Source organism: Vicia villosa, unplaced genomic scaffold (genome assembly GCF_029867415.1).
Source record: "Vicia villosa cultivar HV-30 ecotype Madison, WI unplaced genomic scaffold, Vvil1.0 ctg.000030F_1_1, whole genome shotgun sequence".
Classification (NCBI taxonomy): Eukaryota; Viridiplantae; Streptophyta; class Magnoliopsida; order Fabales; family Fabaceae; genus Vicia; species Vicia villosa.
Window position 1 is genome coordinate 1,676,550 of NW_026704964.1, and position 72,089 is coordinate 1,748,638.

Below are 72,089 nucleotides of genomic sequence, written 5' to 3' on the forward strand. Positions count from 1 at the left end.
CTCTTCTACATCAGCTTCCTCGCAATCTTCTGCTTCTGTTTCTTGGTTAAACTCGTGAGGAAGCACTGATACTACATTGCAATTAAAGTTTATAGATGACACTCCGTCGGAGTTGAAATCATTTGTCATTCTATCGTCCTCTTTCCAAGGACTGGAGTGCATCTTTTCTTCTTCTTTCTCATTTTCAGAACTGAATAGCTTGCGTTCTACCGGAGGTTTGCTTGATCGTGCCCCCTGCATTGGGACTTTGGTACTGCTAGACTCTCCAACCTCCTTTGCTTGGTATTCCTTCTGGGCCTTTTTTATCCTCTGGTATCTTCTCCATTGGGATCTGGACATAGGATTCTTACCCTTGTATTTCTCCAGCCTGTACATCTCTCGATTTGAGGTCTGGAATTGCCTTCTATAGGCCCTTGCAGTTCTTCCTCCTTGGTCCCAACTTCGCCACTTGTTGTTTCTTGCACCTGCTTGTGTCCATCTATCCATGGGTATGTCTGCAGGGAGTCTGAATGTCACTCTTTGAGCTTTAGGATGAGGAATATCAGGCCTTTTTGATGGCGTTCGATTGTCGAACACATACATGTTGGGACGAAGTCCTTGAGATTCCCTACCAGAAGTGAATAGCGTTCTTTCGAATGATTGCGCCATAAGATTATCATAGACTTCCCCACACCTGGGACACATAACAATCTGTGTCCTTTCCTTGTGACACCTAACTAGGAAACCCACCAAGCTTTCTTCTGGCCTTGGATAGACCTTCAACAATAGGTTTCCGCCTCTCCAGGTTTGTTCCATCCTTTCTCGTTGGGCCTTTCGTAGTTATCTTGGACCCTTCGATTCAGCATGATCGAACATCTTGGACACATTATCATCCATCCAGCATTCTTCTCGTGACACTTCCAAAGATAATCTTTCAAACTTTCTCCTTTTTGAGGATACTTTATCACGTTGACATCCCCTTGTTCTCTCAACAAGCGCTTCTCTAACTCCTCTAGTTCAGATAGAGGTTGTCTAACATTCACCATGTTGACACCCGCTGGGGAAGCTTAAGAGATCTTTATCTGTTGGAGTTTCACCCTGAGGTCTTTGTAGCAACCTGCCCTAAAAAATAAGCTTTTAGAGTCGCCATCTATTCTATCAAGGCGAATAGGAAACCTTACGCAGTTGAGAGATTCGGGGTAAGATTATTATAATCAGGTCGAGGGAAGGTGTTAGGCACCCTCAACCCTTTCCTAAGGTTTGCATTCAAGGTTTGCAGCTTAAGAGCGTTGTGAGGTTTATAGCTAAAAATGTTAAGGTTTAATAGCTAAAGAAGTGAATAGGGTGAAAAGTGAGATTGGACTGAATTGAGATTTTAGGGAAGGGGACTCGTCTTGGTTATCCAAGTGCCTACGTATCTCCTTAGGGAGAATTAGAGTCAACGTAGTTCGGGCACAGAGTTGTACGCCTTATGATTAGAATTGATATGGTTTGAAGGCTTTTTGAATGGCCTATCGTAGTTTTTGAAATGCGAAGTTCGAAGGTATTCTGAATTACCTTATCGTAGTTTTGAACATCGCAGTGTCGAAGAGATGAAAATCTGTAGTGTCGTGGTTTAGTGTGTTTTGAATGTTTTGGGCGTACAACCCTGGTTTGATATGTCACCGTTAGATGCGATGATCAATAGATTTGATCATTATAGTTAACGGATTAATGGAGCATTGCTGGTTACTCTGATCGATAGATTCGATCGTCGCGGGCAGCAAATTGAATGTATTTTAAATTTTGTATATTTTTTATCTCTTGTCTAATGCGACTAATAGATTTAGTCGGGTCGAGAAGAGAATTATACAAAGGATCAATTAAAATTATTTCTCGTCAATGCGACTAATAGGTTTAGTCGGATCGAGGAGAAAATTATATTAATCCCGAATTAATTGAATAAGAATTAAGGTTTTTGCCAAATGCAGTGGGATTGGACAAACCCTAATAGTATCAACCTTTCTAGGGTTTTTGTGATTATAATTAAAGATTAATTAAATAATTAAGTCGAATAATCGGGGAAAATAATCGAGAGAATAATCCTAAATAATTATTAACCTAACCCTATTATTTATGCTAATCCTAATTTTATAAATTAATTAAATTAATTAAATCAAACAATATATAATTATCATTTAAACTTAACTATTTAAATAAATAAATAAACATTAGAAGGAACCTGGCTTGGATCACATGTGAGTGAGTTGAGTGTATATGGCATGTGCCTTCGTCTTGGTGCGTTAGATCTGATGCGACGGAAATCTGATGGTCGTTGGACGAGGGCGCACCGTGGTCATACAGATAAGCGAAGCGCTGGATCTGAGATTGCCATAACATGTAAATGTAGATAAAAATAATCAGCCATGCTGGGGCTCGAACACGAGACCCTTCGGTTGCTAGTTTCAACCCCAGCCAACTAGCCTGCGCGCATTTGATGTTATTACTTCGCACGTTATGAATGAAATAGAAAAATTGATTAATACTTTTCAAACTGCAGAGGCGCACAAACAGCGGCCTCTCCTTCTTCTTCTTCGCGACGTCACTCCATTTTCTCCTCCCTGCAGAAATTGACCTCGCGAAATATGATGGATAAACAAAATAAAATGGCACATATCAACTCAAAATCCGGTTCCAAACGTGATAGCATCTCTAGTTTGGTCCAATTCCATTTAATTTAGAAAACCCCAATTTAGAGCTTGGAACCCCAACAATGGTGGATTGTTCAACCTGCAGCAAAAACTCAATAAAACGGCCCAGATAGATTGCAAATAACGTTATAAACCCAATTATGTACTCAAACACGGTTAACAGTCCTTTTATGAACGAATTTTAGATCTAAAAGTATTTGACGCAAAACGTGAACGTGATAGCATCTCTGCGGATTGGTGTAGTCGTTAGCAAGACTTGGTTCACGTCCAGGAGCCCACAGGATTCGATTTGGATCGTTCGTTTGGCAAGAATTGGTCAATACTTTTAGCTATCCTCCCCTTCCATGTTGCGTTTTTCTTTTGTTATTCAGTTAGCATCCACTTTTGGTCAACGTCCGCGAAGAAGAAAACAAGGCTTATTGTTGCTGTTTTTTCGTCTGCTCCCCTTTTTTTTGTTAGAAAATATCCTCTTTTATATTGGTCAATTTAGGGTATTTCTATACCTAATGGGCCTATTGCCCAACTAACCTAATAATTATAAAAAGATTAAAAATAATCTTGATAATAATAATAATATTTACATTAATTGAACCTGATACTAATCCTAATACTACCTAATAATAATCCTAATATTAATAAAATTAATAATGCTAAAATATTAATAGTTAGTCAAATTGCAATAAAAAGTAAATGGTAAGTTAAATAAAAATGAGTAAAATATCAAAAATCAATTATAATGACTAAAAATCCCAAAAAATAAGATAGATGGGTCAAATGAATGCGCCCAAGTATCTTCTAATTTTAACCTCATTTTAATTCAGGATTTTTTTATAAGAGAGTGGGTTTAACAATCGAAATGTTAAACCCCATGACCCTTAATTTAATATCCCTGATGAATTAATTGTCGTAGATTTGATCTGGCAAATTTTGGGGTAAGACAGCTGCCCGTGTTCAATCTTCTTAAACCTGAAGAGTCAGATAGGCACGTTTGCCTATCGTAATCTAAAGGTAGAAGATGATTGAACACTGAAATGCCCTGAAATTTGCATTTGTTGGGAAAAAGTTCTGTGGGGGATGGGCTTAAAGATGCCACCCAGGGTAAATACCCCCTTCTTCTTCTTCTTCTTCTTCTTTGTTTTTTGATGTGAAGCAGATGCTCTCTTTTTTTGGAAGGAGCTACACGCTTTGATCGTAGGGTGGCCTGAAAAGGAAACCTTGATTTTATGCAATGTTTATGATGCATGTAATGTATGATGCAGTGAGCTTCTCAGAATAAATGAGAGCGATGTATGTATATGCATTATGTATGAATGAGGTATGTTTTTTTTTTGGAAATCTTGGTATCCGGCCTTGCGACCGACTAATCCAAGAGGGACCAATCCCACCGTCCACTAGCGGGGGCCCCGTTTAAAGCCAGAACTTTGTTCTGTATGGAATGGCCCACACAAGGATTGATAGCACCTAGCAGGATTCGAACTCAGGACCTTGAGAGGAGCACACTCTCAAGACCCAAGCCTCCACCGCTAGGCCAACCCTTGAGGGTTTATGAATGAGGTATGTTAGTTGAATGATGCATGATTGTTATTGATGATGTTTTGGAGAAGATCACTGCCGAGGGACTAACGTGATAAATCCAATTGAGAAACCCCTTTGAAAATCTTATTGTAAAACCCTTTGTAAAACCCCTTTGATTTTTCCGAAGTAGATCACTGCCGAGGGACTAACGTGATAAACCCCATTAAAGAAACCCTTTGTAAACCCCTTTGTAAAACCCCTTTGTTTTTTCGAAGTAGATCACTGCCGAGGGACTAACGTGATAAACCCCATTGAAGAAACCCTTTGTAAAACCCCTTGTAGTCTTGAATAATATCACTGCCGAGGGACTAACGTGATAAACCCAAATGAAGAACCCCTTGTAAAACCCTTTGATCACTGCCGAGGGACTAACGTGATGGGTAAACATAACTATCAATAGCGACAACTCGCAGTTTGTTGTAGAAGATAGTTAACTTGCTATAGCACTAGCAAGCTTTCGTAGTTTGTGAACCCCAAAAGGATCACTTGCTATAGTTCTAGCAAGCTCACCCGCACCAATAGTATCATTCGCCCTGGTTCGGACAAATTCACCTACACCATTTGGATCATTTGCCCTGGTTCGGACAAATTTCACCTACACCATTTGGATCATTTGCCCTGGTTCGGACAAATTTCACCTACACCATTTGGATCATTTTCCCTGGTTCGGACAAATTTCACCTACACCATTTGGATCATTTGTCCTGGTTCGGACAAATTTCACCTACACCATTTGGATCATTTGTCCTGGTTCGGACAAATTTCACCTACACCATTTGGATCATTTGCCCTGGTTCGGACAAATTTCACCTACACCATTTGGATCATTTGCCCTGTTTCGGACAAATTTCACCTGCGCTATTTGGATCATTTGCCCTGGTTCGGACAAATTTCACCTACACCATTTGGATCATTTGCCCTGGTTAAGACAAATTTCACCTGCACCAAAGGAATTGCCTACCATGATTCTGACAAGCGTACCTGCATGAAAAAGATTCACCTGTTTGGAGACTCACGACTCGAGGGTCGGACATTCACGACTCGGGGGTCGGAAAACAAACCAATCACAACACGAGGGTCGGACATTCACGACTCGAGGGTTGGAAAATAGATCAATCAAAACACGAGGGTAGGAACCTCACGACACGTGGGTCGGAAACTGGACATTTGTAGTATTTGAATGCACTAGATGATATGTATATGTCAATGCGTATGTATGTATGCTGATGTAATCCCGAGATTTTTTCTCCTTAAGCCCATTGAATTTGTTTAATCCATGCTTGCACTTATACCATGATTATGCTTATGCTGGCTTGGTAATGTTTATGTATGTGGGTAACGCTTATGCTTATGTATATGTTGATTGATGTAACGAGTGGAATGAAGTAATGTCTTCTATAAGACTACCTAAAAAGGTTTCTGGAATGGATATGAAAATTTGTCTTGAAGAAGACTACCTGAAGAGGTTCTTATAAAGGATAAAATTTGTCTTAAAGAAGCCCACCTGAAAAGGTTTTTTTTTAGCAACGGATAAGGAATGTCTTAAAGAAGACTACCTGGAAAGGTTGAAAGACGTCTTAAAAAAAGACTACCTAAAGAGGTTCTTGTGAAGGATAGAAATTTGTCTTAAAGAAGACCACCTAGAAAGGCTGAAAGATGTCTTAAAAAAGACTACCTACAAAGGCTGAAAGATGTCTTAAAAAAGGCTACCTAAAAAGGTTCTTAGAAAGGACGATGAATGTCTTAGAAAAGACTACCTAAAAAGGTTCTTAGAAAGAGAATGTCTTAAAGAAGACTACCTAAAAAGGTTTTTGGAAATGGCGATGATTGTCTTAGAGAATATTACCTAGAAAGGTTCTTAGAAAAGGAATGTCTTAAAAAGACTACCTAAAAAGGTTCTTGGAAATGACGATGATTGTCTTAAAGAAGACTACCTAGAAAGGTTCTTAGAAAAAGGAATGTCTTACAGAAGACTACATAAAAAGTCTCTTGGAAATGAAAGGTTCTTAGGAAAATAATGTCTTAAAGAAGACTACCTGAAAAGGTTCCTGGAAAGGATGACAATTCGTCTTGAATAAGACTGCTTGAGGAGACTCCTAGAAAGGATCGTGAGATTTGTCTTAAAGAAAACTACCTAAAAAAGGTACGGTGTAATGTATCAACCAATGTATGTAATGCGTGATCTATATGTATTTGTATGATGCTCCAATGATAGGTTGTTGATAACCAGAGCGTAAATAGTTCGCTAATGTTGTAAGGTTGTTGGATGTTAGCGCGATTTCCTAATCCCTGCTTTTGAACTTTGAAGATCATAGTTAGGAGAAAGATGTTGTAAAGTGTGAGAACGTCTTTTTCTTTTGTTGTGCGTCATGCCCCTGTTTGACCCTTTGAGTTACTCCACGCCTTTAACCTTTTGAATGGTCTACCTTATGGATTTGATATCCAATGCCCCAATATTTATTGGAAAAAGGTGCCTATGATCTCCCAGCCATGAAGGAAGTGCCTCGAGAAACAACCTCGTCATATGCTTCGACGTTTAGGTTGAAGGGTATGCCCTTAATCCCCAGGATATGGAGGACTATCCATAGTGTTCTATCCATTTAAATTTGAATTCTTCCCATGTTTGACATGCCCCCGTTTGTCATTGATTCGAGATGCGACCCAAGTCGGTTGAACCTTTAGGATGAATGCCCCTAGTCAATAGGATGTTTGATCGTATGCCCCTGTGATCCTTGAAATTTTTTCCCCTATTTAGGAGAACCCCTAGATGTGGTTCCCCCCATGCAAAGGTCTTTATTAGAAGTGATCGCCCTTGATTAACCAATTTCGAGATCTCCTTGATGCTAAGCGTATATTCGTAGATGACGTTGTATCCTTCGAGAAGTAACTCCAATATAATGCGTATGCAAGTTTTGAAATCGAAGTCCGTTATGAATTAGGACTGGATGATTAGAAGTGAACGCTTGAAGAAACGTAGTGGTTAGGAATAGTTTTAACAAACCTAGGAGTCAGTATAACAAATCCTGCTTAATATGCTTTCGTAGTTAACCTTGCCTCAATTAGGACTTTTGAATGTTGTGACTTGGTCGGGTTCACGATTTAAGAAACAATAGATATAAGGCTCAAAGTTTATTTAGCCCACCCCTTTCTCCTTGATGTTCTCCAAATCCTAAAAATTCGCCTAATCCAATGGATGTGCTTTGTATGTAAGAGAATCGTTGCAGTTGTGGTGTTGAGCAGAAGCCTTCGTAAAGATCCAAGCATTGATGAAAATGTTATGAAGATCCAAGCATTGATGTGAAGCTTTGATGATTTAGAAGTCATATGATTACCCTTTGTATTTCGCCTTTGTTTTTATCCCTTATTTTTGCATGAACCAACTCTTTTGAGTTTGATCCATCAGGATGCCCTAAATTTTGCCTAAGTGATTTTTGTTTTCTTTTATGAAATTTTCCATTTTGACTTAGCAGGCGTTTTTCTTTTGAAGGCTCCTTTTGAGATTTGATCCTTGGATATTGAATGTTGTGACTGTCGTATTGACTTTGATTTGCAAGCTTCGACTTTGATACTTCCTCGATCTTGAATGATATATTGAGGAAGAAGATGTTGTCTCCATTGCTCCCTCATTCTTGGATGAATGCGAGGAAGAAGATATGCTTGAACCTTTGCTTGAATCCTTTGCTTCATTGGTTGATTCTCTTGACAACCAAAATACACCATTGAATTAATTGAAATCTACCCATGCCCCTGGTTAAAATCAAGGTTTATTTGAAAAGTAGAAACAAACTCCAACTCCTGGCTCGAGGGGGTGACGAGGGATTAACATCCTTATGTCTCCACTGTTTAGGGATTGAAACAATGCATGTACATCGTCGGCTCGGTCTTACCTTGAAAGCATATGTTTAGCAGGATTTCGTTATTTGTATTTGTCATTCTCCCTTAAGTTTGTTAGTAATTAAGGATTGAAATTGAAAATAGAAGTGTGCGCGTGGAAAGTCGTAGTAGTGAGTGAATGAAGCGAATGAATTGATTCCAAAACCTGCATGGTCATTCCATTAGAATTGCTAATCCGAAGGTACAACTTTTATCTTGAGTGACACTTAGCGATCGTAGGGGTTGAAGTTCTGACATGATAAACACCTATTAATCTTAGGGACAATCTCCTTTGTAAATCCATTGACCTTGTTTTACTCCTTAGTTCCTAGACTAGCAGGAGTAAAGGGTAATCTCGAATTCTCCTTGGGCACGTCAAAGTCGTCGAGAATAAATTGTTAGCGTTGGGTTTTCGTCGTTTCGGAACTTCATGAATTCCTTTGACTGAACCTCTTTTGCTTTTTTCTAAGGATAGTATCACACCATTTGCAACCTTCAGCGTTTGTAAATTGATGAAGAAAATCTATGACCCTTTTGCCCCTTGGTGGGAAGCTAACGTATGTCGCCTTCCCTCCATCATAGTTGTGTATCTTTGTTCAGGATATTGCCCCAGTTGGACTAATCCTTGCCCCCAGGTTATCATAGAGCATCCTTGTAAGCTTTATTATGTTCGTAGATGAACCCTTTTATGACTAGATACCCCTTGAGTGTATCTATGAGGGAGCTTCTTTGTTGAACTAATCCTTGCTCGACAATAACCTTTGTTGTATTTACGACCCTGTTACGAAAAGGCATGGACATGTGACGGGCATGGCGGAAGGTATCCTTTTTTTCTCCTTGTAAGGACATGTTCGTTCTCAATAATTTATTCCCCTTTTCCCATAGTTTAGGATCCTTTTATTTTTTTCTCCATAAGTCTCGGGAAATCGGCTAGCACGGCAAGTGAGGATGCGGGCGAAGATGCAAGATGTATGAATGCATGAAGATGCAAATGCATGCGTATGCAAGAGACTCCTTGTATTATAACTCCGTGTATGCAATGCAGACGTACAAAATATAATCCTAGGGATAGCCTTAGAGGCGACATTAGACCCTCGTGAAATCCTTGCAAGATAGATGTTATGACACGCCGATGGAAATCCCTTAAATTAGGGAGTATGCAAAAAGTAGCGACTGGTGACCGTTCAAGACAATCACCAAGTCTCATGGCCATCGAGAGGTCGTTCAACGTGTACTTGCAAAGTTGTCCCTCGTGCGAAGGTTGTCTATGTGGAACACAACCTATCTAAGGACGATATCGGATGAAAAGAAATCCCTACAGGCTAGGGATGAAGGATGTATAGATGGAAATCCAAATCCTACAAGTTAGAGGGTGCGCGGGAACAAGCACGGGGTGACCGTTCAAGACAGTCACTGAATCGCATGGCCATCGAGAGGCCAATTGATGTATGCTAACAAAGATGTCCTTCGTACGAAGGATGCGATTTTAGAAATATAATCCCTACAGGCTAGGGAACGCGTAGATGTAAGCACGGGGTGACCGTTCAAGACAGACACTAGATCGCATGGCCATCGAGAGGCCAATTGACGTGCGTAAACGAAGATGTCCTTCGTACGAAGGATTCGATTTTTAGAAATAGAATCCCTACAGGCTAGGGAATGCGTAGATGTAAGCACGGGGTGACCGTTCAAGACAGTCACTAGATCGCATGGCCATCGAGAGGCCAATCGACGTGCGTAAACGAAGATGTCCTTCATGGGAAGGACACGTAGTTGTAAAACGACAAAGATATAAAAGGAAACTCCCTACAGGCTAGGGAGTGCGTAGATGCAGGCGCGGAGTGACCGTTCATGACAGTCACTAGGTCTCATGGCCATCAAGAGGCCAATCAACATGCATAAATGTAGATGCCCTTCATGGGAAGGACATGGTCTTGGAAATAGAGTCCCTGCAGGCCAAGGAACACGTAGGAATACCTGCAAAATTAAAATGCAAGACATTCGCAGTATATAAATTGCACATATATAATAAGCATGTAAGCACATAAGCCCTAGGTTCATAGGTTCGACGTAACGGCTTAGGGTGCCTACCATTCCCATTGGTATGTTCTAGAAGGTCTCATGGGGTCGTTCGTAGCCGTCGAGACTTTTTGTCTCTTTGGATTTTTGAACAACTCATTTTATCCATGAGGTTCGAATTTTAGGGGTAGGTTCCCAGAGAGATCAGCTAAATACCAAGTCCTGCCCTCAACAAAGTCAAGCCTCGTATCAGACCTTTCCGGATATTCAACCCACTCTGAGTGGAATTATAATAAGACTCGTAGGCGATGTATTTCCCCTCTGATCTTAAATATAATCCCCATGCTTAGGTTTAACAGCAATTTATAATCCCAACAAAATACAGTAAATCAAGTAATTAAATAAACATTTAAAAATTACTGTAAAAGAAAATTACTGTAAATAAAACCGTAAAAAACTAATTAATTAAATTAAATTAAATTTAAATATTTAAAAGAACCTGATCCCGCAACCCTGTTATTTGTAAGTCCAAAATGCAGTACAACAACAAATATTAAAGTAAACAAATATACATTTAAATTGTTGTAAATAGTTACTGTAAATGAAAATTCTAAATGAATAAATAAAAAAATATATTTAAATAAAAAATGAAAAAAAAACCTAAATCCTAATCCAAAACCCTAATTTTGGCAAATTAGCCAAACCCTAAAAAATTTGCCAAAACCTAAATGTTTCGCCAAAACCTAAACCCTGTCAAAATCTATAGGGGCATAATAATTCACCATTATAGTTATCCCCAGCAGAGTCGCCAGCTGTAGCAACCTGCCCTAAAAAATAAGCTTTTAAAGTCGCCACCTATTCTATCAAGGCGAATAGGAAACCTTACGCAGTTGAGAGATTCGGGGTAAGATTATTATAATCAGGTCGAGGGAAGGTGTTAGGCACCCTCAACCCTTTCCTAAGGTTTGCATTCAAGGTTTGCAGCTTAAGAGCGTTGTGAGGTTTATGGCTAAAAATGTTAAGGTTTAATAGCTAAAGAAGTGAATAGGGTGAAAAGTGAGATTGGACTGAATTGAGATTTTAGGGAAGGGGACTCGCCTTGGTTATCCAAGTGCCTACGTATCTCCTTAGGGAGAATCAGAGTCAACGTAGTTCGGGCACAGGGTTGTACGCCTTATGATTAGAATTGATATGGTTTGAAGGCTTTTTGAATGGCCTATAGTAGTTTTTGAAATACGAAGTTCGAAGGTATTCTGAATTACCTTATCGTAGTTTTGAACACCGCAGTGTCGAAGAGATGAAAATCTGTAGTGTCGTGGTTTAGTGTGTTTTTAATGTTTTGGGCGTACAACCCTGGTTTGATATGTCACCGTTAGATGCGATGATCAATAGATTTGATCATTATAGTTAACGGATTAATGGGGCATTGCTGGTTACTCTGATCGATAGATTCGATCGTCGCGGGCAGCAAATTGAATGTATTTTAAATTTTGTATATTTTTTATCTCTTGTCTAATGAGACTAATAGATTTAGTCGGGTCAAGAAGAGAATTATACAAAGGATCAATTAAAATTATTTCTCGTCAATGCGACTAATAGGTTTAGTCGGATCGAGGAGAAAATTATATTAATCCCGAATTAATTGAATAAGAATTAAGGTTTTTGCCAAATGCAGTGGGATTGGACAAACCCTAATAGTATCAACCTTTCTAGGGTTTTTGTGATTATAATTAAATATTAATTAAATAATTAAGTCGAATAATCGGGGAAAACAATCAGGAGAATAATCCTAAATAATTATTAACCTAACCCTATTATTTATGCTAATCCTAATTTTATAAATTAATTAAATTAATTAAATCAAACAATATATTATTATCATTTAAACTTAACTATTTAAATAAATAAATAAACATGGCTTGGATCACATGTGAGTGGGTTGAGTGTCTATGGCATGTGCCTTCGTCCTGGTGCGTTAGATCTGATGCGACGGAAATCTGATGGTCGTTGGACGAGGGCGTGTAACACCCCATTTCTACCCGACAAATATATATAAATCAGAGTTTTCAAAATTTCTCAATAAACAAATGAGGCGTCACATAATAAAACAAAACAAATCAACTCGTCGCATAAAGCGGATACATAGCACATTTGAAACAGAATAACTTATTTTATTAAAAACACAGCGGAATCACTTAAACAAGTATTCGATAAAATATCTTCAGTTAACTTATCATTTTTGTTCAACCAAGATAACACAATTAAACAACAACATCATGAATGACATAAATCGTTCCCCCCCAGAGTGCTACGTATCAGAGCGACAACCGACTCGAATAACGGCAACTAAATCTTCATACTGGAATACCTGCACATTGCCAATATAAAGGCAACGGCGAAACAAGAGAAAAGGGTGAGATATCAAATCATATAAGTGGGCGCATGATAAATTGTATATTAGGATTCAGGCATATAAAATCATTACATCGCAAGTATCAACAGTTACCATACACATCATACTTCCACAGTTCATTAATCTCTCATACTTTTCATCGCACAACAAGTCATAATTATGTAAATAGTATCATCTAATAAATTTCACATATTCAAGTAAGCACAAAATTCAATAGTATAATACTCAAAAGATTCAATACTATTATCCCAAATATATACACAATCCATCATTATCACATATTCACACGTTTAACCAATTATATATCAAAACATCACCAATTTCAATTATCACATCTCATGTACACATGACAATCACATAAATGCATATATTCAAACATCACTTAACCTCAATGTGACTCAATGCAAGACATGTGACTCTATGCATGTGGTACCCAATATGGACCCAAAGTTCCACCGCTTCCGATTCATATAGAATCTAGCCACGCTTCAGATCCGGACAAGATCAAAGCCACCAAATGTAAACATATAGTTTACCGCTTCCGATTCACTTTAGAATCTAAGCCTCGCTTATGTTTCAAAGCAAACCACCTTTGTTTCAAGGCATCCATGATATGAATGTATGTACAATGTTAATCAAACATATGCAATTAAGATCATCTCTACCATCTTAATATTTAGCATATCACAATAATTCAACTCGATGAATTACCCACCAATTGTACACAACATTCACAACACATACATATCATTCACATATAAAAGGTCAATTAATCAATTACGATTCACAAAATCCAATTGACACTAGTAACCATACTATCTCATGTTAATTCTCATTTTGCCAATTATATATGAATATACACATTTAAAATCAAGCAATTAATCATTAAAATTAATGCTATCCAACTACCCACAGAGAATCAATATCAAAACAACATCATTGACATAATAATATATATTTCTCAACATACATATTCAATCAAAACACAATTACGGATAAATTCTCAAAATATCATAATTTATCGACAAACCAAATAGTTAATCTAATTCTAAATTATATTCTAATCAATTAAACACATTGAAATTAATTCAACTATTAATTTAATCAATCAATTAATAATCACACTATATTAATTTAATTCACTTCTATTTCTACTCCATTTCCAATTTATAGTATTCTATTGCTCAAGACCATTTTTTATTGAAAAGGATATCGCGCTAGCTTTCTAACGCTTCGAACGGAGACTCAAACGGAGTTACGGTTCAAAAGATATGAATTGTTAAAGTTTCAACAAAAAAACAAACTCCGACATCATACACTAACAACTCTAAACATGTCAAAATTATGCTAAACAAATAAAAGTATGACTCTTAATAATCCAAAACAACTCTGACAACTTATTGTCAACTCTAACAACTCTATTGACAACTCTATTGACAATTCTATTAAATTATTATAATTTATTTATAAAGAATATTTAAACCAAAAACAATTTTAGTCGATTCGTAAAATATCACAATTTCAACAAAATAACACCACCATGTTAATCTACTAATTAAACTTAGCTACTACATAAATTTTCATCAAATTCCGGACAACTAATTATACCGCTTAATTCGGCTATTTCAATCGAACGGGACTGTTTTACATTATATTACTTATTATCCTACTGTTTAATTATATATCATTCCATTACTATATCTCACTTACATTACATTATCCAATATATTATCCAATATGTATGTCTTCACTAATAGTATCCAACATGAAACAAGTAATAGAACACAATTATGAACAAGAAAGAAAACAAGTCCCAGCATACCATGACACAGCATATAAAACGAGAATGATATAGTTCAAGTGGGGTTTTCATTCCCATTATATATGTATGTATCCTAAATGCCAACATGGAAGATGGAACAGGGCTTCCCGCATATGAAATAGAAAGGAAAAACAAAACAGTAGAAAGTATGAACAAAATATGGAGGCGTACACTACACATGCCGTCGTCATAGTCACATAGCAATCCAAACACTTATTTTTCTTATGGTTTTCATTAAATTGAGTATGCACAGCAAGATCAACATAATTGTTTCATAATTTTCGGTACCATTTAACACATCAATACAATAACCTAATCCCCTAATTTCCAGCAACAATTAATCACAAGCAAATGCAATAAATCTACACACCCAATTTTTCCACATACAATTGTTCATGAGCCCCATTATAGGAAGAGAACCCCACCCTTACCTTATCAATGGAAGCAACTCAATGGGTCTCTAATTGCATCTTTACTTGACACCATGGATGAAAAATCTTCAAGCTTCTTCTTCTTCTTCTCCATAATCTTGCCTCTTTCTCCTCTACTCTTGTCTCTTCATTATGACAACTCCCTCTTTCCAAAATCTCTAAAACCCTAATATAAAACCAATTGGGCTTAGTGTTTAAATCCTCTCTTTATTTAGTATCCTCCAAAATCAATTTAGGCCCAATAAGAGATATATCTCAAATAATCAATTATATCACTTATAATAATAATTTTTTCAATATAATAATTCCGACTTATAAATAATATTATTCTTAATATTATTTTCTGACTATCCGACTTCGATTTATATAATTCCAAATACGCTCTTAAATAACACCGACAATCCAAATTCGACTAAATCAAATATTTAAATCCTTCAATAATTTAATTAATCAATTTAATTAAATTCGGGGTGTTACAACTCTCCCCCACTTAGAATATTTTCGTCCTCGAAAATTTACTTGACAACACCATCGTAACCAAATCTCGTATCCAATTATCAAATATCCAAATCGCGTTTAGTAACACTTCAGTCACTACTTCTTCGGCACGACAACGATTCCACAAGAACACAAACACATTACTATTCTTACCAGATTCACAATAATCTACGACCCAATGCAGCATCCTGGCTCATCGCACTTATTCCAACAGTCTATCATACATCAAGATAACTTCACTTCACAGTCTTCAGACATATCGTCCTTCACTTCTTACAAGTCGTGTAACAACAGTGCAACGCAATGCTTCCGCTGCGCAACTCTGATAATTCTCTTTTAAGTCACCATTCTCGATAAAATTTTGTCTACTTATATGGTTCATAAATTCTCAATCCAATACAAACTTTCTTCAATACTCATCCTCACATCGTTGTTTACTTGATATTTCCAATCTTTCACTTTGCGACACTCTCTTGCATAAAACGTACCACACCGATTGTTAATCTCATCTAATTCTAACTCAACCATCCCTCTTACCAAGCTACATAAACTGATGGGCGACTATCTTACGATAAAATATAGACACTCTTTCTACACTATTAAGACACCAAGACAAATCTATAATGTCCAACACAAGTTTCGTCTACCATTAACAATAGATTGAGGGTGATCAGTTCCCCAATTTGCCAATTAGTATCCGACAAACTTAGTGGAGTATAAATCATTGTTACATCATAATAGCGTTCTTTCCGAATTTCCACTTAAATCCAATAACACGACGTAATCCAATGATTCACTTTGGGTTTTCACAACTCATACATCATCTTACCTTATCAATCGATCTTGTCGATGAGACACCGACATCCAAACATAATACAAAAGTCTGATTCATAATCTCTTAGCATCACATAATTTGTTTCGTCTCAACCGAAGTTCTCCTCACGATAAACTGGCAGTAGAAATTCCATACAGTCCTTCTTTTATATACACCGCCACTTTTTGGCATCCCAAATACGACTTCTATCATCCCTAAGTCTGACTTTTTCTTCGCTACTACTTTACTCTTCCTTAAAGGTCATAAGTACTCAAATCATCTTTAATACCAAATATCTCGTTCTCTCATCTTAATCATAAACAACAAGTTTTGCTTAACTTCGCTTTAGACATTTGCGGTAATAACCATTCTTATTCAACAGGCTTACACATTTCCATATGGTAGAATACAACTTCACCTCTTCGTAGGCTCAAACGGTACGTCCAACTGATACTCGAAACCCAAGCTACAAAACTCTGGGGTTATCCGAATTGTAAACATCGACGTCAAGCATCGACAATTTTTATGTTTATCTCCCAAACTCCTCAAATAACTTTGACGATAAACTGCACCTCATCCCAATATCATCATGTCAAAATCAAATCTATTACGGTTGCGGAAATCATTCTTATAATACACTTCATCTCATTATCTTTCGGACGCTTCAAACGGAGTTCAAATCAGATATCCGAAACTCAAGCTACGCGCATTCTCGAGTTCCAACTCGGGTTCGCGATTCACAACACTTCACACATCGACTACGTCCGTTAATCACTTATGCGAGTCTATCATAAAGTCTACCGCAACTTTATCACTTTAACACTTGTCAAACACCGACATTAGACGCAAAGGTTAAACACACCGACAAGTTCTCAGTCCTCAACCGTGCTGAACATCACCACTCTCTAACTTCTGTCTCCCAAAATTATCCTTAACTTCACATCGTCTTCGACTCTGGGTAACATCCAAAACTCTCAACACCACTTGCATCGTCGCTTGTCGACGGCATACCTGACCATCTATTACAACAGAAACATCATCGAGAAGTAAAACTTCTCCCCCACTTGGAAACAAACCAATTCCTGCAACGAAACAAACAAGTACGGACAGTGTTTCACACACGTGTCATGTACTAAAGACTAAAACACTGATAACATTCAACTGTCGTACAACTCAACAGACTCGACAACTTGGCCGGACGGATCGACCTGCTCTGATACCACTATTGTAACACCCCATTTCTACCCGACAAATATATATAAATCAGAGTTTTCAAAATTTCTCAATAAACAAATGAGGCGTCACATAATAAAACAAAACAAATCAACTCGTCGCATAAAGCGGATACATAGCACCTTTGAAACAGAATAACTTATTTTATTAAAAACACAGCGGAATCACTTAAACAAGTATTCGATAAAATATCTTCAGTTAACTTATCATTTTTGTTCAACCAAGATAACACAATTAAACAACAACATCATGAATGACATAAATCGTTCCCCCCCAGAGTGCTACGTATCAGAGCGACAACCGACTCGAATAACGGCAACTAAATCTTCATACTGGAATACCTGCACATTGCCAATATAAAGGCAACGGCGAAACAAGAGAAAAGGGTGAGATATCAAATCATATAAGTGGGCGCATGATAAATTGTATATTAGGATTCAGGCATATAAAATCATTACATCGCAAGTATCAACAGTTACCATACACATCATACTTCCACAGTTCATTAATCTCTCATACTTTTCATCGCACAACAAGTCATAATTATGTAAATAGTATCATCTAATAAATTTCACATATTCAAGTAAGCACAAAATTCAATAGTATAATACTCAAAAGATTCAATACTATTATCCCAAATATATACACAATCCATCATTATCACATATTCACACGTTTAACCAATTATATATCAAAACATCACCAATTTCAATTATCACATCTCATGTACACATGACAATCACATAAATGCATATATTCAAACATCACTTAACCTCAATGTGACTCAATGCAAGACATGTGACTCTATGCATGTGGTACCCAATATGGACCCAAAGTTCCACCGCTTCCGATTCATATAGAATCTAGCCACGCTTCAGATCCGGACAAGATCAAAGCCACCAAATGTAAACATATAGTTTACCGCTTCCGATTCACTTTAGAATCTAAGCCTCGCTTATGTTTCAAAGCAAACCACCTTTGTTTCAAGGCATCCATGATATGAATGTATGTACAATGTTAATCAAACATATGCAATTAAGATCATCTCTACCATCTTAATATTTAGCATATCACAATAATTCAACTCGATGAATTACCCACCAATTGTACACAACATTCACAACACATACATATCATTCACATATAAAAGGTCAATTAATCAATTACGATTCACAAAATCCAATTGACACTAGTAACCATACTATCTCATGTTAATTCTCATTTTGCCAATTATATATGAATATACACATTTAAAATCAAGCAATTAATCATTAAAATTAATGCTATCCAACTACCCACAGAGAATCAATATCAAAACAACATCATTGACATAATAATATATATTTCTCAACATACATATTCAATCAAAACACAATTACGGATAAATTCTCAAAATATCATAATTTATCGACAAACCAAATAGTTAATCTAATTCTAAATTATATTCTAATCAATTAAACACATTGAAATTAATTCAACTATTAATTTAATCAACCAATTAATAATCACACTATATTAATTTAATTCACTTCTATTTCTACTCCATTTCCAATTTATAGTATTCTATTGCTCAAGACCATTTTTTATTGAAAAGGATATCGCGCTAGCTTTCTAACGCTTCGAACGGAGACTCAAACGGAGTTACGGTTCAAAAGATATGAATTGTTAAAGTTTCAACAAAAAAACAAACTCCGACATCATACACTAACAACTCTAAACATGTCAAAATTATGCTAAACAAATAAAAGTATGACTCTTAATAATCCAAAACAACTCTGACAACTTATTGTCAACTCTAACAACTCTATTGACAACTCTATTGACAATTCTATTAAATTATTATAATTTATTTATAAAGAATATTTAAACCAAAAACAATTTTAGTCGATTCGTAAAATATCACAATTTCAACAAAATAACACCACCATGTTAATCTACTAATTAAACTTAGCTACTACATAAATTTTCATCAAATTCCGGACAACTAATTATACCGCTTAATTCGGCTATTTCAATCGAACGGGACTGTTTTACATTATATTACTTATTATCCTACTGTTTAATTATATATCATTCCATTACTATATCTCACTTACATTACATTATCCAATATATTATCCAATATGTATGTCTTCACTAATAGTATCCAACATGAAACAAGTAATAGAACACAATTATGAACAAGAAAGAAAACAAGTCCCAGCATACCATGACACAGCATATAAAACGAGAATGATATAGTTCAAGTGGGGTTTTCATTCCCATTATATATGTATGTATCCTAAATGCCAACATGGAAGATGGAACAGGGCTTCCCGCATATGAAATAGAAAGGAAAAACAAAACAGTAGAAAGTATGAACAAAATATGGAGGCGTACACTACACATGCCGTCGTCATAGTCACATAGCAATCCAAACACTTATTTTTCTTATGGTTTTCATTAAATTGAGTATGCACAGCAAGATCAACATAATTGTTTCATAATTTTCGGTACCATTTAACACATCAATACAATAACCTAATCCCCTAATTTCCAGCAACAATTAATCACAAGCAAATGCAATAAATCTACACACCCAATTTTTCCACATACAATTGTTCATGAGCCCCATTATAGGAAGAGAACCCCACCCTTACCTTATCAATGGAAGCAACTCAATGGGTCTCTAATTGCATCTTTACTTGACACCATGGATGAAAAATCTTCAAGCTTCTTCTTCTTCTTCTCCATAATCTTGCCTCTTTCTCCTCTACTCTTGTCTCTTCATTATGACAACTCCCTCTTTCCAAAATCTCTAAAACCCTAATATAAAACCAATTGGGCTTAGTGTTTAAATCCTCTCTTTATTTAGTATCCTCCAAAATCAATTTAGGCCCAATAAGAGATATACTCAAATAATCAATTATATCACTTATAATAATATTTTTTTCAATATAATAATTCCGACTTATAAATAATATTATTCTTAATATTATTTTCTGACTATCCGACTTCGATTTATATAATTCCAAATACGCTCTTAAATAACACCGACAATCCAAATTCGACTAAATCAAATATTTAAATCCTTCAATAATTTAATTAATCAATTTAATTAAATTCGGGGTGTTACAGGGCGCACCGTGGTCATACAGATAAGCGAAGCGCTGGATCTGAGATTGCCATAACATGTAAATGTAGATAAAAATATTCAGCCATGCTGGGGCTCGAACACGAGACCCTTCGGTTTCCAGTTTCAACCCCAGCCAACTAGCCTGCGCGCATTTGATGTTATTACTTCGCACGTTATGAATGAAATAGAAAAACTGATTAATACTTTTCAAACTGCAGAGGCGCACGAACAACGGCCTCTCCTTCTTCTTCTTTGCGACGTCACTCCATTTTCTCCTCCCTGCAGAAATTGACCTCACGAAATACGATGGATAAACAAAATAAAATGGCACAGATCAACTCAAAATCCGGTTCCGAATGTGATAGCATCTCTAGTTTGGTCCAATTCCATTTAATTTAGAAAACCCCAATTTAGAGCTTGGAACCCCAACAATGGTGGATTGTTCAACCTGCAGCAAAAACTCAATAAAACGGCCCAGAAAGATTGCAAATAACGTTATAAACCCAATTATATACTCAAACACGATTAACAGTCCTTTTATGAACGAATTTTAGATCTAAAAGTATTTGACGCAAAACGTGAACGTGATAGCATCTTTGCGGATTGGTGTAGTCGTTAGCAAGACTTGGTTCACGTCTAGGAGCCCACGGGATTCGATTTGGATCGTTCGTTTGGCAAGAATTGGTCAATACTTTTAGCTATCCTCCCCTTCCATGTTGCGTTTTTCTTTTGTTCTTTAGTTAGCATCCACTTTTGGTCAACGTCCGCGAAGAAGAAAACAAGGCTTATTGTTGTTGTTTTTTCGTCGGCTCCCCTATTCTTTGTTAGAAAATATCCTCTTTTATATTGGTCAATTTATGGTATTTCTATACCTAATGGGCCTATTGCCCAACTAACCTAATAATTATAAAAAGATTAAAAATAATCTTGATAATAATAATATTTACATTAATACTAATAATCCTATATAATTAATAAAAACCTAATAAAAAATAGTAAACCCAATTAATTGAACCTGATACTAATCCTAATACTACCTAATAATAATCCTAATATTAATAAAATTAATAATGCTAAAATATTAATAGTTAGTCAAATTGCAATAAAAAGTAAATGGTAAGTTAAATAAAAATGAGTAAAATATCAAAAATCAATTATAATGACTAAAAATCCCAAAAAATAAGATAGATGGGTCAAATGAATGGGCCCAAGTACCTTCTAATTTTAACCTCATTTTAATTCAGGATTTTTTTATAAGAAAGTGGGTTTAACAATCGAAATGTTAAACCCCATGACCTTTAATTTAATATCCCTGATGAATTAATTGTCGTAGATTTGATCGGGCAAATTTTGGGGTATGACAGTCTTCAGTGGCCTCGCTAGTATTTTCCTTCAAATTCTCATTGCTTTTGGTTTTGACAGATTCTTCAACATCAGTATTGAAGGCTGCATCGTCATTTAGGCCCTCAGTAGCCTGCTTTCCAGATGAAATCAACTCCCATTCAGCAATATCAGTTTCAGACACATCTACCATGTTGACATCGAGTGGTTCAGCATAGTTAGTGTCGGCAACATTCAGGGGGTCAGCATCAACCTTCATGTGATTCTTTGTCTTATCAGCGAATTTCAAACGTCCATCCTTGATAGCATTCTGAATTAGATCCCTGAAAAGAAAGCATTGTGAGGTTTTATGGCCTAAAAAACCATGATATTTACAAAAGCCTCATTTTTTCCGTTGTTCTAATGGAGGAACTTTGGAATTAGGAGGCACTATCATCTCGCCATCTTTTACTAGCAAATCAAATATTTCGTCACATTTAGTGACGTCAAAAGTGTAAGTTTTCTTTGGAAATCTATCGCTTTTATCATTCTCGACTGGATTTTTTCATTTGAAGGGGTGAGCAGTTTGCAAGAATAAGGTGGTGCCTCTTTTAATTCAGCTAGGTCTATTTCGACCTCTTCAACGTTGTACGAATCTTCGAAGGGTTCGCCCTCAGCGTCTTCGGCTTCAATATACGCTACCCTCTCCTTCTTGTAACTTTTATTTGCTCTGGCCTTTTCTGCTTTTAGTCGTTTGACTTGTCGAATCCTGTCTGCTAATTGGGCCATATCCCTTAAGTGTTGGGTATCCAGTTTCTTTCTGATTGAGTTGTCTAGACCGCCTACAGTCATTTTGACTAATTCATGTTCTGGGACGACTGTGAAGCATCTTGACTTTAACAAACAGAACCTGTTTAAATAGTCATCTATAGGTTACGTGAACTTCCTCTTGATGCTAGCCAATTCCTTTAGACTTATCTTAGTTTGGCCCATGTAGAATTGTTCGTGGAACAATCTCTTCAAATGTGCCCATGCATCTATGGAATTTGGGGGTAAGGTAGTAAACCAAGTAAAAGCATTTTTTGTTAACGAACTAGGGAAATATTTAATTCTCAAATCCTCGTTGCCCGCTAAATCCCCGGCTTCTGTCAAATACCTGGCTATGTGTTCTACGGTTGACTCACTAGTGTCCCCTGAAAACTTTGTGAATTTAGGTATCTTGGTACCTCTTGGTAATTCCGTTTGCATAATATATTCTGCTATAGGGGATGTGTAGTTTGGACGTCGAAGTCCAGTATTAAGGCCATTATTGGCCATTATTCTCTCTATCATGGCAGTTAAATTATTCTCTGTTGCCATATTTTCTCTCCTAACCCTGTGGACTACTTCATCTGGATGTTCGTTCCTACCAACTACCCTCAATCTGGGACCCTCTTCGATAGTCTCTTGTTGACCAAAGTCGGTCCTTCGACCTGGATTCTCCAGATCTATCACTTGGTTTCTTCCAACTGGTGGAGGTCTAGGTGGGGGAACTGTATCACCGGGTGTTGGTCTAGGCGGAAGAACCGCATCTTGAACAGGCTCTAATACCGGATCACCCTCTTGATAAGGGGGTTGGTTAGTTCTTCACCTAGTTTATGGAACTCCCATAAAATCTGCCATTCGATTTATTTGTGATGATATTTTTTGGAAGGTTTCTACATTGTCCCTGCTAGTCCTGGTCATGTTTGCTACTAATGGGGTAAAGAGTGACCCTATTTCTTTGCCAAGAGCACCTAGCATATCGCGGTTACTTGCGTCCATTTCTTGTCTAAATGCTGCTTGACTGTTGGTAGTTAAGAGAGACATCTGGCTCGATGTGCCTGCATTTTGTGCACTTCGACCTACCGAACCTGTATTAGGCGAAAATGTCGTGGCATTAGGTGCAGTATATGTAGGTCCTGCCATATAAGAATACGGCATTCCATAAGGGTTTTCGGGTCTCCACCCATCGAATGCAGATGAGAATGGCCTTGGAGAATGTACTTGACTTGTCGAGAAATGAAGCATCTCGTTTGTGCCTGTCACATGAGGCATGGTAGTTGAACTGGAAATTGGGATCGTTCCTGTTGTGTTTTCGGGCATGGCTTGGGAACTAACTGCAGCCGCAGATCCTCCCGAAACGGGTATTTCCTGTTCTTGTGATGTAGATGTCGAAACATGTGTAGCATTTGCTGCTACTGTCCCTGACCCTTGTGGGGGATCTTGATCTCCCCTTCCACTGGTCGAATTGACCATTTTCTTGTTGTACATCCGTTTAGGAATCGGTGGCGCACTGTTGGTTAATTTACCGTTCCTAAGGTTCATACAAGGTCTTGATATATTCTAGACAAAATAAAGCAACAAATTAATGACAATTTGTTTGACACTGTCCCACTGGCCGTGCTAATTTGTTTACGGTGATTTCCGGTAAACAACCGCTAGTCTTCCAAACTATAAAATATACTTTGGTTACTCGCAGGATCGACTGGATTAATCCTAGGACATAGTCAAAAAGCTTGTCTTTTGCAATAATTTGATTCATATTCTGTCAGTTGTTTGGCTTCGAAATAAGAAATGAATAAACGAAATGTAAAGACTGATAATTGCCTTGTTATACACGTAAATACAACTAAGGCGAAAGATGAAACAAAGATAAACTTGCAAGAAACTTAAAGTACATGAACGTAAATTGCAGAATGTAAATGCTTCGAAGTAAACTTAAACGAAAGATAAAAGCGCAAGAATGTAAATGACTAAAATATAAAGAAATATGAAAGAAACTAAAAGATACTTGAATAAAGATGAATACAAATTTATTTAAATTGGTGGTGTCATACGTACATTTCTCAGCGAACTCGTTCTCTTAACACTTGATACTTGAGTGATTTGTGAGTGATTTGTACAAAATGAACACACTGGATACTGATATTAAAATCCTTATTTATACTAATTTCGACCCCAACGGTCCTACACTAGCGGAACGCCACGTTGCTCACATGCATACGCTTCGAATCCCTGGGGCGCCATCTGTCCTTGTTTGGTTACACAGACTATTTCGAAATTCAAATCCTCCCGCCTAAATTCTCTTTCGATACGTGGCAACGTGATCAAAACCGAGAATGCTACGAAAACACGCCAAGCTTCATTACTCTTCTTATTTCGTAAAAACGCTTAAGTCTTAAAGATAATTTACTTCGAACTAGCTTCAATTTCCACTATCATTACTTCATCTTAAACAACATCCTCAAATCATGGCCATCAGGAGCCATTTTTATTCTCAGAAATGGTCATCAGAAACCATTCTTCTTCGAACTCTAATTCTTCAAAGAATACTTTCCCCAAACGAAATCTCCAGCTAACAGGTGGCAATTAAAAATTGTTTATTTTATTTTATGGTAATTTTATTTATTTTTAATCCTATTTTAATTTTATTTTTGTCGTTTATATGAATTTAAAAATCGTTCTACTCAGCCAACAGTTACGCCGACCGGGTCGAGGTGGTAATTTTAATTTTAAAAATCGTTTATTTTTGCATTAATTTTAATGTTTATATGAATTTAAAATTTAATTTTTTTTAGAAAAAAAGAGATTTACAGACTTCCGCCAATCCATTGGGTGGAGCCTTCTAATTTTTTAACATGTCCACCCATTGCTTTTGCGGAGAGATAAATAGTTCCACACCTCCGCCCATTCAATTGGCAGAGGTTGTATAACAGCAACGAAAAAGTAAGCAAAAGATAGTATATTGAGAATATTGGTGAAAAGAATGGTGAATTGGGTAATAGTTTCTAAAAAGATGGTACAACCAGAGAAATTAGCATAATCCAAGACAAAAAACCATCATAACTTCAAAGGCTCACAAGGAGATAAAATTGGAAAAAGTGAAAACTTGAAAATTGGCAAAAGTACAGGCCCTTGGTTTTTGCTGCACAACAAACATCCACCACTCAACTACTCTGCAGCTCAGCTGCAATTTCAATCCTCTCAGTACAACCCTGCAAACCCTCCTCACCTCTGCACAAACCTGAAATCTGAACCACAATCCACAGACCTAAAAATTCATCAAACCCTAAAAGTGAAACCAAAGCAAAGCACTATTTAACACACCTCTCATTCTCATTCGAGAGGGGGAAATGAAAAAATAGTGATAACAAAAAGCATCAGTAGCCACAACTCAGCAAGCAAAAACAAAAGAATCCAGAAAAATCAAGCAAGAATAACATAGAAAAAACCTAAACTTACCTTCACACCTAGAATCATCACAACACTTCTTCATCAACCTAAACCGAATACTCACTAAGAGTTGTCATACTCCTTACAAACTACTCCCTCCGTCTCAAAATAAGTGTCTTATTTGAGCTTTACGCGGTTTTTAAGAAAATGATTAGATGTGTTGATTTTAATGATAAAAATAATATTATTTACTAAAATACCCTTATTTATTATAGATAGTGGAGTTGTTGAAAAACGTGAAAGTTAATATATAGGGGTATAGTAATGGAAAAAAATAATAATTGTTGCATTGGTATTTTTAAAGCGACATTTATTTTGAGACATAGAAAAAGTGCAAATGAGACACTTATTATGAGACGGAGGGAGTACCATCTTTCTCCCTCTTCATACCCAACTTCATTTTTTCGTTACCATAAACCAACAATCACACAACAAAACTCCTCTCAAATTTCAACCTCAATACTACCCCCATTCACCGCACAACAACAACTTTTCAACTCACACAACTCTACTCATAATACAATAACTAAAATGACGCCCACAGCCGCCCAAACAACACTCAAGCAACTCTCTATACATAAACAAGCTCACTACAGAGCAACGACAACGGTTATTACAAACACAACAACAGAAGGATTTGATTCTAAGCATAAGAATAGGCAAACTGAAAGAGCAATAAAATCAAAGCAGAAAGACTAAGGAAATTACCTGAGAAACTCGTCACTGAAGTTGCAGGTCAGTAAAATTTCATTTACTTTTTAAATCAAATCGCTTCATTACTGAGTCACCCCCTTTGCAATTTGTAAATTTCTGAAAAGCATAATGAGTATTGTGGGATGAGGGTTTATTATTATTGCTTGATTGTTTTTGTTCCGTGTTCATCTTCACTGAAACGTTAAGTGAAGCAGAAAGAGCGAGGCCAAGTTCTGAGAGAGAGGATAAAGCTTTATTTATTTGTTGTTTTCTGGAAAATAAGCGTAAAAGACTATAAGGAGAACAAGTGAAATTGAGAGAGATGAAGAGTTGTTTTCACAAAGGTGGAAAAACAGAGGGAATAACATGAGAGACGAGGAACAGTAACGTTGAGAGAGGAACATTTTGAGATTAGGGTTTGTCTCTTTGGCAAACCTGGTTTTAGTTAGGGGGCTTCGGGCCAGACCCGACCCAGTGGCCTTTGGTCTTGAGACCAGCTTTCAGCTTTTAGGCTCAAACCTTGAAGCCCGTGTGATGGATGTGAGGGGTGCTAATACTTTCGCATTGGTCCTATGTTTTTTTGGAATTTGTTCCAAGGAGGAGATTTGTAGCTTTGTTGTAATAAGCTGGTATTCGATCGAACTCAAAACTTTAAGGGTGGCTTCAAGATTCGACATAGTCAAAATTCAAATGCAATTGCCGAAGTCTAATCATGTATGCAAAAGTCGAACTCTGTTCATGTATATTACATCAATTCAACATGTTTGTTTCTCTAGATGAACCAGCTATGTTTGCCATGTAATAGGTTAATCATTATATATTAGATACATAAGCTAGTATTCTAAAAAAATATTATTCTCTCACTTGTTAGAGAGGAGAATGTTGTGATTCACTTTTAAACAATTAATGCTCTATGTGAAAATGAATAAAACATTGTTTCAGCCATCTTTCTTATCTCTTCTCTCACATCTCTCATATGAGTAAGTGACAAGGGAGTGACAAGGGGAAATTAAAAGTTTGGTTAATATTAAATTTTAGATGTTTTTAAGTTTTAATTATATGGATACATTCTAGACAAAACTGATTTAAAGCTTACATTTATTTATTAATGAATTAATATAAATATATGACATAATATAAAATGATTTCGATAATAGATCCATATCTAATTAAATTATAAAATGTCATTGTGTTCACTTAATTATATTTATATAACAAAAAAGAAAAAAATTATAAAAGCATGAATATGTGAAATATAAAATAATATTACATTTAGTGGAACTTGTATTATGTACCAATAAAGCTGGCTCATTTAAGTCCACAAATCATAACTCAATAGACAAAAGTTGATATTAATACTTAGATACTATTATATCACTCGGGTTTGAACTCAAACCTCAGAATAATGTGTGTAAGTTTTAGTGGTTATTACCACTTCATCTATTCACTTACAAATAATAAAACTAAATTTTTAAAATTTTCTACCATCGAAAAAAGTTGGATATTGTATCCACAACCACTTTAACTTATGGTTCCAATTACGTTGCTAAATGTTGTAGCTGTAGAAGGAGCTGGTTCGGTTGGTACTTCAGGCTTAGGCATAGCTTTTTCCATATCAGCAATGATGTCTAAACAGTTTCCTCCCAACTGAAACACAGCATCAGAGTCATGAGAAAAGGAGAATTCCTTCTCCATCCCTTCAAATGCATCTTTGCAAGATCCTTGGTATGACAAGACAGAACTGAATTTCAATTTCGCGGTACTAAGATCATTATTAGCAATCGCTTGTTTGGTTTCTTTGATAGTATCCAAAATGCCTTGGTATTGTTCCTTGCATATAGCAAGAGAATCCTTCAATGATTTGGAAACACTATGTTTGGCAAGTGATGTACCAATGACATCCATAGTTTTTACGGTTTGATCATGAGTCGCGTCGACTTCAGCATCGAGAGCTTTAATGGGAGTAATTACACCCTTGAGTAAGTGTGGTTGAATTGTATCTAGACAAAGTTTAGGATTGGTAGTTTTTTGGCATAACGCCGTGAGATCGGATCGGAGATTGTGGTTTACAACGTGGATATCCTCTGAGGGTTCGGCATTTCCAACAAAGAGGAATGAGGCTAGGGTTAGGGTTAGGGCTAAGGTGAAGGAAATTGTTTTACTTGTGAAACCCATATTGTCTCTTCTCTAGGACAATGTGTTGATTGTTGATGATTAGAGACAAATAGAAAAGTGTTTGAAACTAGGACAAATGTAATATATACAATGAGAAAAGGATAAAGATAAATATAGCTAATTATTATTAGCATTTCATAATTTGATAACAGATGTTTTTACTATAATAATTGTATTCCATTTGAAGTGGTTGGTGTTCCCAAAAATATGGATTTGCCACTCATAAAATTAGTTATATTAGAACCAATGGTTTTCTAGAACTTCTAAGAGAAAATAGAAAATGAAATATTGTAAACTAAGAATAATTGATGGAGAGTAAATGACGGGGTTATCTAATTTGAAAGATGATATATACTTTTTTTAGAACATTGAAGAAAATGAAAGGTCAAAACTTATCCCAAAATAATAGAATGAGACAGAAGTGGAGACATTGCAAATTCTATAGTAAATACATGCTAAACAAAATAATAGAGGAGTGCTAATTTTAACATAATATCAGTCCAACCATAAAATAATATACAGACTAACAAAGTATAACAAATAAACACTTGCATGATTTTTGAAGATTTTGCACTTGTATTTTACGTTTCATAATTCATTATTTCATTTATCCTAACTTCATAAAGTCATGTATTTCACGGTGAAAAATTATGCTTCTTAGTTAAAGAGAAACTGTTAAAGTAGTTGAAAAACTATTTGAAAAATGTTTAAGCTAAATATTGAGATTTCTTGAAAGCAATATAATTGACTAAGATATGATAGGGTCCTTATTAATAAACTTTGTAAATTGATAATGTCATCTAAAGACTAAAACCAAAGTAACAATATATATATATATATATATATATATATATATATATATATATATATATATATATATATATATATATATATATATATATATATATATATTAATGATGGATCAAGGGATGAAAAGATGAAGAAAACTGAGCAAAACTGATTTGCAATTGCAGATGAATTAGGGTTTCTTAGAGATTGAGAAAGAAGGAGAGAAAAGAGATAAAGGAATAGGCTTCACAGTTTTTATTGATGATTGCATTAGGAAAAATATTTACAAGGTATATGAAACTATTTATACATCAAGAGATGTAACAGCTATGTAACTAATTACTAACAAACACTTAACTTCATGTGTAAGTTTCTAAACAAACTATTAAACAACAGTAAAACCAGATTCTAACTAAATTGAATTACTGAACCAATACACCTCCTTAATTCATTTAGTTAGATGCTTCAGCCATTCCAAACTTCATCTTCAAGTAATCAAAACTTCTTGACTTCAAAGGTTTTGTAAGTACAATTGCTATCTGCTCATCTGTCTTGCAATGCTTCAGTTCCAACCTTCCATTGTTCACCTGATATCTTAAGAAATGGAATTTGGTTTCAATGTGTTTACTCCTACCATGTGCTAGCACTCAGCCTCACGAGAAGATAATGCAACCACTGGCTCCTTCTTAGAACTCCATGAAAAGGCTGCATTTCCAAACATAAACACATAGGCTGCAGTGCTTTTCCTGTCATCTTTGTCACCACTCCAATCAGAATCTGAATAGCCTACTAGGTCACCATCTTGATACTTACGGTATTGAATGTCATAGCTGCTTGTACCCTTCACAATCTCAAGATTCTCTTAGCTACAACTAAGTGTGAGGTGGTAGGTTTTACCATGTATATGCTGATCAACCCTACACCATAAACAATATTAGGCCTTGTATGGCATAAATACCTCAAAAAACCCACAATTTGTTTGAATAGAGTTGAATTCACTTCTTTCTCATCATTTACCAAAGACAATTTCACTCATGTATCAACTGGAGTTGAAATTGGTTTGCAATTCAGCATCTTAAACCTCTTCAAAACATCTTGTGCATATTTCCTTTGATGAATCACAACTCCTTGTGAATTCATTTCAAATTCAATTTCTAGAAAATATGTGAGATTGCCTAAATAAGACATCTCAAACATTTTCATCATATTTCTTTTAAAGTCCTTCATCTCAGCTTCATTGCTTCCAGTAACTATCATATCATCCACATATAAGCACAGGATGAGCTTATAAGTGGTGTTTCTGCAGTAAATTCCATGTTCATTTACACACTTCATGAGACCTTGCTGAACAAGAAAGTTGTATATCTTTTTATTCCAAACCCTTGGGGCTTGCTTCAAACCATACAAAGCTTTATCAAGCTTGTATACATACTCTTCTTTTTCCTTTATCCCAAATCCTAGTGGCTGATTCACATACACTTCCTCTTCTAACTCACCATTGAGAAAAGCAGATTTTACATCTAACTGGTACATGGACCAATTATTCTTGACTGTTATAGCAACAATCAATCTGATTGTTTCCATCCTTGCTACTGGAGCATAAACTTCATAGTAATCTTGTCCATGCTTCTGTAGGAATCCTCTTGCAACTAATCTAGCTTTATACTTTGCCACCCGACCATTTGGCTTCAGTTTTGTTTTGAATACCCACCTAACACCAATGCACTTCTTATCAACAGGTAATTGAACTAGTCTCCATGTTTCATTCTTCTCTATAGAATCTAGTTCTTCAATCATTGCTTCTTTCCAGTGTTTTTGCTTAAGAGCTTCCACAAAAGACACTGGTTCGGTTTTAGCCAACATTGCTAATTGCACCATGTCACCTTCATCTGTGACTGCTTGATCAGGGAACCTCTCATAGTCTCTTAACCTGGCTGGTGGTTGAGTGTAGGGGTGGCAAAACGGGTCGTGGCCCGCCGGCCCGCGCACCCGCCAAAAAATGGCGGGTTGGGTTGGGATTTTAGGCCCGCCACTCGCCAAAGCCCGCCCCGCCAAAACCCGCCGCACGCCAAAGCCCACCCCTCCTCCAAAACTCATTCTTTTTTTAGTTAATTCTAGTAATTGCAATTCTTGATGGTTTATTTTATACATTTATTTATAAATATATGTCATTTTTTTTAAGTAAACTTGTTAAAAAGTTGCTTTTATAAAAAATTGTTTTAAAAAATAAGTGAAAAGTTTAATTAAAAGGTAAAAAAAACCAATTAATCTATTATAAAAAATATAAATAAAAATAGGCGGGTAAGCCCGCCAACCCGCCATCTTGGCGGGGCGAGCATAACTTTTATGCCCATTTTACTTGCCCGCCTCACTTGTTTTTTGGCGGGCATAAGGCGGGGCGGGCGGCGAGCGGGGTGGGCGAACCGTTTTGCCACCCCTAGTTGAGTGTTCCTTGTTGGCCTATTAGTAACTCCTGCACCTCCTTCATCTGTGTCCTCAATAATTTCTCCTTGTTGCTCAACCTCAACTTCTTCTGTCTCTAAATCAGACAGATAAAAGTGACTGTCAAGCTCGTTTGATGCCTTGTCCTTCCAGTTCCAACCTTTTGATTCATCAAACTTTATATCTTTGCTGAACAGTATTTTATTACTATTTGGATCATATAGTTTGTAGGCACCAGTTGAGTGATAACCAACCATAATCATTACCTAATATTTATCATCCAACTTTCTTCTCAGTTGGTCAGGTACATGTGTGAAACACAATGAGCCAAAAATCTTCAGATGTTGAACATTTGGTTTTACTCCACACCATGCTTCTTTTGGTGTCTTGCCTTGCACCTTCTTTGAAATTATGGTATCAGATATGTGATGTTGAATGATATGTCACGACACAAATATTTGTTGATGAAGTTTATGGAACAATATAGTTGCAGTAATAAAACTCAGTGCAGAAAGATAAACAACACAAGGAATTGTTTACCTAGTTCGGAACAACCTTCCTACTTTGGGGGCTACCAAGCCAAGGATGAAATCAATATAGGATAGTGTCAATTCGAAGTTAAACCTCCTTGTTTATAACTTCTCACTTAATCACTACCCTTCCTATGACTTCTACCTAAGACTCACCTAGGTATGAGTCCCTCCTCAAATCCCCACAGTCACAACCCTTGACAAACAACACAAACAATAAACCGTAGAAGACACTCTTCCAAGATACACAATTCTCAATGCTTAAAAGCTTTTGAGAACTGGCACTACTCTCCTTACTTAATAGCTTCGGAGATTAAACAACATTCAACACCTACTGGTTTGTGAATGCACACACATGGAATTTACAGCACAACTAAAATAAGGATTCCTAGAACCCTAAAAATACAAATATAAGTTCCACCTAAAACTAGGTTTAGGCCAGTCTATTTATAGAATTAGTATTGATTGAATTGGGCCTAAAACCATAGCAAGGAGGTTGCACAAAGTCTGTTGCTTGATCTCCAAGAAAATAGATTTTCCATCCAATCTTTCCTAAATTGTCTCCAATTATAGAGATTGTGAAAACCAACAAACATCTCTGATTTAATCGATCTTGGATACACATAAGCTAATTGAATATTCCACAATATTTTGCAGCTAACAAAATAGTTGATATACTTAACAGATCAGCTCCAACAAACACACCCCAATAAACACGCTGTCATACTTGTCATGTTGTGACATCATGTTCAACATGTTGAAAACTGAATGATATTCAACATGTTTCAGCTAGGTTGATTTTACCAAAATGCATTCCAATCGTATAGAAACTACAATCTCCCCCCTTTGGCACATTTTGGCTAAAACAACCAAATAACCCTTGCATCAGAAGAACAGCAGCAGCGAAAAGAACCAGCAGGGTAACATAGCAGAGTAACAACTTCCCCTCAACATATGCTAGCTTATACTGACAAAGTATATCCTCACACAGTAGCAGTAGCAAGCAGACTCCCCCTGAAGCACAAGCACCTCCTGGATACTCAATTACTACTCCCCCTTTTTAGCCACAAAGTGACAAAGGTAGTAGAACAAAGCAAGGTACCTGCTAATAATTTTTTTCCTTTTTCTCAGGCAAGTAAACTTAAAAATATCCTGGGCATTTAACCCTTACACAATCGTAGACTAAAATAAAAAGAATCAAAATGCAAAACCACACAAAATCACATGACCAACAGCCATGCAACAACAACCACAACAGAAACTCCATTTTCTTAAATGGTACTGTCGCACGCTCGCGAAAAATGAACAGAGTCGCCACCAATATATTTATCCCATAAGGGAAAGGAATATCAGAAAACCTAACAAAGGAAGGAACAGGGTCTTGCGACCAGAGAATCAAGGTACGGGAGTCGGTTACGCAAGGGGAAGGTATTAGCACCCCTCGCGCCCATCGTACTCGATGGTATCCACCTATGTTTGTTTCTATCTAAAGGGTGTGTACTATGTCTATGTCTATATGCGAATGAATGCAAAAGAAATACGGGGAAAAGAAGGAAATATTTACAAGTGTGCTCGTTCAAGCCCCGCGACTTGATGCCTACGTATCCTTTTCAGGAATCAGAGCGCCGTAGTTCGGCTCCATATTTTCTGTTTGTTTTTGTGTTTTTTAGTTGGGCGGAGTTAACGTTCGCGCTCTTGCATAAGGGATCGACCTAGGATGCAATGGAGCGGAAATAACGGTGCCCTTAAGAAAGCGAGAGGAGAGAGAAAGAGTTTGAGTGTTTCGAGGAAATCCCTTAAGCAAGGGAAACTCGAGTTACTCTTTGGTTTGTGTTTTTTAAAGATTGGGAACTCACGCCTGAATGGAACCCTTAAGCAAGGGAGCTCCAAGCACTCGAACATCCCTTAAGCAAGAGAAGTTACAAGCTTCCATTCCCTTTTTATTAGTCAAAGTATTTATTAGTCCTTTTTTATGAGTTTTCTTGGTGTTTTTTATGGGGATTTATTCAAGTATTTTTAGATGTTTTATGGTTGAAGAAAAAGGATGAAAAAGTAGGGGACTAGCTTAACTTCTAAACCTAATGTTATCATGGTTTCTACCTAAGGTTAGGGTTTAAAAGAAGCGTGAAAAATAAAGCGGTAAGTAGAATATTGAAAATAGCAAGAAAAAGAACAAGTCAAAATATAGCACAAAAGTGAATTAAAAGTACTATTATTTTTATTGATTTTTATGAAAGAAATGAGTTCAAAAGATTAATGTCAAAATTAACCTAAAATCTACTTATTTTTAGGAGTTTTTTATGTGTCAAAATCCTAAGGCTAAAATTAATTCAAAAAGTAGCCTAAAAATCTAACAAAATTTATTATTGATTTTTATGAAGAAATTTCTAAAAGAAATTAAAAACTAAACTCTTGACACACTACAAAATCTATCAAGTTTTAATTGATTTTATCACCTAAAATAGCATACAAAACTATATGAAAAAGAACCTAAATCTAAGAAGGAAATATGTACACAGGGGGGTGTGAAAGAGACCTGTTGGTGCAGTTAGTAACATGGGCGCATGGCCCAGGAACTGGCCCAAGGATAGTTGTTTTTTGTTACAGTTTTAATCTAATGCCAAAAAGAGAAGCATTGGGCCAGAGTAGGGGTGTATGCAGCAGATTCGGTGGTCATGGCCCAAGCTTGATCCAATTATGTTTCTACTCAGATTTTTTATAGGATTTAATTAGTTAAGGCTAACTATCCTCCTAATTACAATTAACTCTGATTTTACTTGATCACCACTTAGTTCTCAACACTTGGTTCCGGTTAGTACTAATTAAACTCAATTAACCCTAATCAATTACTGTGACTAAACAAAATCAAAATAAAAAGAAGAAAAGAGGATTAGGTTAAAGGAAAGTGACCTTTGAGCTTATCCCTCAGCTCCAGAAGCGCGACGGCGGGCCTCACCTCCACGCTCCGACCAAGACTCTACGGCGCCACCACCATCCTTACCGACCTCCCTCCGATTGTTTCATCTCCGTCTCGCACTCTTCTCTTCGTTCTCAGCTCTCATCTCTCTCCGTTGAAGACGCTTCAACCGCGTCGTTACCGACGATGGAGTTTCAGGTAAGGCTATCTTCACGATGTTCACTTCTTCTTCTCGATGTGTTTTCTCAAATTCTCAGTGCGTGAGTTGTTGATGATCGCAGATGAAGATGAGATTGTTGCGTTGAATTGCTGCGTCGGTGATTGTCGAATCGGTGAAGAGTGCTATTATTATTCTGTGATGAAGATTGAAGTTGCGGTTGGAGATTGCGTTGAAAGTCGATGAAGAGCTTGAATCGTGAAGAAAGATTGTTGCGTTCAGAGATTGATGAATAAGGATGAAGATTGAAGGTGAGGATCAAGAGAGAGCTCGAGTGAGAGTTTGTTACGTTTTTCCGGTGAGTTTCTTATCCAATTCTGTTACGTTCTGAATCTGTCATTTTTCTGAAATCTTCTTTTGTTATTTCTGTGCGTGTGTGCATATATTGCCGTGGTTGAGTGATTGAGCTGAGGGATGATGATTCAAGAGAGGAAGATGAGGATGAAGTTGCAGAGAGGTTGAGAGTGATGGATGATGAAGAGTGATGGTGAAGATGGGAGGTGGTGAATGGTGGAGTGAAGAATTTGCAGAGAGTGAGAGTGAGAAATGAATGGTGAAGTGTGTGAAAGGTGAATTATGGCGTGTGTTTGAATTGTGGAGGGAAAGAGAATATATATAGGCTGAAGGGATGAAGTGTGAGCCATTAGATTGGTGAGAAACGGTTAGAGAATCTAAGGGTGGAGATTGAGCGGTTATAAGTTGGTTAGAGTTCTGTTTTGGCAGTTAAAAGTTTGTTATGTGTTAGTTAGGAGGTTATAGAATCAGTTACAAAACTGTTATAGGGTGGTTACAAAATAGTTGTTAGTTGGTTAGAGATAGAAAGGTTAGTTGATAGGTGATTAGTAACTGTTCTGACTTTTGAATATTTTCTGAATATCGATGGATCTTGCTGAACTGTTAATTGTTGGTTATTTTCTGATGTGCAGGGCTGTTTTAGTTAGCTGAGATTGAATGAAGGTTATGAGATGGTTAGTGAGGTTACAATTCTGTTTTTGTTTTATAGTTTGGTTTAGGGAGTTAGAAAAAGTTAGTTGACAGAAAAATGATTAGAACTTAAGTGAGGATAACTAAATGGTGTGAAAAAGAATAGTCAGGGCATAAGGTTTTACTTGAATTGAGCTGGCTTGGATTCGAAAGTGCAGGGTGAGGTTAATGTGTTTTTTCTTTGAATGAACCTGATTTTGCACTTGCTGAAATTTGTGAATCCATTTGGAATCTGATAATATCACTGCTGATTGTATATGTATTGTATGGACTGGACTGATTGCAACTGGGTTGTTCTAGGTATGCGGGGCTGACTTGCTTTGGTTTTGTTTATTAGTTACGCAGCTCTGAACTAATTTTGGATCGTGAACTGCTGCGTTTGTCTTGATTATGCAGGTTCTCAAGTGTTTGGATGGATGTTATGGCTGTGGAATGGTTGATTTAAATGCTGCCAGTTTGAAGTAGGCTGGAAGTGGTGATTGAAGATCGAGTTCCGTAAGGATTGAGTAGTTTCTGAGATGTGAAGTTCTTGCAGCAGGTTTTGGAAAGCATGACGAAGATTGGAACATGGCCAAGGATCAAGAAGAAAAGAGACATCAGCTTAGACTTAGGCATTAGTAGTTCTCCATGTGGTTTTTCTCTCTTTTTGTAAGAATGATGATGTGGTCATTTTTCAGGATTTTATTGAACCGGCTTATGAAAGTTTTCACATGATTTATTTTGTGAATGGAAAGTTTAGATTATTGTAATTTTGTAATTTTCAATGGAATGTGTAGTGTAATGGTTCCTTAATAGAATTTGGGTTTTTTGGACATGATTGAAAGTAGTGTGAAAGAACTTTGTAAGAGGGTATTGAATGGTGTACTCTTTTTTGTATGATTTTCCGGTATTGAATAATTTTGGATTGGAGTGATTTTGGAACATGGCTTTGAATAAGTCTTTGTAGTGAGATGTCTCTGAATGATGAATGACTATTTAACCATATCTTCAAATCGTGCCTTGAACGGTGTATGCTTTTTTGTACTTCGACCCACCTTGAACAAATTACAAATAACGGAATCATTTGGACCAATGTCTCGAATCCATCCCCCAACTATGTTAATTTGTATGACAAACAACAAACAATTTTGAAACTGATCATGCCTTAAACCAGATTAATTTTCTAATTATGCTCATACTCGTGCTTGAGATAAAGACCTTCAAGGCCTAAGTCAAGAGACTCAATTGTACAATAATATCCCTTCTCCAAGCAAACACATTAAGAACCTCAATCTACTTATTCTCTGACCTTCAATGTCAAGCCAACACTCATAATAGAAGCAATCTACCCGAGAGAATCAGAGTATTGAACTACTGTGTGACCATTGTAACAAAAGACTTGATGAAGTACGTACAAACTCAAAACCCTGATTAAGTAGTCTTGATTCCAACGACCAGGGAAATAAACCCTGAGTCATAATGCCCAAAGATTAATCAGATGAATCAAGCTGTATAGAAGTAGAAGCCTTAATTTTCAAGGCCCTTGATCCCAAGCCAAATTTATTGCTTAATGATGCATGATGTGTTAGATGACCTAATAAAAGATATTTACATGAGTGCAAAGTCTAAGCCAGTTAGAAATTAAGGGGTAGGACAAATTTGGGGTATGACAGGTACCAACAGAATTTGTACCTATTTCAGCATCTTTAGCTCTTCCACTTGCAGATGCAACTCATGAAGTAATTGCTATAATTATTCATGAATACATACCCCAAATTTTCTCTTGAGATGAGTATTATTCAGGCCTCTTGAAGGACTAATAGCAAGCTTCCTTTCAGTATTAACATGCTCAAGAATCACATTCCCTATCTCCCCAGTATCTCTACTAGGATCCTTGTAAGTATTGAGGGCATTCGAGTTGTCGCATGACAATGTCGTGACATTTAGAAGAACATTATCCTTAGACACCATTTGTTCAGCACAAACAATTTCATCCATAGTTAAGGTGACACAATTATGCTTGTCTCTGGACCAAGAGACATTATTTTCTAAGAGACAAACTACTTCAAAAGTATTTTTTATATCAGCAACACTGTTAGCCTGATCTTCAACACAACATTTTACAAGAATAAAGTCGAAATCATAGGAATATAGTGCTTTGCTTGTATTCAATACTAACTCCAGACTTCCTTCGGCTTGATTGAGGTGGTCCATTTTGGGTCCACCAATTTCTGAAGCTATATCTAATCTGGTTGAAGTAAAATGTAGAAGCCTCCCAGTCATGCTTTGATGCAGATTCTGATAACTACTTACTCCTTTTTCATCTTTAGAACCTTTCTGGTGATAGGAGATAGAAATTCCTCTATGACTGGTACTCTTCAGACTGAGTTCCCAACCAACGTTCCTTGCACACTTGCTTTGGTAAAGGGGAATTGAGTCTTCCATTTGTTTAGCCCGCGCTCCTAGAAACTTTGCCAACCTCATTTGTATCTGTTTGACAAGATGTTGGATCATTTCATCCGACATCCCTTCCTTGACACAAAGAGCTTTGTCAGTTTCGTTCCCTCAATATTCATGACTGACTTAGGGTTCATTCAACACCATATACCATCTCCTCAGATCTTGGTTCATGTCACACACACATTCTTAACTTGAATATAAGTTCAAGCATTGACTGAACACTAATATCGACCTCTTCACTTTGATATTCACCTGGACACCCATTCTGAAAGACAAGATTATCTTCAGCTTGGGAAGCAATGTATTGCTTACCTAGGACATGCACCTCATCGTCTCTTGGGATCAGGTTCCCTATCTCATCCCTCTTATACTGATTTGGTTCATCTTCCTTCCCATTCACCCAGGACTCATAGATCACTACTTTATTAACATACTTTGAGACACAGCTGGGACTTGAAGTATCTTCCCTTGATTTATATATAGCTCTTTTATTAGGAACATTAAATCTCTATTTTTGATACCGATCTTTTTGCATTCTGGAAACTAGATCTCTGACAGCTATTTGAGTTTCTTCAGCTTCAGCATTTGCCCTAGATTCTCCAATATCAGTATTAGATGTTGAGACATCTCTAGCATAACTCAATTCTGCTGGGGCTACAGTTTTCTTAATAGTGTTCTCTTTTCTGATAGAGTCACTGATGATCATATTTGTAGAGTCCATTATCTCCTTGGAACTAGTCAGGTCACGGTTCTCTTCCTTGCAAAATATGACTTTGGAATCTTCAGACTTCTTCTTGTTAGAACTCTCCACCTTGGCCTTAGAGAAGTTATCTCTCATTACACCTGTATCTTTCTTTCCTCTTGAGCCTTCAGCCTTCATAGACTTGAATTTTCTTCCATGCATAGCAGGATTGTGTCTCGTGACACATTTTTCACACATGTCCCATGGATGGAAACTTCCTTCGCCTTTGGATTTATATTAGTATGTTTCCTTTGATGAGACGACATTCGATTGGGATATCCAGTCAATTTGTAGCATGTAACCTTTGAATTACCAATCTTGCCGCACTGATCGCATCTAAGGTATTTATGTTGAGGGCTTACGTACCTTTCATGTGCTACCTTCAGATGTTGGTACACAGGTCTCGACATCTTTTGCTTCTGCCTTTGAGGATCCTCCTCAATAACTTGTCCTCCAGAGTTAAGATTCATGGTTTTCTTAGTGATTTTTCCATTTCGATGATTCTCATCTTTCACAGTGGTACCGGTACTTGACCTCCTTCTCATGTGAGTCATGTTGTGTTAGTTTGAGTTTAACAACACATCATCTTCTTTAAGATCCTCAGTGATTGCCGAGAGCTTCTTTTTCTCATCCTCCAGTAGAGCAGCAACGTTTTTGTGCTCTATTACTCTCTTACGTAGTTTTTCATTTTCCAAACATGTCTCTGAGAATCCTGCTGCAAGTTCACATACAGTAAGTTCTCCAACATATGACTCAGATTGTTAGGAGTGAATTAATGGTAAATTCATGTGTTAATATAAGTAATTTCTCGTCTAAACTAATGCAAATTGTGATAGATCCATAGGTTTTTAGTAAGAATTGAACTGAACAAGTTTAGTTCATGTGTAAAGCAAATCGAATCACTTGTGGGTACTATTGATGCAGGTTTGGAGCTGAAAAGGAGCTTTACAAGAACATGAGGAAGAGAGATAGCTAGAAGTCTCAAAGGCAAAGCAAGAAGACAAAGTTTGACAAGGGCGCGCCGCGGGAGTTCTAGATGGCGCCGCGAAAAAGTCTCTGTTTTGTGTCGCGCCGCGTTCATCCGTTGCCGCGCCGCGGCCTCGACGTTAAAAGCCCAAAACTTATAAATAAAAGCCCTAGCTTCCAAGTAAAGGACAGATCTTTTGTGAGCGAAATTAGGAGAGCATTCTGAGTTTGAAGCCGAGAACAACAATCGAAGGCCAAATCTTTACCAATTGAAGATATTCCGTTGATGAAGATGAATCCCTCTATTAATTCTTGTGTGTTCTTCATGTCTATGGAGAGCTAAATTCCTCTTGTTGAGTTTAAGGTAGTAGTTAACCTATGAATATACAATACCATTGATTCTTTCCTATGAACAATTGTTTGAATTTATTATCAATAAGAAACCTTGCTTTTATATTAAATTATCGTGGAATCTTTGATCGAAAGAAAAGGTTCTAACTTTTGCCCTAGGTTACTATATTGATTCAATCTCAATTTGCAGAGATGGAATTGTGATTGAGTTTTCATAATTATCGTTCCTTATTACTATTATCGATATTGATATTTGGAGAGATCGAATCTCATACCGGTAAAAGTTTATCTAATTTGATTTGCAGACATGGAATCATATTTGAGGATAAGTGAAGATAGTAATTCAAATGATTGTTCAATTATGAATTAATTGATAAGTTGTATAGGAATAGGTTGATGAATCCTAAAGCTCAACATACTTCCTTAATCGTTAACAAACGTTCATTATTCGCATTTAAATTATTGTTTAAATTTGATAGTATCACAATCATAAAACAAATCCAATTAATTTTTCTAACTCAAAATAAATAACTATAGAACGGCAGTGATATTAACCAATCCCTGTGGATACGATATATTACCGAAAATATTTACCCACAAATACTTTCAACAAGTATCAGACTCATCAGTTTCTTCGTCAGATTCACATGCCTCAGTCAAGATATCTTCTGGTTTGAATGTTTTCTTTCTGTTTTCTCTTTTGAACCTTTCCCTTGACCATGACACAACTAAGGCTCTCTCATGTTTCTTGAGGTATATGATTTGTTTTCCTTGTTCATACCCTTCATGATTCAACCTGGACTACCCTGATATGTTGTTGAACTACTTTCTCAATAGAATCAGATCGTCGGATGAGCTTTCAGGGGTCATCTCTTCTTTGGTTCTTGAGGTCGAGGCAAAGGCTATACTCTTCTTATCAAGATGTTGAGACATTTGTTTTAACATCGTTGATCCAGTCTTGGGATGATTAGAATCTAAAGCTGACTTCTTTTTCTCATTTAGCCCTAGGTCACTCATACCCCCTGTCATTCTTCCCATTTGAAGGATTTCATCACGCGAGTCAAACCCATTATTAAGCATTCTAACTGACTTTTGAACTTTGTTAAGTTCAAACTTTAGAGAGCTCATCTCTTCTTCCAGTTTGGAGATAGTCCTTAGATGTTCTTTCTTTTCTTCATTCAGTTGGCACACCAGACCTTTCTGTTTCTCCCTTTCTTCGCACAATTCAGCACTTCTAAGACACATTTCTCTGTATGATGCAGTTAGATCATCATATGTTGAATCACCATCATCGGATGTCCATATGCTTGTTAAAGCATTTACATGTTTGGCAAATTCATCTTCAAGATCACTATCAGAGTCTTCTTCAAACCAAGTTACATATAGGCCTTTCTTCTGTCTCTTAAGATATGTGGGACACTCAGGTTTAATGTGTCCAAAACCTCCACATTCATAGCACTGTATACCCTTTTCTTGCGAGGACTTTTCTTCAGCTTTCTATCTTCCAGCATCATTCAAATTGTGAACGTCATATGAGTTGTTCTAGACATTTAATCTTGTATTCCTACCCATCTGCTTTACCACCTTATTAAATTGTCTTCCAAGCAGTACTATGGCATTGGATATTCCTTCATCGGAACTGAAATCACCTTCCTCCATACCATCTTCAGTGTTGGCAACAAAAGCTATGCTTTTGTTCTTCTTTCCAGCTCTATCATTGATGCTCAACTCAAACGTCTAGAGAGATCCGACTAGATCTTCCAATCTCATTTGTTTAATGTCTTGAGCTTCTTCGATGGCAGTCACCTTCATATCAAATCTCTTGGGAAGGGACCTGAGCATCTTTCTCACCAGTTTCTTTTCTGTTATCTTTTCTCCTAATGCACTGGATGCATTAGCTATCTCAATAATATTCATAAGAAAGTCATGAATACTTTCATCATCCTTCGTCCTTAGATTCTCAAATTGAGTGATTAGCAGCTGGAGTCTTGACATCTTCACTTTAGATGTGCCTTCATGAGCAGTTTTAAGAATTTCCCATGCATCTTTGGCTACTTCACATGTGTTCACCAATATAAAGATGTTCTTGTTAATTCCATTAGAGATGGCATTTAGGGCTTCAGAATTACCAAGAGCTAGTTCATCCTCTTCTTTACTCCAGTCTTCTTCAAGTTTTAGCTCGGTGGTGGGTTGCTTATCTGTTCCCACGATGATAGGATGTTTCCATCCTTTCAAAACCGCCTTCCAAGCCCTATTTTCTAATGATTTCAAGAAAGCCACCATACGGGGCTTCCAGTAGTCATAATTGCTTCCATCTAGAACAGGTGGTCTGTTCAAAAACCCTCATTCCTTATCCATCGTACCAGAAAGTAACTTCCCTAGATCTCACACAGATGTAGAGCATGATGCGTGATCTGATACCACTTGAAATTCTCGTATCAGATATGTGATGTCGAATGAGATGTCACGACACAAATATGTGTTGATAAAGTTTATGGAACAAGATAGCAACAGTAATAAAACTCAATGCAGAAAGATAAATAACACAAGGAATGGTTTACCCATTTTGGAACAACCTTCCTACTCTGGGGGCTATCAAGCTAGGGATGAAATCAATATATGATAGTATCAATTCAAAGTTAAACTCCCCTGTTTAGAAATTCTCACTTAATCACTACCCTTCCTACGACTTCTACCTAAGACTCGGTATAAGGCCCTCCTCAAATCCCCACAGTCACAACCCATGACAAACAACACAAACAATAAACTTTAGAAGACACTCTTCCAAGACACACAATTCTTAATGCTTAAAAGCTTATGAGAACTAACACTACTCTCCTTACTTAACAGCTTCAGAGATTAAACAACATTCAACACCTACAAGTTTGTGAATGCACACACATGGAACTTACAGCACAACTAAAATAAGGATTCCTATAACCCTAAAGATACAAATATCAGTTCCACCTAAAACTAGGTTTGGGCCAGTCTATTTATAGAATTAGTATTGACTGAATTGGGCCTAAAACTGCAGCAAGGACGCTGCACAAAGTTTGTTGCTTGATCTCCAAGAAAATAGGTTTTCCATCCAATCTTTCCTAAATTTTCTCCAATTATAGAGATTGTGAAAACCAACAAATATCTCTGATTGAATCAATCTTGGATACACATAAGCTAATTGAATATTTCACAATATTTTGCAGCTAATAAAATAGTTGATATACTTGACAGATCAGCTCCAGCAAACACGCCCCAGTAAACACGATGTCATATTTGTCATGTTGTGACATCTTGTTCAACATGTTGAAAACTGAATGATATTTAACATGTTTCGGCTAGGTTGGTTTTACCAAAATGCATGTCAATCTTAGAGAAACTACATTCTTTGTGAGATTTCTATGAAGAGATATGCTGCAATAGCAGCTGCTTCGCCCCACAAACAACGAGGCATCTTCCTTTGCATTAGCATGCTTCTTATCATATTTACCAATATTTTGTTCTTCCTCTCAGAGATCCCATTGTGCTAAGGTGTGTATGGTGCAGTTACTTCATGATTTATGCCATTTGATGAGCAAAAATCATTAAACTCAGTGGAAGTGTACTCACCTTCTCCATCAGTTCTTAATCTTCTAATTACTTCACCACTTTCATTTTTGAACTAGAGTCTAAACTTCTTAAACACACCCAACACTTCACTTTTCTTAGCTAACAAGTAAATCCATAGTTTTCTAGTGAATTCATCTATAAATGTTACAAAATAGCTATTTTCTCCTACATATTTCACTTCAAATGGTCCACATACATCAAAGTGAATTACCTCAAGTTTCCTGGTTGCATTGAATGATACTTTTGCATTGTATGAGTTTCTGGCTTGCTTTCCAGTGCAACACATGTCACACACTTCATCAGGCAACTTTATCTCTAGTAAACCTTGCACCATTTTCTTCTCATGAAGCATATTCAAATCCCTAAAATTGATATGCACATACCTTTAATGCCACAATCAGTTTTCACTCTTAGTTTCTGATAGCAAGCACTAATCTTCAATCACACTAAAAAAATTGATATACATATACAAAAAAATTGAGTTTTTTTGGAAAAAAATAAAAAATTGAGTTTTTATCGAAAAAACGAAAGAAAAAAAAAAGTTTTGCGAAAACTCAAAAAACCGAGTTTGTTAGTAATCTAAAAAACTTGAGTTTTTTCGAGAAAAAAACAAAAAAATCGTTTTTTTAATATGAAATATCGATATTATTTTTGAGAATGTAAAAAATTGTAATAATGTTAATGGATGGATTGGATATTTTTAAAGAAGTTTTAATGAATCGTTAATGGATTAATGGATTAATGGATTGTTTTGATCCATCCATCAACAATTCAATCTATGCCCATCTATTCCATCCATTTTACCACCTCTCTCTCTCTCCACTCTCTCTCTCTCTCTCTCTCTCTCTATATATATATATATATATATATATGTGTGTGTGTGTGTGTGTGTGTGTGTGTGTGTGTGTGTGTGTGTGTGTGTGTGTGTTATTACACAAACGTGTTAAGAACATGGCAATGTCTTATAAAGAATGATCTGATGAAACTGTTTTGATGAAATTGGTTCTGACGAAAAAATTGAATCTGATGATCAAACCTCTGAACCTCAACCTCCGACGAAGTAATTTCTATGTTCATGGATAATGCAGTATGGAGAGTTAAGAAACTTCAAGGGGAGTCTAGCACTTGCAATGACTCTTCTAAAGTGAATACTAGCTGGAACAAGTTCAACAGGTGGATGTTTGTTGAATTTACGAAGATTAGAAATCTCTCAGAGCATATCATAGGTAATTTGGTCAAGGAAGCTGAAGACGGGTTTCAGGCAGAAGAGGCTTAGAAGGCTGCTGAGCATGACGCTGCTGAAAAAGCATTAGAGGAAGTTGCTCAGAAGGAAGCGGCTGAGAAAGTTTCGGCTGAGAAAGCAGTGGAGGAAGTTGCTTAGAAGGAAGCAGCTGAGAAAGTTTCAGCTGAGAAAGCAGCGGAGGATGTTGCTAAGGCTCTAGCTGAAAAGGACGCTAAAGGAATTTCTAGAGGTTCTAATGATAACATTTTTCCCTTTCTGCTTAAAACCCTTGAGGATATGCAGAAAGAACAACAATTGGTCAAAACAAGACTTGACAAGCATGATGCTTTCAACGAAACTATTCAAGACATGATTTCCCAACTTGTTTAGAAAAGCCTTCATTCGTCTAAACCTTAGACACTTTAGGAAACCTTTCCTTTTCGGTGTTTTTAACACTTTCTGTTTTAATTATCCTTTATGTTTCATTTGTTATGTTTTTTTTTTTCAAATCCTTTTGTACTCGTTTCCTTTATCAATGAAAGTTTGTTTTGTTAATCCTTTCCTTATGTCTTGTTGATTTTTTTTATTCCGAAAAGCGTGCTTAATAATTAAAATTCAACAAAATTTCTTAACTTTTTTATTATGACAAAAAGGGGGGAAACATAATGATGATTTTGATTCATATCTACTCTCTAAATCTCATTGCTTACATGTTTTCTTTTAACATATTATATATATGCAAAGATTTTTAGAATGAGTTTTAGGAACACGCTGGTTTTAGAAAATGGATTAAGCTCATATAAAGAACTTTTGATGTTCAAAAATTTATGATAAACAAAGCTCTGATAATTCAAGTTCTGATAAGCGAACTATATACTAAAATTAGGCTCTGACAAAGTTAACAAGGCTCTGATATCCCTTATGTAACTCAGGGGGGGAGCTTATTCATCTCAGAGGGAGTTTTCTCTATCTAACTCTATAATTTTTTATAACCTTGCAAAATTTCTCCATCAAAATACATGGTTTTGTCGGCATAAAAAAGGGACAGATTGTTAGAACAAGATTTGGTTATGCATTTAATCTCTAGAGTTGATGATAATAATAATAATAATAATAATATATATATATATATATTATATAACAATTTTGTACTCTAATAGTTTCTCAAATGTGCAGATATAATACTTTTATTTGAATCTGGATAGTTATCTAGAAAGATCATCAGAATCAGCGTTGGCACACCTCAAAAGAACTATTGCATATGATTCTAAAGAAACATCTGCAGTTCTGAAGAATGTTCGCTAGAAAAGGATCTTCAAGTGTTTCTCAAATAAGCTACTCTTCCAGATTAGAAGTCAAGATTTCGAGCTCAGATAAGCTTTTGCTTTAGCTCAAAAATCAAGATTTTTTATTCAGATAAGCTTTTGAATTCAACTCTAAAGACAAGGTTCTGACTCTGAAGACTCTGATACTCTTGGAATATTCACATAACATGATATCTTCTATACTCTCACTACTTTAAGAATGAAAGATCAGAAACTTGCATAAGATAAATGGTACAATAGTGCAGTACCCACTCCACTATTGTGAGAATGTATGAACGATCAAGGAATTTGTGTGCTCCTTGTCTCCCACGATTTACCTATAGCCATTATGTCTGCTGCATGGAAAGCGACATTTTGTCCTTCTCAACGGTCTAATTTTTGGGACTACATATAGAAGCACTACTTCACTGAATAAAATTGCTCAACTACTGAACATTGAGTATACATTAACGTAAAAGAGAAACAAAGAGAAAGAAACTTGAGAGATACTATTCAAAACACTCACAATTCAAATTTCAAATTTCAAATTATCCAATTCTTTACTTGAATCAAGTAATATTGGTAGAGATAGATCTTCTCCAATTTGAAAACTTGAAATGAACCAAATCAAGCAATCCCAAAATGTCTTAAGATAGACCATGGTCAAAATTTTGACAAATACTTTCCAACTTTGAAAATGATTCATGATGTTTAAAGATTCAATTTTCTACACTTTGCACTTTAATTTCCGAATGATATCAAACCCATAACTTGTAACAGAAGTGAGACCATTTGATCAACGACTTGTAACACAGTCCACTTAGATGAGTTAAGTCAATAACCTACAATGGAAACACTTTAAATGGCCCAATGCTTGTAGCATAACTAATTCATCCAAATGAATCTCCTAACCATAATATTTTGAAAATCATCGAGCATATGGAAATAAACCCTAGATCAAGAACCCCTTGTAACTGGAAACCCTCTGATCACATGCCTTTCAAAAACTAAGTCAACCACAATCCTCGATTAAATGCAAGATACCCTTTTTTGAAGAAATAAATAACCTTGTGCCAAGATCTATGTGAGTCTTCAATTTGCTTCATGATCCTTGACCCCATGATTTTAGGTGTTTTATTTAATGAATGAATGAAAATTCATGTTAATGTCCTAATGGAAGTATGCAAATGAAGTGGGAGACATAAGCCAAATAAAAATTCAAAAGGGTAGGACAAATTTGGGGTATAACCTTCGTAATTTATCTCCATAATTAGAAAGTGCACATTCTTCTTGATTCTGACTTAAGTCTTACAGACCTTTAAAATCAGCACCGCATAGGACTGCATAATATTCCCACAATATTTTGCATCTGTTAAATCTTGAACCAACCCAACAACACAACCTAAACAGTGACGATTTTGAATGATCCTTCATATGACATCTTCACTCGACATGTTTCTCCTTATGTGTTTGAAAATAAACCAAACACATATAATTCTCAGCCCAGCAGAGAACAAACATACACCGGAGATTCCATACACTCATAGACATTAGCAGAAATGTTAGTCAGTGTAATCTGCAAGCAAATAGGTCTTCAATCTAGAGTTTCCTAAAATTTCTCAACCTTCCTGAAATGTCTCAACATTTAGAAAATATAATAAACCAACAAAGTCTCTGATCAGTCTTGGACGCCACATAGGAACTATTAATATCCATAGAATATTCAATGATTTGTAAATGAGCAATTGCATCCAAACTGTAAACTGTGACAGACCAGATGTCCTATAATTCTGGTTAGGACATCTATGACACAGACCATACATCATATATTTCTTGTTAGGACATCACTTACAGACCAGATGTCATATACTTCTAGTTAGGCCATCTTATTCGACATGTTGAGTCTGTAAGTTGATAACATCTTTTTTGACATGTTACTGCCAAGTTAGTTTTACCAAAATTCATTCCAATAATAATTTCAGAGAAATAACAGTCTTAATGGCATACGTGTGCTTATGGCCTACCTTAGAGCATATTAAAAAAATCACATTTAGCCCTATATTCTACCCTCACCCTATAGCTCTCATTTTTTGCAAAAGTAACTTCCCTATCATTTAAAACTGACCACTTGTTGAAAGTATTTGTGGGTAAATATTTTCGGTAATATATCGTATCCACAGGGATTGGTTAATATCACTACCGTTCTATAGTTGTTTATTTTGAGTTAAGAAATTTGGTTTGGTTTGTTTTATACTAATAATAATATCAAAAGCAAATAATAAAATAAAAGCAAGTAAAGGACTTTGTGTTAACAATTAAAGAAAGATGTTGAGTCTTTAGGGTTCATCAACCTAATCCTATACAATTATCAATTAATTCTCAATAGAACAATCCTTTGAATCATTATCTTCACTTATCCTCAAATAAGATTCCATGTCTGCAAATCAAATTAGATAACTTTTACCGGTATGAGATTCGATCTCTCCAAATCACAATAACGATAATAGTAATTAAGAACGATAATTATGAAAACCCAATTACAATTCCATCTCTGCAAATTGCAATTGAATCAATATAGTAACCTAGGGCAAAAGTTAAATCCTTTCTTTCGATCAAAGATTCAACAATGATGTAAATTAAAAGCAAGGTTTCTTATTGATAATAAATTCAAACAATTGTTCACAGGAATTAATCAATGGTAATGTATATTCATAGGTTAACTACTACCTTAGACTCAACAAGAGGGATTTAGCTCTCCATAGACATGAAGAACATACAAGAATCAATGGAGGAATTCATCTTCATCAATAGAATGTCTTCGATTGGTAAAGAATCCACCTTCAATTGTTGTTCTCAGCTTCAGAATCAGATAGCTCTCCTAATTTCGCTCCCACAAAGTATCTCACCACTTGGAAAACTAGGGCTTTAAAACAGAACTTTTGGGCTTTTAACGCCGAGGCCGCGGCGCGGCAACGGGCTGGCGCGGCGCGCCCCTCAAACAGAAGTATTTTCGCGGCGCGCCTAGGAACTCTCGCGGCGCGCCCTTTGTACTTTCCATCTTTTTCTTCAGCCTTTGAGACTTCCAGCTTTCTTTCCTCCTCATGTTCTTCTTAAGTTCTTATTCAGCTCAAAACCTGCAACAATAACACCCACAAGTGATTCGATTTGCTTTACGCACGAACTAAACTTATTCAGTTCAATTCTTAATAAAAACCTATGGATTCATCACATTTTTGCATTGGTTTAGAGAAGAAATCACTTATATTAACACATGAATTTACCATTAATTTACTCCTAACAAACTCTCCCCAACTTAGAGTTTTGTTTGTCCCTAAACAAAATTACTTACCTCCAGCAAAGTTTACCGACAATCAAGCAACAAGTTTTTCAAAAAGTTTTTCTCAAGTGGTTCAATCCAGTAACTAAGTCAAATACTCATCTTCTACCTGCAAACTCAGAATATACACATGAAACAAACGTTGAAAGCAAATTACCTCCAGAAGTTCAAAACACTACACAATTGTAATTGAATCAGCACTAATCACTCTCATCAAAAAGTATGATGAATAAAAGAGGGGTTAAACACTCATCCAAACAATTAAATCAACAAAGATCCATATCATACGTTCACCAAATTGCTCGCATCAAGTCTTGTGGAATCTGAGAATCAGAAGGTCTTTCTATGGTTGTAATGTGGTTTAGATTCAAAGAAAAGAAGATAATCAAGGGTTGTTCCTAATATAGGGAAGCATCCAATTCATAACTTATTTCTTTTTCTCTAAAACTCTACTTCCTTTACCTGTCCATCTTTTTTCATTCGTAGCTTGGTTTTTCTTTTTCACTTTTTTCAGCAACCGTTATATTCTAACGTTGTTGCTTCTCTTTTTTCTCAAGCTACGACTTCTTTTATCTTTCACCGATTACCATAAGTACTTACTCTTCTTTTGAATGTGACTCTCCCCAACTTGGAGATCAACCTGTATTCAGATTATATGAATGCTCCCCTACTTTCTAAAAAGGTCAAAGAGAAAACACATCACCAAATTTTATGGTTGATGGTCCAAAACAAAACTTTTTATTGAGATCAAACTCACCAGGTATTTCCTTGGTGCATATTATGATACTTACCTTGACCTCAGGCTCAAAGAATGGTTAGCAAAGGATCACACTCTCACAGAAGCAAATAAGTTTTTTCATTGGAATAGGCTAAAAGAACTCTCAGATTCAAACAAGTGCCTCAATCACTTTCACAGATTTCCACAAACGATGCAACAAACGGTTTAGCATGATACAAACACGTCAAAATAATTGATGGTCTCCTGCATATAGTAAACAATGGAAAGCTTTCCTCACAATGGTTAAGGCTAAGCCGATCCAACAAACAATGTACCATAAAGAACTTCTGACAGTATTTACTAACACCTTAAGTTTCATTGCACACATTAAGAGTTTGAGTTCAAAAATTCATACCTGCTTTGTTACTTATTGAAAAAGAAAGTGAAAGTGAAAAATTTTTGAACATTCACTTCCTACCACTTTTCATACATGTTGCTTCATTGTTGATACTTCGCTTGAGGTTCTCGCTTTGTTACGGGACTACTTACTCTAACTGGGAGTACATAACAGACATAAAAACATAAAATTGAACATAAAAAATGCAAAGAGTAAATCCACCCCCAAACTTAAACTAAACATTGACCTCAATGTTTCGTAACAAGCCCGAGAGGGTTGACTCACAGAGGGTATTACAATATTACTTGCCTCTTCCTAGCTTTCACCAGAAAGGTTCCCTTATTATTTCCTGAAATAAAAATAGACAAAAATAAAACATTAGAAGTGTGGGTTACCTCCCACAAAGTGCTTCGTTTAACGTCGCATGGCTCGACGGTCCATTACCCCTTGTTTTATGGAGGGTATTTCCTTTTCCAACACTCGCTACTTTGTACTTCCATACCCACAAACTCATGAAGATAAAAAGCATGGATAGCTTTTCTCTTCACTTTATCTTCCCCATTCTTATCACTCTCCTTAGCCCTCTTTTGACTTTTGACATCATCATAATTTGGTTTCATTGGAGAAGATATGTTAGAGACTTTTTCTTGGAGGTTTTTGAGATTTTTGTTTTCTTGTGCACCTTCCGGTATACCAGTTGAATTTTTCTCATTTACCCCTGACCTGTGTTTCTTGACTCCCAGCATCTTCAAGGTTACTTCTTCATCAAATGATTTTAGCGTTAGCGTCCCCTTTTCAATGTCAAGATTACAGCGTCCTGTCGACAAAAAGGGTCTCCCAAGAAGGATCGGAGTTTCTTCATCTTCCGGAATGTCCATGATGTGGAAGTCAACAGGGAAAACAAACTTATCAACTTCTACTAGTACATCTTCCGCTACTCCATAAGATTTCTTAATAGTGTGATCGGCGAACCGTAATTGCGACTTACTTTCACTAATCTTGTCTAATTCAAGCCTTTTGAAAATGGATAACGGCATTAGACTCACACTAGAGCCAGAATCGAGAAGTACCTTTTTAAATGATATATTTTTGATAGTGCATGGTATCGCCACCGCCCCAGGGTCTCTTCTCTTAATTGGGATTTTTCTTGCTGCAGCGACTATACTACATTTTTCGATTGCCATTTTTGGTTCTCCCTCTAGTGATCTTTTTTTCGCCGATACCTCCTTCATAAATTTCTTATACACAGGTACGTGTTCCAGTGCTTCAAAGAAAGGTAAATTCACTTCTAACTTTTTGAACAAGGACGTAAATTTCCGAACGTCTTTCTCTTTTGAATCCTTCTTTGTTACTTGCAAAGGGAGGGATGGTTTAATCACCTGTTCAACATCTTTCTTATTTTTTTCTTCAACTGGTTTCATTGGTAGTATTACAACTTCTGGCTCTTTTAGGTCCTCTCTTATTTCCAGATCTACCTCCATCGCCATAGGGTCACCTATCTCTTCTTTCTCTTTTTCCGATTCTGAACCCCTTTGACTCCTTGTTGTAACAGCATTAATTTTCTCCTGGTCTTGCGGTTTTTTTTCGGTTGAGTTTGGTAAGGCTCCTTGTGCCTGTAGAGTAAGTTGATGTGTTATTTGCCCCACTTGAGTTTGCAGGTTTTTAATTGCCGCTTCCTGGTTCTTCTGATTTATTACTGATGTTTGAATGAACTGATTCACTGTCTCCTCCAACTTGGATTGTCCTCCTTGCTGTTGTTGTGGTGGTTGAGTGTATGGTTGGAATGCTTGTTGTTGATACCCTTGATTCGGTGGCCTTTGTTGGTACCCTTGATTGTTATATCTTGGTGGATAACCTTGTTGGTATGGCTGGTTCTGATATTGATTCTGCCTTTGTCCTTGGTTATTGTTCATGTAATTCACTTCTTCTTCTTGCACTGGTGGACAGAATCCTGTTTGATGATCTCCCTTGCACAATTCGCACCTAGCAACTTGATATGAATTAGATACCCAGTTCAGCTCCTTGATCTGTTGTGGTAATTTAGACATTTGTTGTGTCAAAAGTTCCACTTGTGAAGTTAGCAATTTGTTCTGAGCAAGTAGAGCATCACTGTTGTTCAACTCTAACATTCCGGGTTTCTTATCTCTTACTGTTCGATCATGATTGCCTTGACGATCATTTAGAGCCATTCGCTCTATTATCTGAGTAGCTTCTTCAGGTGTTTTGGACATGAGAGAACCACCAGCTGTGGCGTCCAAAAGTGTCTTGTTTGTAGCTGTGAGACCGTTACGGAACATATGGATTTGGTCAACGTCTGAAAAACCGTGTCCTTTGCACTTTCTCAACATAGCTTTATACCTTTCCCATGCTTCATTCAAAGATTCATTACTACCTTGAGAAAATACTGCTATTGCTGTTTTTGCTTCGAAGAATCGGTTTTGAGAGTAAAACCTTTCCAGAAATTTTTCTTCCAATGTGTTCCAATTTGTCATCACTACCTCGGGTTGATCCAGATACCAATCCTTTGCCTTAGATAGCAAAGAGTGTGGGAACAACCTCTTAAATAATGCTTCCTCATCAGCTTGAGCGACACCCGTAGTACCCGCTAACTCATAGAATCGAGTAAGATGCGTGTACGGGTCTTCATGGTCCAATCCGGCGAAAGGACTTGCACAAATCAATTGTATGATACCGGTCTTCAGTTCTGTCGGTCGCCCGTTGGCGGCAGTTCTCGCGAACTGAGGATTGAGTCTTGGACTATTAGCACATGGACCATTAGCAGCCATGTTGCCAACAGTAGGTTGTATAAAAACTTCCGGTTCTTCCTCCGTGAATAGTTCGTGAAAGAAGAATCCTTCTTGCGACTCGTCAATGGTTTCAAGTTGTTGTGACGATGTCGCGGTTGCGTTGTCTCTTGCTTTTGCTATGTTCGCTCTTTTTCGTGCTTTGCTATTTAACCTCCTAGCGGTCCTTTCGATCTCGGGATCAAAAAGAAGTTGATCGCTAGAAACTTTGCTGCGCATACACAATCTTCTGCAAAACTAGCAAACACGTGAAACAACCAACTAGAGAAAATAAAAATTAAAACTCAAAATAAGAACTATTGCAATGCATGCAATATTGACACCAATCCCCGGCAACGGCGCCAATTTGTTGAAAGTATTTGTGGGTAAATATTTTCGGTAATATATCGTATCCACAGGGATTGGTTAATATCACTGCCGTTCTATAGTTGTTTATTTTGAGTTAAGAAATTTGGTTTGGTTTGTTTTATACTAATAATAATATCAAAAGCAAATAATAAAATAAAAGCAAGTAAAGGACTTTGTGTTAACAATTAAAGAAAGATGTTGAGTCTTTAGGGTTCATCAACCTAATCCTATACAATTATCAATTAATTCTCAATAGAACAATCCTTTGAATCATTATCTTCACTTATCCTCAAATAAGATTCCATGTCTGCAAATCAAATTAGATAACTTTTACCGGTATGAGATTCGATCTCTCCAAATCACAATAACGATAATAGTAATTAAGAACGATAATTATGAAAACCCAATTACAATTCCATCTCTGCAAATTGCAATTGAATCAATATAGTAACCTAGGGCAAAAGTTAAATCCTTTCTTTCGATCAAAGATTCAACAATGATGTAAATTAAAAGCAAGGTTTCTTATTGATAATAAATTCAAACAATTGTTCACAGGAATTAATCAATGGTAATGTATATTCATAGGTTAACTACTACCTTAGACTCAACAAGAGGGATTTAGCTCTCCATAGACATGAAGAACATACAAGAATCAATGGAGGAATTCATCTTCATCAATAGAATGTCTTCGATTGGTAAAGAATCCACCTTCAATTGTTGTTCTCAGCTTCAGAATCAGATAGCTCTCCTAATTTCGCTCCCACAAAGTATCTCACCACTTGGAAAACTAGGGCTTTAAAACAGAACTTTTGGGCTTTTAACGCCGAGGCCGCGGCGCGGCAACGGGCTGGCGCGGCGCGCCCCTCAAACAGAAGTATTTTCGCGGCGCGCCTAGGAACTCTCGCGGCGCGCCCTTTGTACTTTCCATCTTTTTCTTCAGCCTTTGAGACTTCCAGCTTTCTTTCCTCCTCATGTTCTTCTTAAGTTCTTATTCAGCTCAAAACCTGCAACAATAACACCCACAAGTGATTCGATTTGCTTTACGCACGAACTAAACTTATTCAGTTCAATTCTTAATAAAAACCTATGGATTCATCACATTTTTGCATTGGTTTAGAGAAGAAATCACTTATATTAACACATGAATTTACCATTAATTTACTCCTAACAAACTCTCCCCAACTTAGAGTTTTGTTTGTCCCTAAACAAAATTACTTACCTCCAGCAAAGTTTACCGACAATCAAGCAACAAGTTTTTCAAAAAGTTTTTCTCAAGTGGTTCAATCCAGTAACTAAGTCAAATACTCATCTTCTACCTGCAAACTCAGAATATACACATGAAACAAACGTTGAAAGCAAATTACCTCCAGAAGTTCAAAACACTACACAATTGTAATTGAATCAGCACTAATCACTCTCATCAAAAAGTATGATGAATAAAAGAGGGGTTAAACACTCATCCAAACAATTAAATCAACAAAGATCCATATCATACGTTCACCAAATTGCTCGCATCAAGTCTTGTGGAATCTGAGAATCAGAAGGTCTTTCTATGGTTGTAATGTGGTTTAGATTCAAAGAAAAGAAGATAATCAAGGGTTGTTCCTAATATAGGGAAGCATCCAATTCATAACTTATTTCTTTTTCTCTAAAACTCTACTTCCTTTACCTGTCCATCTTTTTTCATTCGTAGCTTGGTTTTTCTTTTTCACTTTTTTCAGCAACCGTTATATTCTAACGTTGTTGCTTCTCTTTTTTCTCAAGCTACGACTTCTTTTATCTTTCACCGATTACCATAAGTACTTACTCTTCTTTTGAATGTGACTCTCCCCAACTTGGAGATCAACCTGTATTCAGATTATATGAATGCTCCCCTACTTTCTAAAAAGGTCAAAGAGAAAACACATCACCAAATTTTATGGTTGATGGTCCAAAACAAAACTTTTTATTGAGATCAAACTCACCAGGTATTTCCTTGGTGCATATTATGATACTTACCTTGACCTCAGGCTCAAAGAATGGTTAGCAAAGGATCACACTCTCACAGAAGCAAATAAGTTTTTTCATTGGAATAGGCTAAAAGAACTCTCAGATTCAAACAAGTGCCTCAATCACTTTCACAGATTTCCACAAACGATGCAACAAACGGTTTAGCATGATACAAACACGTCAAAATAATTGATGGTCTCCTGCATATAGTAAACAATGGAAAGCTTTCCTCACAATGGTTAAGGCTAAGCCGATCCAACAAACAATGTACCATAAAGAACTTCTGACAGTATTTACTAACACCTTAAGTTTCATTGCACACATTAAGAGTTTGAGTTCAAAAATTCATACCTGCTTTGTTACTTATTGAAAAAGAAAGTGAAAGTGAAAAATTTTTGAACATTCACTTCCTACCACTTTTCATACATGTTGCTTCATTGTTGATACTTCGCTTGAGGTTCTCGCTTTGTTACGGGACTACTTACTCTAACTGGGAGTACATAACAGACATAAAAACATAAAATTGAACATAAAAAATGCAAAGAGTAAATCCACCCCCAAACTTAAACTAAACATTGACCTCAATGTTTCGTAACAAGCCCGAGAGGGTTGACTCACAGAGGGTATTACAATATTACTTGCCTCTTCCTAGCTTTCACCAGAAAGGTTCCCTTATTATTTCCTGAAATAAAAATAGACAAAAATAAAACATTAGAAGTGTGGGTTACCTCCCACAAAGTGCTTCGTTTAACGTCGCATGGCTCGACGGTCCATTACCCCTTGTTTTATGGAGGGTATTTCCTTTTCCAACACTCGCTACTTTGTACTTCCATACCCACAAACTCATGAAGATAAAAAGCATGGATAGCTTTTCTCTTCACTTTATCTTCCCCATTCTTATCACTCTCCTTAGCCCTCTTTTGACTTTTGACATCATCATAATTTGGTTTCATTGGAGAAGATATGTTAGAGACTTTTTCTTGGAGGTTTTTGAGATTTTTGTTTTCTTGTGCACCTTCCGGTATACCAGTTGAATTTTTCTCATTTACCCCTGACCTGTGTTTCTTGACTCCCAGCATCTTCAAGGTTACTTCTTCATCAAATGATTTTAGCGTTAGCGTCCCCTTTTCAATGTCAAGATTACAGCGTCCTGTCGACAAAAAGGGTCTCCCAAGAAGGATCGGAGTTTCTTCATCTTCCGGAATGTCCATGATGTGGAAGTCAACAGGGAAAACAAACTTATCAACTTCTACTAGTACATCTTCCGCTACTCCATAAGATTTCTTAATAGTGTGATCGGCGAACCGTAATTGCGACTTACTTTCACTAATCTTGTCTAATTCAAGCCTTTTGAAAATGGATAACGGCATTAGACTCACACTAGAGCCAGAATCGAGAAGTACCTTTTTAAATGATATATTTTTGATAGTGCATGGTATCGCCACCGCCCCAGGGTCTCTTCTCTTAATTGGGATTTTTCTTGCTGCAGCGACTATACTACATTTTTCGATTGCCATTTTTGGTTCTCCCTCTAGTGATCTTTTTTTCGCCGATACCTCCTTCATAAATTTCTTATACACAGGTACGTGTTCCAGTGCTTCAAAGAAAGGTAAATTCACTTCTAACTTTTTGAACAAGGACGTAAATTTCCGAACGTCTTTCTCTTTTGAATCCTTCTTTGTTACTTGCAAAGGGAGGGATGGTTTAATCACCTGTTCAACATCTTTCTTATTTTTTTCTTCAACTGGTTTCATTGGTAGTATTACAACTTCTGGCTCTTTTAGGTCCTCTCTTATTTCCAGATCTACCTCCATCGCCATAGGGTCACCTATCTCTTCTTTCTCTTTTTCCGATTCTGAACCCCTTTGACTCCTTGTTGTAACAGCATTAATTTTCTCCTGGTCTTGCGGTTTTTTTTCGGTTGAGTTTGGTAAGGCTCCTTGTGCCTGTAGAGTAAGTTGATGTGTTATTTGCCCCACTTGAGTTTGCAGGTTTTTAATTGCCGCTTCCTGGTTCTTCTGATTTATTACTGATGTTTGAATGAACTGATTCACTGTCTCCTCCAACTTGGATTGTCCTCCTTGCTGTTGTTGTGGTGGTTGAGTGTATGGTTGGAATGCTTGTTGTTGATACCCTTGATTCGGTGGCCTTTGTTGGTACCCTTGATTGTTATATCTTGGTGGATAACCTTGTTGGTATGGCTGGTTCTGATATTGATTCTGCCTTTGTCCTTGGTTATTGTTCATGTAATTCACTTCTTCTTCTTGCACTGGTGGACAGAATCCTGTTTGATGATCTCCCTTGCACAATTCGCACCTAGCAACTTGATATGAATTAGATACCCAGTTCAGCTCCTTGATCTGTTGTGGTAATTTAGACATTTGTTGTGTCAAAAGTTCCACTTGTGAAGTTAGCAATTTGTTCTGAGCAAGTAGAGCATCACTGTTGTTCAACTCTAACATTCCGGGTTTCTTATCTCTTACTGTTCGATCATGATTGCCTTGACGATCATTTAGAGCCATTCGCTCTATTATCTGAGTAGCTTCTTCAGGTGTTTTGGACATGAGAGAACCACCAGCTGTGGCGTCCAAAAGTGTCTTGTTTGTAGCTGTGAGACCGTTACGGAACATATGGATTTGGTCAACGTCTGAAAAACCGTGTCCTTTGCACTTTCTCAACATAGCTTTATACCTTTCCCATGCTTCATTCAAAGATTCATTACTACCTTGAGAAAATACTGCTATTGCTGTTTTTGCTTCGAAGAATCGGTTTTGAGAGTAAAACCTTTCCAGAAATTTTTCTTCCAATGTGTTCCAATTTGTCATCACTACCTCGGGTTGATCCAGATACCAATCCTTTGCCTTAGATAGCAAAGAGTGTGGGAACAACCTCTTAAATAATGCTTCCTCATCAGCTTGAGCGACACCCGTAGTACCCGCTAACTCATAGAATCGAGTAAGATGCGTGTACGGGTCTTCATGGTCCAATCCGGCGAAAGGACTTGCACAAATCAATTGTATGATACCGGTCTTCAGTTCTGTCGGTCGCCCGTTGGCGGCAGTTCTCGCGAACTGAGGATTGAGTCTTGGACTATTAGCACATGGACCATTAGCAGCCATGTTGCCAACAGTAGGTTGTATAAAAACTTCCGGTTCTTCCTCCGTGAATAGTTCGTGAAAGAAGAATCCTTCTTGCGACTCGTCAATGGTTTCAAGTTGTTGTGACGATGTCGCGGTTGCGTTGTCTCTTGCTTTTGCTATGTTCGCTCTTTTTCGTGCTTTGCTATTTAACCTCCTAGCGGTCCTTTCGATCTCGGGATCAAAAAGAAGTTGATCGCTAGAAACTTTGCTGCGCATACACAATCTTCTGCAAAACTAGCAAACACGTGAAACAACCAACTAGAGAAAATAAAAATTAAAACTCAAAATAAGAACTATTGCAATGCATGCAATATTGACACCAATCCCCGGCAACGGCGCCAATTTGTTGAAAGTATTTGTGGGTAAATATTTTCGGTAATATATCGTATCCACAGGGATTGGTTAATATCACTGCCGTTCTATAGTTGTTTATTTTGAGTTAAGAAATTTGGTTTGGTTTGTTTTATACTAATAATAATATCAAAAGCAAATAATAAAATAAAAGCAAGTAAAGGACTTTGTGTTAACAATTAAAGAAAGATGTTGAGTCTTTAGGGTTCATCAACCTAATCCTATACAATTATCAATTAATTCTCAATAGAACAATCCTTTGAATCATTATCTTCACTTATCCTCAAATAAGATTCCATGTCTGCAAATCAAATTAGATAACTTTTACCGGTATGAGATTCGATCTCTCCAAATCACAATAACGATAATAGTAATTAAGAACGATAATTATGAAAACCCAATTACAATTCCATCTCTGCAAATTGCAATTGAATCAATATAGTAACCTAGGGCAAAAGTTAAATCCTTTCTTTCGATCAAAGATTCAACAATGATGTAAATTAAAAGCAAGGTTTCTTATTGATAATAAATTCAAACAATTGTTCACAGGAATTAATCAATGGTAATGTATATTCATAGGTTAACTACTACCTTAGACTCAACAAGAGGGATTTAGCTCTCCATAGACATGAAGAACATACAAGAATCAATGGAGGAATTCATCTTCATCAATAGAATGTCTTCGATTGGTAAAGAATCCACCTTCAATTGTTGTTCTCAGCTTCAGAATCAGATAGCTCTCCTAATTTCGCTCCCACAAAGTATCTCACCACTTGGAAAACTAGGGCTTTAAAACAGAACTTTTGGGCTTTTAACGCCGAGGCCGCGGCGCGGCAACGGGCTGGCGCGGCGCGCCCCTCAAACAGAAGTATTTTCGCGGCGCGCCTAGGAACTCTCGCGGCGCGCCCTTTGTACTTTCCATCTTTTTCTTCAGCCTTTGAGACTTCCAGCTTTCTTTCCTCCTCATGTTCTTCTTAAGTTCTTATTCAGCTCAAAACCTGCAACAATAACACCCACAAGTGATTCGATTTGCTTTACGCACGAACTAAACTTATTCAGTTCAATTCTTAATAAAAACCTATGGATTCATCACATTTTTGCATTGGTTTAGAGAAGAAATCACTTATATTAACACATGAATTTACCATTAATTTACTCCTAACACCACTCACGAATTGCCTCTCTAAAGTCATATAGAGAATTAAATTGCATACCCCCACTCAAACTTAAAATTCTTAATAAGTTGGTCGTTCCTAAACTTCTCAAACGTAGGCCCTTTTTATCATCTTCAAACTCATCTTGATCAAATCGTCTAGCTTTTCACTAACATATTCATCATCTTCCCATTTCCTATTATTGGAACCACTTAACAATCTAGCTACTATTGAACCCTCCCTAGTGGGTATAAAGATATCAATTCCATCAAATCCATCTGCAATAGTAGTGGTTCTTTCATCCTCACTGTCATTCAACCCTTCAACTCCCATTTCATCACTCTCATCTAACTTCACAATTTTATTCACACACCTAGGACTCCTAGCTATGACTTTGACACCATTTACATCATGTTCCACAAACATTTCCCCATCTACTTGCATCGCACAAGCATATGCAGCGAAATCATAAGCATCATCATTATTCCAAATTTAGTCCATGTTCGATACGTCCCTTCTAAGTAACCCCACCCATTAACCAATTTACAAATAGTAACCATTCACAACTTCTCAATGTGTTTCCTAGAAACTATGGTTGAAATTCCACCCCTGTATATCGTTTCACCATCAATCAACCTTACAAACTCACCTCCATGGTGAAAGGCAACGGTAAACACTTCATGTTTTGAAATTAAACATAACAACAAAGGTAAAACAATCTGCTGTTCGATTTAAGTAACAGAGACAACAAACCAAACTAGCTTGTGACATTTCCTTTGCTTCTTGGTCAAGCTCCACCATGCCTTCATCTTCTCCGATGATGATGTTCGTCTTCTTCGCTTGCTATTTTGGATAAAATTCTCAAATATGAGCCCTGACATTTTCATGGGGGTAAATAGGAAAGCATTGCTTTTTTATTTTTATTTTTGATTTAAATAATATGTGGCTATTATTAATCCAGTCAACTATCCAATAAATGCCACATATGAAGAATCATTTACACAGTCAGCAAAATAGTAACTGAAATTCTGGACTCAGATACGTGATGTCTAACAGGATGTCACGACATTACTATCTGAATATTTGTAAACAAATGAACAAAGATTAAACAGAAAACAACACAGGGAAGTTGTTAACCCAGTTCGGTGCAAACACGCCTACATCTGGGGGCTACCAAGCCAGGGAGGAAGTCCACTATAAGTAATATCAATTCAAGGTAATACAAGCCAAGATTACGTCTTTCACTTAATATCTACCCAATGCAACTTCAATCTAAACCACTTAGACCAGAGATCCTACTCACTCCCCCTCAATCACAGCAGTGATTAAAAACTAACCAATGACAAACAAAAGAAGACACTCTTCAAGGACACAACTTGATCTTGCTTAAAAGCTTTGATCAAGTACAATAATACTCTTGCTTAAAAGCTTTGAGTACTTCATACAACTCAAAACAAAACACCTAGACCAAGACAATCATCATGGTGATTGTTTGGCTTACAAGAAAGCTACAACGAGAAACTAAACCACAAAGAACTCTTAACAGTTTCTTAACCAAAAACCCTGACGGCAACAGCAGCACCTGCGTGGAATATATAGCCTTCATACAATACAGCAACTGGGCCTTGGATCCACAAAATAGTTTTTACTCTAATAAAAAACCACTCTTCATAAAACAAGGAACTGATAATAATAATCATCCAAGACGTCCTTGAAACAGATCAGAATCCATCATTACCAAATATAGCGCATAAGATCTTATCAGATCATATAATCATAAGTAGTAATAGAAAATAACGAACAGCTGCGAATGTCATGACATCGGCCTTGACATCAGGTAAAGGCCTGCATAAGGAAGAACTTCGCAACAACAGAAAGCATGTCATGACACTAGTTTTGACAGGATAGAACCACAATTAGTTTTACCAAAAATTATAGCCAATCAACAACATCTACAAACTCCCCCTTTGGCAAATTTTTGGCTAAAACACTAATAGATGTAAAACAGATATCAGAGCATACACAGCAGCCAACAACAGAAAAATAAATTCTGTAACAGAAAAATAAATTCTGTAAGCACCAACAGCATCTTGATTAATCACCAGAAAACCAGAAAACAACTACTTAATCAATTGTTACAGAAACCACTTGTCATTGTTAGGGAGAACCAGAGAAAACCCAAAAAGGAAAACCACAGAACAACCATGTCCAAGAAAAAACCAAAAGATCACCAAAATAACAAAACAACCATTACAACAAAACAACCACTAAACAACCACTACCACTACCAATTACTCCCCCTTTTTAGCCACAAAAGGAGCCAAACATCAGAGGAAGATTTAATCTTCAGAGCCAGCAGTATCTTCATCATCCTCCTCACTCATCTCCACATCACTGGAGCTACTAGTCTGGGCATCAGCATCCTCATCATCCTCAGCCTTATATTCATCCTCACTATCAGCATCCATCTTCTCACCATCACTACCAGTAGCATGATCATCACCACTATCAGCAGACTGCTCAAGACTTTGTATAAGCTGTTCAAGCTTCATCTTCCTATTTTCCAGTTCTTTGCAGGTCTCCTTTAGCTCAGCTATAAGAGAGGCTTTGGTCACAGACTTGCTAGTTTGAGATGTCCCAGCAGATGTTGAGGCATCAGTCCTTTGAAGCAGCTTGTAGTGAAAAGTCAAAGCACTTTCCCTCTTGCAAACAGAATCTTTAGCTTTCAAGATGCCAGGGTATTGCTTTAGGATGATTCCACATATTAGGGATGGAAAGGCAATAGGAAGCTTAGTGGCAGAGGTACCTGCATGTCTCATAGTCTGGTCAAAAATATAGGTCCCATAGTCAAACACAGTCTTGGTCCTTATAGCATAAATGAATCTACCTAAGCCAACAGCAATGGTAGAGGTGTGATTGGTGGGCACCCAGTTGGCAGAACCAATTTTATGCAGCAGAGCATACTTGACAGTCAAGAGACTAGCAGACAGTTTACTTTTGATGGGCCACTTTTTAACCTTCCCCCCAGTGATGGTGTTGCAAACCTCATTATCAGTTACTTCAAGCTCAGGTTGAGCTTCAGCATTTCTACCTAGATAGTGATTTATAGCAGTAGGGGAGAACTCTATGCATTTTCTTCTAACATAAACTTTATGAAAATCATCTGTTCTACCATCAGCACAGTCTTGAGATAAATTGACAATAAACTCCTTCACAAGCATTTCATAACATTTAGAGAATTGAGAAACAGTCTTAATCAAACCTGCAGACTTGATGAGCTGCATGACCTCTTGATTTTCCAGAGCATCATTTGCTAATTCTCTTTCTAGGGCCAGCCTTCTTTGATACACAAATTTCCACTGGATTGCATTAGAAGCATAGTGCAGATATATGTTATCCAAAGGAACATCACGGACCTTTGTAGCAGATTTAGTAACAGCAATCCTCTTCTTGGAGGGGATGTCAGGGACATCAGCTTCAGAGTCAGAAACGCTTCTTTCCTTCCTCTTCTTCACACTAACTTTGCTTCCAGACTTTGAGGGTCCAGTGGGAACTTTCTTCATCTTTTCTTTAGTAACAGTCTTCAGAGGAGTAACCTATGGCTTGAGAGAATGTTGCTCACCAACTTGTTTTCCCTTACGAGCCTTGACCCTGTTGGAGATGCTGGAGATGAGGTCATCATCAGCAATATCAATAGGATCATCATCGGAAGCAGGCATTTGGGCTAGAGGAATAGATATTCCTTCAACCTTGTGCCCTTCATTCAAGATTATGGTGACCATATTTGCAATCGCATTATGAACATAGGATGAGCCCTCTCTACCCTGGACAGAAAAAGTTTCTGGAACAGATCCTCCGGTTGATTTTCTTGCATGCATCTTTCTTGGTTGACTGCGAGTAGAATCGGAAGGAGGAACAGTGTTCAATGGTGCGACATTCAATACAACATCTTGATCAGTCACCACATTTGGTGCCCTAGACTCCGATGCTTTTTCAGAGGAGGGAGACGATTGCTTTGAGGGAGTACTTTGAGACATGATGAGAGAGAATGGAAAGCTGGGTAAGTATTTTGGAATGCAGAAACACAGAGAGATAGCGTGAGTGTGGAGGAGAGGTTTTGAAGGATTGGAAACCGTTTGGGTAACTTGTAAAAGGGGGGAAATACACTTTAATGTGTAATGATATCCAAGATTTGGAGAGAGAAATAGCGCTGGCCCCACACCCAATTAATTGCTATAATCCTTCACAAAGACAAATGCCTAATTTGTTTCTTAGATTTTCAAATTGATTTGCATCTAAGGCTTTTGTGAAAATGTCAGCAAGTTGAAGGTCTGTAGCAACATGTTCCAAGCCAATTATTTTGTCCTCAACAAGATCTCTAATGTAGTGGTGTCTAATATCAATATGCTCAACAAGACTCATTTCAAATTCAGATTGCATCTGCTCAACAAAATGTTTAGTCATCTTGTCTGACATCCCACCAAAAACAATATCATCCACATAGATTTGAGCTATCAGAATCTTTCCTCCTTCATCTTTAACAAAGAGAGTTTTATCTATCCCTCCTTTCCTGTATCCATTGCTAGTAAGAAACTCAGTTAGTCTCTCATACCAAGCTCTAGGGGCTTGTTTCAGACCATAAAGAGCTTTTCTTAATTTGTACACATGATCAGGATGGTTTGGATCTGCAAAACCTTTAGGTTGTTCTACATAGACTTCCTCATTCAAATATCCATTCAAGAAAGCACTCTTCACATCCATCTGATATAGTTTGAATTTCAGAATGCATGCAACCCCTAACAATAGCCTGATTGACTCAAGTCTGGCAACAGGAGCAAAAGTTTCATCAAAGTCAACTCCCTCAACTTGAGTGTATCCTTGAGCAACTAACCTTGCTTTATTTCTGATTATAGTTCCCAGTTAGGGGTGTGCAAATAAACCAAAAACCAAAAACCAAATCTATATCCAAACTAAACCAAATTTAAAAAACCAGCCCAAAATAAAAAATTAAAACCAGAGGCCCATTTATCAAAACCAAAAAAAAACCGGAAACCATTATTGAGTTTGGATCACGTTATCGGTTACCCACTTGAAAAATTTGAGAAAAACCCTAATTCCCAAACCCTCTCTTCTATCTCTTCTCTTCTACTATCTGAGATAGCTGTCGCAGACCCTCCGCCTAATTCTCTTCCACCTTCGACTATCTGAGATAGTTGTCGCAGACCCTCCACCTAATGCCTCACGATTGAACCGTCGTGTCGAAAACTTCTTGAAGGTACGTGAAACTCTAACTTGGATTGCTATGCGTAAACTTGATTTTTTTTCTGCTGACTATTGATGATTGTGTTTGGTTGTTCTATACAAATAATGCTCTTATGGGTTTTGAATTTTGATTTTCCAGTATTTGAATTTGAACCATAGTTATCTGATTCATATTTTCTTACCAAGTTTATGTTTTCTCATTGCAATTTTTTTGTTACTATCTGATTCATCTTTTCTTACCCAGTTTATGTTTTATTGGAGTTTAGTGTAACTTTGCCATTAATGGAAGAGAATCAATGGCTCATTTTTATGGTTTTATAATGACTACGATGTTATGTTAGCTATGATTCTAGACTCAAGTGCAAAAGTTTTCTTTTTCTGTTTTAGTCTTATTTTTCTATGATTATGCAATGCCTTTGTTTACTAGATAGTTTCATCATGCAGTCATGTGGGATTGAGACTAAATAACAAGTTCTCTATATAAGTTGAAACTTTAGTTAAGCATCTGTAGAGAATAACAGATAAATTCTGTAGTTAAGTAACTTAATTTTCAAGATTTGTGAATTTTAGTAATGTATACTGGTAATTGACATTGTGTTAATTGAAGTACAATGAGATATTTGTTGGATAAGAGGAATCTGATGTACAGGTTGAAAAATGTTTGGGAGGTCAAATTAAGTTTGGATTCTCTCTAAGATTTATTGTGGTGATTCTAGTTCCAAAACTTTTCATGAATGCTTCTTTATTTTTAATATGTGTTTGGTCTTTTTAACAGATTCAAGATGACTAATGGAAGTTATGCAACATCCGAGAATACGGTTTCAACCCCTCCACCTACCGTCTCTAATGAAATGCCACCTCCTCATACTAAGAAGCGAAAGAATCGTTCAGAGGCTTGGAATCATTTCATTGTATCGTCAGAAGAAGAACAAAAAGCTTCGTGCAAATACTGTGACACAAAGATTAAGTATAATAATGGAACTAGTTCCATGCTTGCTCATTTATCGAGATGTCTCGCTTACAAGAAGCAAAAGACATCATCTTGTATAACAAGTGAAGAACAAGTTGGCTCTCCTATAATTGTCAAGTTTGACCAAGAAGCTATTCGAAGAGCAATGGTTAAGATGTTCATTAACATGGAGATTCCTTTTCGGAAGGTTGAACATGAGTCTTTTCATGAATTTATGAGTCTCGCTTCACCAAGATTTCAGATTTGTTCGCGCACAACATTGGCACGTGATGTCTTGAAACTATGGGACACCGAAAGAATGATTTTGAAAGATTTTCTCTCTATGAATTGCCGAAGAGTTTGTCTCACCACTGATATGTGGACTTCTTGTCAAAAGTTGAGCTATATGTGTGTGACGGCCCATTTCATTGACAATAATTGGCACTTACAGAAGAAGATCTTAACTTTTTGTCAAGTCACAAGTCATACAGGAGATGCTATTTGTGAAACAATGGAGATGTGTTTGAATAGTTGGGGTTTAAACCGCGTGCTTAGTTTGACAGTTGATAATGCTTCATCAAATGATGTTGGGGTTGAACGTCTCAAGAGAAGGCTTTTGTCCAAGAATAGTTTAGTTATGAGCGGAAACAATTTTCATATGAGGTGTTGCGCACACATATTGAACTTAATTGTGAAAGAAGGTTTGAAAGACATTGATGCTTCTGTTTATAGAGTTCGTCATGCTGTTTGGTATGCTAGATCTTCTCCCGCGAGACTTGCTAAATTCAAGGCATGTATTGATGAGGAGAGCATGGACTATAAAGGTTTAGTTTCTCTAGATGTAGAGACTCGTTGGAATTCAACTTACTTGATGTTAGTATCCGCATCAAAACATGAAAAAACTTTTGAAGAATTAGGTTACCGAAATAAAAGGTACGTGAATTAATTTTTTATTAGTGAATATTGCTATGGGCACAAAACACATACTGCTAGAAACTATCCCCCAAATTATCTCTGTGTCAGATCAGAAATTATATACACCAAAAGCAAAAGTATATATATATCATATAACATATTTGAATTACACCTATGATTGTTGAGTTTATGTGAGTCTGCAATCCTTGTTGTGTGTTTGTGACTAAAAGAATGTCCCAAGATAATGAATGAAGCTCTTGTTTTATATAATGAGGCAATTGCAACAACAAGGTGTGGGGTTGAATGATTTCATTCTATTGGACTGCACATTCACCATGTCCACAAGCTACAAATGCATGTAGTTGAAACCTGTCATAATTTCAATTCTAGTTTAATTTCATCTATATGTTGCAATTAACTTTTATGTTTGTTTTAGTTTCTATGGAATTCAACATGTTAAAGAAACCAGTGCACTAGTACCACCATAAAACATTTTATTTGCTTGCTTTCTACTAATTTTCTTTAATGCATTTTTATTGTAAAGTACAAACTTTATATCTAGTTGAATACATGGTTAAGACTTAAGAGAACATGATAGAGAGTGATAAGTAGACTGCAATAAGAATTGGAGAAGATCATTAGTATAAATCTGATACAAGATTGTATAGTGATCTTTAAGGACTTGATTATTATAACGGTATGATTTGACACGGCTTCTTTGGTTTATATTTTGAATTGCTCCTTAGTTCGAGCATGGAATTAAAATGATGTGTTGCATCTACTCTAATCCAATCAGAAGATAGTAATGTATGTTAGTTATCATTTCCTCTTAGTTGATTGTTTAATTAAGTCTGTCAGAGAGTGCTTTTGTTTTACACTCTGAATCAACCTTGATTTGATACCAATCTTCTTGATGCGTATCCATATACTTGATATTCAAATGTGATACTTGATGAGTTTCATTACTTTTATTGTTGTTGAATATGTCACTTCATGTTATGATAGAACAAGGATTGCTTTATGGTAGGAACTGCTAAGTATAGGGGAAGGTTTCAGCTTGCTTGTGCTTAATGCTTATCGTCAAATCCCATTGACATCAGTACTGTATTGTTCTAACTAGTTCTAACTATTAACTAGTATTTTGTATAAGCTTTAATTATTAACCATAATGTTAAATTCTATTGCTTTGTAGTTAGCCTAGTATTTACAAACTGAAGAGATTAATCTTAGTTATTCTCATTTTATGTTGTGTTAGGTATGTGAATGAATTGACAAAAAAGGGAAAAGGTGTTCCGACGAAAGACGATTGGAAGCATATCAACTTAATCATTCCATTCTTGAAATTGTTTTATGATGCTACTGTAAAAATATCAGGGTCATCTTATTTGACAAGCAATATTTATATGTTTGAGGTCCTGGGTATTGGAAAGAGCATTGTGGCTATGTGTGCGTCTGAAGATGAACATCTACGTTCAGCAGCTCAAAAGATGAAGAAGAAGTATGATAAGTATTGGGGATCTCATGATAAGCTTAACATGTTGTTGTTGATTGCTCTAGTTTTCGACCCTAGACGCAAGGTTAGATTGGTTGATTGGATGGTACGACGATATTATAATAAGGTTGATGCTGATGCCTTGAAAGGAACCTTAGAGTCTTGCTTGACATCTATTTATGAGGAATATTGTGTTGGATTTATGTGTCCTCAAGGTAATTCAAATGAGCCACAAGTTTTTGGTAGTGTTAGTCATCCTTATGGAACTGCTGAGTTCTATCTTTCAGAAGGGTGTGACAATGCAGATAATGAATTAATTGCTTATCTTGGAGAGAAGTTAGAGCATAACATGGAGATAAATGTTCTAGAGTGGTGGAGAGTAAACTCTGGCCGCTATCCCATCCTTGCAAACATTGCAAGGGATGTGCTAGCTATACCAATAAGCACAGTGGCGTCTGAATCTGCATTCAGTACAGGAGAAAGGGTGCTTGATCCATATCGTAGCTCATTAACACCTAAAACAGTCGAAGCACTGATATGCACTCAGGATTGGCTCAAAGGAACATCTTCATCCTTGATTACAAATGAAGATTTTGATCTTCTTGAGAGATATGAGCAAGGTATGATAACTAAGTATATTCGCTAATGTATTATTATTTATTATACTTGAGGCATAATGAAATGTATTTATATGTTTTGTAGAATTACTTTATACGGAAGATGGTGCTAGCTGTTCAACATCTTCAACCTCTGTTGCACTTGAAGAGGACTTCTCGGTTTAATTGTGGTACTGCACTCGGTAAAGCTTTTCTACTAAATATTTAACTACTCTTTCTTAGTGTCCAACAAAGATTTATATGTATACTTTTTGGCTTTTGAATGTTAGTATTAGTAATAGGTTGCCATAGCATGTGTTTGATTTTGCGTTAGAAGCTCCAAAGTCGGGTTTGCTTCCGCGCAGATGCATGCACTAAGTTAGCTATGGTGTATATTTCAATATGAACTTTAGTCAAGTCTTGTGGTGAACTAATTATAGATTAGTTAGCATCTTCTAGAGAGGCAATACTTTTGCCTCTAATTCTTGTTTTGTTCTTGTTAAAAGACTTGCTTAACAAAAAGTATGTGATGCATCATTCAACAATGGTGTGTGTAACAAGTGATTAATAGCTCAAATGTTGAATATGTTGTTTTTTGCATTACTACTTTTCCTTCAACTTTTACTTGTGCCTTTTCATAATTCCATGTTCCCTGCATTTCTTTCTTGTATATCCAACTTTCTTACAATTTCAAACGTGATGGAAGCTTAATCTGCATTTTTGTTTTGTAATTGAATTGTGTTGGATTGGAGTTCCTTAATCTGAATAGGGTGGATTGTCTTGTATGATTATGTGTGAATTTTAATACCTAGAAATATTGTCCGAATAATAATATCCGGATGGCAAAGACGATTTTAATCCATGTCTGGCTGCAACATTTATATTGCGTATGTGAGATTTATAGCATTTGAGGAAGAATTTAATCCACTCGGTTTAAATTTTGTGCAGGTTGAGATTGTGATGGAAGTTGAGGAAGAATTTGGCATTAGCGTAAAATAAGAAAGTGCTCAGAGCTTCTTGAGACCAAGACTTAACATGTCCATTTTGGAGTGTCTTTTTTTTTTGTTGCTATATGATATTTGGTGTGTCGGTTTAATTAAACTTCATGTAACTACTAGATCTTTTGTGGACCATATTAGGATTACAATAATACTAGTTTTAATCTTAATTTTGTAGAACTTATGTCTCTTTACATGTTAAACAGAATATGCTCTTATAAGTCAC

General features: G+C 36.6%; 1 protein-coding gene and 2 long non-coding RNA genes across 3 annotated transcripts; all 3 read right to left on the reverse strand.

The window, feature by feature from the left end:
- Positions 1-12,286: 12,286 nt before the first annotated feature.
- Positions 12,287-14,885, reverse strand: LOC131622428 (uncharacterized). The gene is made up of 2 exons (XR_009289896.1): positions 14,803-14,885; positions 12,287-12,504 (listed from the first exon to the last, which is right to left on the reverse strand). It is a non-coding gene; the product is annotated as an uncharacterized LOC131622428 (long non-coding RNA).
- A 2,585-nt stretch (positions 14,886-17,470) lies between these two features.
- LOC131622429 (uncharacterized) lies at positions 17,471-20,069 on the reverse strand. The gene is made up of 2 exons (XR_009289897.1): positions 19,987-20,069; positions 17,471-17,688 (listed from the first exon to the last, which is right to left on the reverse strand). It is a non-coding gene; the product is annotated as an uncharacterized LOC131622429 (long non-coding RNA).
- Positions 20,070-27,976: 7,907 nt separating this feature from the next.
- LOC131622430 (uncharacterized) lies at positions 27,977-28,963 on the reverse strand. The gene has a single exon (XM_058893458.1). The coding sequence runs from the start codon at positions 28,902-28,904 to the stop codon at positions 28,251-28,253; it is 654 nt and encodes a 217-aa protein (XP_058749441.1). The 5' UTR covers positions 28,905-28,963; the 3' UTR covers positions 27,977-28,250.
- Between the last annotated feature and the right edge of the window lie 43,126 nt (positions 28,964-72,089).

Coding starts and splice junctions, on each gene's coding strand:
- LOC131622430 (XM_058893458.1), bottom strand. CDS start 28,904: ATGGGTTTCACAAGTAAAACAATTTCCTTCACCTTAGCCCTAACCCTA.